Here is a 53,316-nt window from a genome sequence, read left to right as displayed (position 1 = left end):
TATCATTACATTTTTTGCATTGGCCCTTTGCCACGCACTGCAGCTATCTTTTTTTTTTCTTCGTCCAAACAACCAAACAGTTGTGAAAATGATTGCTACAAAGCCCAGGATTTGATTGTGGTGCCGTTATCCTTCTAGCATTTTTAAATACCAAATAACAAAAATAAACAACAACTACGATGGCATTTTGTGCCGTGTTATTACAGTATTTGTCATGACCCTTTCAGCTTGCAAGTTTTGCATTATCCTATAGAATTAACAAATTTTACTTCATAAAGTCGAACGAAACCTGCTGAATAATGTTACATTAACATATTGAATTACATACCGCTTTGTAGTTTCCCACATAAAAAATTTAAAATGTGATATTTTGAAATCTAACATTAAATACTATACTACTGTCGTGGCTTCCGGTAGACTTTTGTAATTTCTTTAATTACATGATGTTAAATAAAAGATCCAAATTATGTTAGTTTTATTATATAGTTTTTTTTTTTTTAATTATGTCTCAATCCTAAAATTCTTGGTGATGCAAAACTTTTGGCCAGAGATGCATGTTATAAAAAAACAAATCCATGTTTTATTGAGGCCAGATTAGAACAAGCCATTGAACCAGCGTGGTCTTTCATTCACTAGGGGAGTGTTGCAGGGGGACTGGCTAATGGTTGCACTTTGCTGCATCAGATAAAGACATGATCCTGAGAGCTGAGTCCATAGGGGTGTTTTAACATATTAAGTTACAAGGGTCACATATGTGTCTCAAAGATAAAATGATGCTAACGTTCTTGTTTTCGCAATGAGGTGCACGAAACAGGGTTTGAAATTTACTGACAGGTTGTTTCCTCCTTGTGATACTTGAGCCGCTCTCAAATGTATTTTTAAGAAGAAACTATTTGCACATTGGTTAAAGAAAAGGGCTTGTAACCAGGATGTCCCCAGTTCAAATCCCAGCTCAGCCATTGACTCACTGTGTGACCCTGAGCGAGTCACTGAACCTCCTTGTGCTCTGCCTTTGGGGTGAGGCGTTGTTGTGAGTGACTCTGCAGCTGATGCATAGCTCACACACCCTAGTCTTGTATCTTGTAAAGCACTTTGTGATGGTGGTCCACTATGAAAGGAGCTATATAAACATAATTATTATTATTCCTTGTGTATCTTAAAAGGTTACATCTATGAGTTTGCCAGGATGACAGAAACAGAACATGTAAAGTGAAGATAAACGACAACGACAATACAATGACTGAGATATTAAATTGTTCCTTAAAAGACTCAAATATTCTGGGGACTATTCAACTGATCTAAACTAGTTATAAAAATTAAAAAAAAAAACCTTCAAAAACATAAACATAAAAAACAGTTACTTGCAATTTTATTTTAATTTAAAAATTGTGAGGTTCACATTGTAATGATTTTAAATGAAGGTATTATGATCCGTCACTGTTTAGATCAACTGCATGCACCCATCCAGTGTTAGAAGCTTTCAGGAGTTGGGAATCAGCAGAGTGGATATCCAATGGAAGATCAAGCCAAAGAGATGGGGCTGGGCAGGAGAATGCCTGCTCCAACGTGACATTCCTGTAATCAGATTGGGCTGGACTTGAGTGGGCTGAGGATGTTGTTCACAAGCCCATTTCTGTGTAATTACATTTACTATGTAAGAGAAGGAACCAGGGGTAAATACCAAATTATTAAAATCGAAAGTGCTATTACAGTTATCCTTAAGTGCAACCCACTTTATCAGAAAGCTGACCTTATTCACAGGGTGGGGTTAATGAGGTTATCCCTAGGGCGTGCCTGAATGGCTCCCCTGGTAAAGGCATGGCCGCGTGGTGTGCAGGGGGAGTCATGCAGTCAGGGCAGTGCAGGTTCATGTCCTGGCTGTGCAAAGCCACCGGTCTTTGCAGGAGGATTCCAGAAGGAGCGTTGCATTGGCTCTGGCGCTCCTGTGGTCTAAGGAGGCAAACCCATCAGGGAATGTTTGTCCTCATCGTGCTTCAGCGGACCCTCCTGGCCAGGCGTCCAGTGAGCTCAGATGGACACCTGCAGGGCTGGTCTTTGTCCTCCAGAGGACGATAACTCGCTGACATCCGCTCTAGAGTTCCTGAAGAGGAAGCTGGCTTGATCATGGGATCGGAGGATGCCTGCTGAACCTTTAGTTCTCCTGAGCTTTCTGAGGAGTTGCTGCAGTGAAGGTAGGAAATTATTGGAGATTCTAAATTGGTCGAGTTTTACGGGCTAGTTTCATACTGCAGATAGGAATGAATCTACGCTCACTAACTTGAATTACAGCCAAATAAAAAAGTTAAATAATGCTTAAGATATGTTCCATTCTTCCTAACTTTCTAAACAACAAATATTCGTTTACATAAAAAAAAAAAAAAATGTCCTGGCACCTACTTCAGAGGAAACCTGGGGGGATTTTTTTTTTTTTTTTGCTTGTTAATAAATTCGTGATTTTTATCCCAAAAGTCGTTCCAACTAATTAAAAAGTGTAATATGCCAAAAGAATGTAAAACTCGATACGGTCAGGCATTGTTTTTATTTATTTATTTTCTGCCTTTATTGCTAGGATAATACATCACCATTGTTTAAAAACTGGCTTGTCACTGTCTGACGTCTGTTTGAAGAAACGTGCTTTGGCAAGTATTAAAAATGCCTCTACTTCTCCTCCAAATATAAACAAAAGCAGTCAGTGGGGGGGGTGGGGGGGGTGGGGTTGGAATCTACGAGACCAGACAAGACACTCTGCGATCAGCTCAGTCCTTAGCAAGGGGAAATTCTCACATACAATCAAACCAGCTAACGACTACTAGGAGTATCTGAGCTGCTCTTTATAGACTGCATCCTGGCATGGGGCATGTTCTCCTGCTGTGCCCTGGGTGGCTTGAATATCCTTGTTTACTGAAGCATCACTGCAGATCAAAGTTCACCCAACAGTGCGGTACCTGCATGGCCTTGGCTGTTTTCAAGACGATAAAGCACATCTTGAAAGAAGCCATGAAAACAGAAATCTAAGTTCAGTTCATTTTCCCAGGTTACTGTAATACTACAACAATGCAATGCTTTTTTTTAGTTTAGATTGATATCACCCTAGGAAACTTTGACTTACTCTGTAATCGAAGCAAATCTGTGCTGGCCCTGCTGGAGTTTAGAGACTCAGGAGACTCCTGTAATAATGAACGGCAATCTTTCATTGAGGAATGCAATTTTTTTTTTAAATAAAAGTGCATTATTTCAGCTCTGACAGTCGAATACGTTCACAAGAAATAAATACAGAATCAAAGCCGAATTCCGCAATGGTTTTCTGACACTTTGTCCAACAGGTTGGTGTGAGCTACGCCAAAGGAATTTTTAATTAGAATGAAAGTAGGTGAACTAAGGTGTGCAAAGGCTATGTAACAATGATCAAGCTAATACTGGAGTGCATTTTGAAAGCGTATTTTACATTTTTTGGAAACCAGATTGTACAAGTAATATCACGTTGATGCTGAAAGCTGTTGTCGCAGTACAGGTAACAATGCTAGCAGTCTTATGCACAAGTCGCATCAATAAATAGCCTATATAATCGTCATGTTTTTCTTAGAATTCGAAAATGAATAAACACGAGACTACTTCCAAGCCCCTAAAACTGAATGCCTGGCAATTCAATGGTTGGTTTGATTATCCTTCCTAAAAACAAATGGTGATTTTAGAGTACATAGCTATGATAATCTAGAACTAATACATATTTAAAATGATACAGTAAACATAGTATAAGGGACGATTATGGCAGCAGGCATTTTCTTGTGTTTATTTGAAATGTGGGGAGTGGAGAGCTCATGGAAGATGAGGGGCAATGGTATTGACTCCAGTCAGGCAGGAGGATGCCATGAGAGCTACTGCCTATTTACATAGCAGAGACTTAGTAAATACATATGTGCTTACACATAATTATAATGTTATTATACATACATCTTTTGGCATGATATATCAGAAAAGGGTTAGGGTTATTGTTAGGGTTAGGATTAGGGGGGCTAGCGTTAGGGTTAGGGATAGGGTTAGGGTTGTGGTTGAGGTTATATCATGCAAAAAGATGTACACATGAAGTACATTATAACAATCCAGAATAACAGTGTAATAATGTGTAAGTACACAGGTATTTACTAACTACTATGTAAATGCACAGTAATTAGAGACACTTCATGGGAACCGTTGAGGTTACTGAAGCTTAAAACTCTGCCACTGTGGCCTGGGCTGGATTCAAACTCCAGGTGTTAAAGTTTACATTGAATTTGCTCACTGCGCTGCTCGGCTCGCCAAATCAAGCAGGCATTCCTTACTCATGCCAACAGCATCGACATGCGGCAATCATTTGCCTCCGTGTTCTGTCTGAAAGTAATCCAGTACGACTGTCTCTTGACTGCTATCCATCAATCTCGCCTCTAATTATGATATTTATCTGCAGTAATGAACATTTTTCCAGATTAAAAGAGACACTTTAATCAATGTGGCTCGTCTCCTATGGAGCCACCCCAGCGACAGCCATTCATTTTATTGTGACATTTTAACTACCATGGGGAGCAGGATGCTTTGACTGGTGAGAGAGAGAGAGAGAGAGAGAGAGAGAGAGAGAGAGAGAGAGAGAGAGAGAGAGAGAGAGAGAGAGAGAGAGAGAGAGAAGGCGTCGCTAATGATGAAGATTACCAATCTCGTCTTGCAAGATGAAGACAGATCGGATAAACATGACGATTCATTGAAGTCTGACGGGCCAATTATCCACGGTGTGTCAAAGCACAGGCCCCAGTTTGATTCAGTACAAAAGGAGTATGGAGCATAAAGGAGCTATTATTTCCAAAACAACCAGGCGAAAGCCACAGCAGCAATACTGGAAGCAATTATATTCCTTGTTTCCCAGCCAAGGGTATTCACACAGTCGGAGTAAATGACTTTGTAGGTGTGCTCGCTGCCTCGGAAAAACTTCACTTAAATGTTGCTACAGTACCTTGATTTAATAGAGTAAAGCAGAACTCTGGCCAAAGGTTTTGCATCAGTCTATTGAATGAACTAATTTTGCTTCATAAAGTCAAATGAAACCGGCTGTATAATGTTACGTTGACATATTGAATGACATATCACTTTGTAGTAATACTGTACTACTGGTTTGTCTTCCGGTACAGTTTCTTCAATTACATGATGTTAAATAAAAGATCTAAAGCTGTTCTTACTACGATTACTCAAATACTGTATTTTTTTATTTTTTGATGTCTGTGTCAATATGCGTAGATTACAAGTTCAGGAGCTGCTCTTCAGTTCTGCCATAGATCTATACAATGTAGGCTAGATCAGTCAGGGTGTCTTTATATTTGTATATGATAGCGCCATCTATAGCATCCCCAGTGTATTGCCAGCAAAACAAAAACTTGATCCATAGTGGTTAGATCACTGATGTAGCCTATTTGCATGTACATCTATGTATGACACACAACACTGAAGAGCCGCTCCTGAGCTCATGACAATAAGAACCACTCAGGATGATAGTGCAATCAATCTTTCCTAGCGATGCTCCTGGAATATTAGCCCTGCAACCAAAACAATTGCAAAAAAAATGCCTGGGAAGCTCCCGCTATTTCTTCTGTTGAAATATTTTCTTGACCTCGTCTTATGAACTGTTAATACCCTTTTCCCTTTCTCAAAGGCCAATAAAACAGAACTATTTCAATTTCTTCAGATGTTATCAGTGAACTGCCCCCCCCCGTCAAACTAAATATAATTATTTTCTGGAATTCATTTTTCCTTGAAAGGGAATTATAATTAAAAAGCCAATTAAATTAAAGTGAACACATTGCATATTTCAAACCCAGAATGTACCCCTGTGCCATTCAAAAGGTTTATAGTGCAGTCTGTGTAGCTCTTTATCTGCTTTTATGATATAATTGTGCATCTTTACCATACAGTATCTACCTGGGTATACATCTCTGAAAGTCGCAATAAGAAGTTACAACAGGTTAATTTGCACCAGGGGTAAAAGACCATCACTGGCTGCAAAGTAAACTGATCAGTAATGGAAGCATTTGGTTGGTTAATGACTGGAAAAACAATTTGACTGTCCAGGTGAAACGATCTATCTATCTATCTATCTATCTATCTATCTATCTATCTATCTATCTATCTATCTCTCCAGCTATTTTAATCTTATTAGCAGAAAAAAGTTTTTAGGGAAATAAAACTTTGAAATATTAAACATCAAAGGACCTTGGATGAATCTGATGTGCTGTATGAAAAAAAAGCCTTCTAAATGTAATTAGACAAAACAGAAGCTCATTTGTCTTGGCTGGACTATGTGCTGGAGTTTAGTTCACCTCCGTGGCTATTGCAGTGGTCAGCGGTTTTCAAGCGAAACCGTGCCTGGGTCTGCCAGTGGCAGCGCGTTGAAAGGGGCGAGGCACAACGTGTGAATCCCACCTCCCTCGGCTTGTCAGCGCTACCGAGATGGACTGAGTGCCACGTATTTATCACGTTTCCCTCCCAGAGATGTTCAAACCTTTCTAGGCATGTGGTTCCAGTTAAAAAATAAATGGAGAAAAATTCCATGCCCTTCGCTCCATCCAAAATAAACATATGGGATCTTGGGAAACCCAACCGCGTACGCAAAACAAGTTTTAGAAAGGACAGCAGCTAGCCACTACCTATGGTTATTTTCTTTTTTTTATTTTAAGCTGTGATGATAGAGTAGCTTTCAATAAGATCAGCTGAATATCTAAAGTAATTTTATGGCAACAGCAAATGATTTACAGCAAGACTAGGGCTGTGGAGTGTATTGCCCATTTTCTTCACCTTTATGAAATATCTCGGTATCCCTGAATAGATAACCATCTCCTCTTTCAAAAAATGCGACACATTTTAATGAGCAAGACATCTCACAAGTAGAACGGTACCCCGAAATATTCTCCTTCTTCCAGGAAAGCAGCACAGCTGGGGATGGGGAGTTTGTTGCCCGGATAACTTCACTCAGACTACTTGCTCACTAAATATCTTGCAATCCCTCGTCTTTAAAAAAAAAAAAATTGCAAATGATCTCCCACATCGGTCTGTTACCCCAAATATACTTACTATCTAAAATGATTTTCCTGACTGGTGCAATATTCAATATAGTGTTGTCTTGGACAGCCAGGAGCCAGAAGCACATTTTTAAGCGTAAAATGAAGAGAAAATGTCACCCAGTCATTCTTCTTTGGTAGTAAGTGAGTCATATTTGGAGCACCACGGCACTTGTGAGAGAGACTGTTCCTTAAATTATCTTGCATATTTTAAAAGAGGAGGTGACTTTTTTTTTTTCACAGATGTTGAATTATTAGTGTCTTTTAGTATTCCATCTGCAGGCTGTCATTCGTTTTCAGACCGGGTTTATAAGATAATTTTGGCAACTGTCCTCCAATAACACAAAGATCACCTCGGGGTGAAAATTCCAAATAATAAATCTGAATTGCAGGCAAATTCATTTCCCAGAAGTTGGAAAGAGAAGGAGAGTGGGAGAACCTCAAACCTGACCTGAAGCCTGACTGTCATCAAGTCTTGGAAGGGCAAAGACAAGTATCCATTGTGTTGCTTTTCCCCAGGTTGAAGTCTAGGTGAAAGACTCCCTGGGCCATCGTAAAGGTGAAGACAGCCCTTCTCAGGGTTGTCAACGATTTAGTCAGTGTAGAGCTTCAGACTCCACCCAAGGTGGATGGCGCACAGCACACTGAATAGCAAACAGAAACATTGTGAAGCAGTCATAGATGTGCTGTACTCTGCAATTCAATACGGCTGACAAGCAAGCCGTCTTACCTATTCCCAACGGCTTGCCATAGCACTGAGAGGCAGGTACACTGTACCAACTGTACCGTGCATAGTAACAGATATTTCCCTAAGCTTTCTGCTCCCCTAACAAAATATGCTTTATGCTGTTAGTATAGGAAACTGTTTCTTTAGCTCTCATTCCGACTATCTGTTGAAATAATCACACTGCAGTTCTGTGATTCGTCTGTGAAACTGCTTGGGCAGCTTATCTGTGTGCACTGCAGATTATCTATGTGCAATGCTTGTGGTTTTAACTCTGCCTGTATTGTGCATAAACTCCAGGAAGATAATAAGACTACACAAGCTACCTGCAGTTAATGAACACACATGTCCTTGCCTCCGAATAGTCAAAGAGAAGGAGAGGCGATACCTTTCATAAAGTACACAAATAAAACAGCTACAGACTACATGTCAGTTTTTTGTACTACGATGATAATAATTATAATAGCTGTAAAATCAGACAGGAAGCAGAGATTTGTCATTAGCTAAGGTTCACTTTTTAGCCCCTGCAAGAACCACAGCTAGGACCCTGTTCCTTAAATAACAACAGAGATATTCTTAAGAGATGCCAAATCAAGAGAGCTACGGTCCTCTTTAGACAAGTATCATTGTTATTGAGCATTTATATCATTTGTCACAAAACATCTCTCTACAATAACATCACCTTCCAATGTTATTTCTGCACTGATTCTTGTATACTTTGCAAGCCTTGCCAAGGTATTTAAAGACTGTGGTTTAGGTGACAAGGGATGTGGTGTTTGGCTCCCATCCTCGTACCCCAGATACACAAATGAAGCGCAGCTCTGTTTAGTAATCCACAAAGCTATACAGTACCTTAAAAGGGACAGCCACTGTAGCGGCTGCTGGGAATCTCTGAACACACTCTCTTTATTCAGGTAGACATTTGGATTTTAAACTCTGAAATCTGAAAATTATGCATATTCCCAGTTGTTGGCTCGACTGGAACTAAACTATTTGACATGAAAGTAGTGTAAATCTGGATTTAGGGTTTGCAGAAAGAAAGAAAGAAAGAAAGAAAGAAAGAAAGAAGAAAGAAAGAAAGAAAGAAAGAAAGAAAGAAAGAAAGATACATTAAATAATGCATAAAAATATGTACAGAAAATAATTTTATTTTGGGGCGGGGAGTGCATAGTTTAGGGGTGTGTATACATGTCCACTAAGGTTCTAGTGGGTTTATTAAGTAATTAATTAATATATGAATTGATTTGTAGACTCTTGCTTAGCTGCTCACCACACCTCTATCCTTACAGCAGTTCGAGATGAGAAATGCTCTTGGCGACGGAGAGTCATTCCTGCGCTAGTCCTGGGACTGGCCGGTAGAAGCTGTTCCACAGGCTCAGGAATCCCTTTCTGTTTTATAATAAACCCATAAACTGAAGAAACTCCCGAGGGGGAGAAGTGTTGCTCAAGCAGCGTTCAAGCAGTTGTCCTATAGGGGGCACTGTTCTGCAGGAGGTTCTGTTACACCAAGAAAACAAGGTCCTGTATATTCTCTGGACTTCCCTTTTCAACTGTTTAAAGAGAGACTTTAGTAGTTCATTCTCATTTTTCAACGCCCTGCCTACCCTTACGGTTTAAGAACCCATTGCTTCCTATTTGGATTGTAGCTAGTAAGTACACGATTCCATCAGAAAAGGGTTAGGGTTAGGGTTAGGGTTATATCATGCAAAAAGATTTACCCATTAAGCACATTGTAAACTATGCACAATAACATTGTAATTATGTGTAAGTGCACATGTATTTACTATGTAACTACTATGTAAATGCACAGTAATTAGAGCCACTTCATATAAAGGTTACCAGATATTTTAATATATTTTTTAAGGTGAATGTTGTGCTTTTTGGCAGATATCCTGTGAGCTTTCCTACATATCAGGAGTAGATACCCCTGCTGACCATTCACTCCTGGGTCTCTCTAACAGTAAGGCAGGACTGTGAAGTGGTTTTGTGATGTGAACTCGTTTCTGCAGTGGGCTAAACCGAGCTGACCGGGGTTCATTCATTTTACACCGCTTCATAATTATAATGGTGCCACTGCCCCGTGTTAATATGATGGATGCTGTTTGTCATAGTCCAAATGTAATGGAGAGGCAAAAAAATGTACAGCACTTATTAGAAACAGGTTCTTTAACAAAGCCCACCTGCGATGATACGCACTGTGCCAGGTAATTGTGTGTTTTTCATGGGTGTGCATTTACCTGCTGAATTCGGCTTTCGTATGGCTTAAATCTAGCCAGCGGCATCCCATAGCTTATAGTTATAAAATAATAACTCAGGATAAGTTAATCTCGTTTTGGAATTGTTGAGCACTTACTCCAGGATGTACGCTGGTGTTAAAGTCAGAACCTGCGACTGAGTCACAAAGCCCAATTACACGCTTAATTAATTTTAGATGTCAAAAAAGTTTTTTTTTTGAACGAATGTTATGACAACATGGTATCAATTCTTACATGCAAAGTGATTCTGAAAGATGCATGTAGTTATGGTAACTACATAAACAGCTTGATTTTCAGAAGACACATTTCAATAGCCTGGACTTCCATTTAACTGGAAAACAAAGAGGCAGCACACATGCTTTTCCTCAATGATATTTTAGCACATAAAACTGTTATTTTCTGCAAAAGGTCCAGAGCCGCTGCTAAATTTAAAATAAGGATGGCTAGAACCAAAAGGGATGGCTTAGGTTGGCCAGGTGCCTGCGGGCTTGCCTGTAAGCTTTCCAGAGCTGCAGGGTGAGCCTGCAGTGTGTAAAGAAGCGGTAGGCTGACAGCACATGCTTTGGAGGACAGTGTGTGTTCGTCTTCTCCCCTCCCGAGTCAGCGGGGGAGTGGTAGTGGTGAGCTGAGCCTAAATATAATTGGACATTCTAAATTGGGAGAAAATAAAAAAAATGTAAAAAAAATTGGCAACAACTAGATTTAAAAAAAAAAAAGTATTCTCTGATGCAACATTAATATTCATATTCTTTACACTATCCGAATGATTCTGTATGCTTGTGAAAAATCATAATAAAAATGTTAAACATTAATATGCGTTTGTTACATATGTTTTCGAATGGTCATATGTTAATTTAATATATTTAATATATAAAAAAATTAGCCAGCCTCCACTTAGAATCCCCTGTTCGAATTTTCAGAACAAGGCGCTGTTCTCTACGATAAACGAGTCGTGGCATGAATAAGGTTACATAGCAACGACAGCCAAGATAATACATTGAGAAGTTATAGAATGACAATGTTTTCATTTTTTGAATCTGGGGATATTGCAACATGTGTGCAATCTATTACACCTACGTTTGGAAAGCCAGACAACTGATAATATTTGTGTTTTGGTTATACTTTATTCCACATCCCCAATTGGAAATAGTATAAATCCTTACTCTACGAATATGTAAGTACACATGCATTTACTAAGTAACTACTATGTAAGTACACAGTGATTAGAGACAGTGGTCTGCAGCGGTTGAGTGGAGTTATCTTGTATACGCAGGCTTATCAATTTGAACCAGTGCCATCCCGGCTGCCAATGGATGCCCCATAGCCACAAATCCCTCTCCCAAGGACTATAACACGAGAGAAAAATGACAAGCAGTGCTGGACAGTGTTGTTAAACAGCTGTGCTGTTTGGCAGCTAGTAAAGGTGTATCACGATGCTGTCTTATTTTTGGCCCAGCTGCTTTCAATAGCTGAGACGTGTGTACAGATGTATGACACAGAGAAGGGCACGCCACATGTGGCAAGCTGTGAGTTGCCTCATGTAGCAGGAATCTACTTTGCAGTTCCTTTTGGGCTTTACAATGGGGCTGTGTTCACTGTACTTCCCCTATAAAAGGTTGACATGGTCATTTTGCAGATAACATGTATATAGGGGTTGTCTTAGGTACCAGGTTAGCACTCCTTCAATGGAGGAGCAGTGATGATTTTGAGAAGAAGAGGTATCAAAATGGATTTGAAATCTGGGTTAGCACTCCTGGACCATATTTTTCACCATGCCTTGCCTGTGCTTTACTACACTTAGTTCATCCAGCACTTTTATAAGACTCTTCATAATAAGCCGTCAACAGGAATCGTGGTACCTGTAAAAACCGCAAATACATTTAAAAAAAAAGGCTGGTGGTGAAAAGGTTTTCATTGGGAAGTCACGACCACAGATTGGGTGGAAATAAAAGTCCCATCTGAAACATTTAAAACAGCCAACGTGCCTGACAGAAGAGCACGAACTGATTACTGGCATCCCATGGAGTGTAATGGATTCATCAGAGATCGTTTCCAGCAGGGCCATTGCCAATCCAGTGATGAAGGAATAGCAGATCCGCTCAGAGAGATCAGGTCAATTCACCTTCTGCCATTAAAGTGATCACTAACCAAATATTCCATCCGACCTTCTTTGCACTTCCATTGGGTGCATAGCAGCTTGGAAAGAAGCTGACAGCAAACATGTATTTTCATGTAGCACCGCAGGTCCGAGGTCACCACAGCTGAAGACTGATGGCCTCCCACCTTCAACGCCAGCATTCCTGGGTGCAAACCAAAAGGAAAAAAAAAAAAAAAACTCATAGAAGTTCACATAAAATAATATCTGGGATTTTACCAGCAAGGGATTAGACAGCTTTTTCTTTTAATGGCATTATGCATGAATCTTACTATTCAAATCCAGGTACCAAGAACATTGTTATTGCCAGTTCATTTTAGAAAGTGGGGATTTAAAAAAAACATTTTTTTTTTGGTTTTTACATATTAGAATTTACAATTTTTTTTTTTTTTAAGATTTGAATCATAACCCTGCTTGTTGCCGACCTTAACAATTTTGTTAAAAAACAGTGATAGTTTTTCCTTTTCAGCAAAAAAAAAACAAACATTTAAAGCATTAGTACAAATCTCATGTTAACTTGTCTTGAAAGTAAGTGGCTTAGAAATCCAAAGCTTTGAAAATACATCTGGGTAGCAATGTTTTATGATGCCTAGATGGGTTCTTAGCGCATTTTACTGTACAGGGCAATTCTCTCTAACTGGATTTCCGTGTGCTGTAAAATGCTCAAAGAACCCAGCTGAGTCTCGGATATCAAGCTGATCAACTAAAGCCCTTGTCTTAAAAAGAATTAATCAACTCCTGGGACAAAACCTTGGCAATCGCCATTGCAGAAAAACATATTGGGGGCTAAAATAAAGACGTTATGTCACATCCAGTCTGCACTGGTAGTACATTGACAATATTTGATAAAACAATGCGGATGTGTGCATTATATGAAGTGTACAACTGCACCTCTCTAATAATGGCCATTATCCTATTTAGTTATTTATTTATTTTTAAATGGCATTAATATAAAAATACAAATTGATAAACAAATTAAAAAACCCTTGAGTTATTGCTGATGTTCCTGAGAACACACAAATAGACAGCGTGTGTCTGATATGTTAAAGTGGGCAAGGTGCCCGTGTTGAAGTCTGATCGAGGCAAGTTCTGTAATTCTTTCCCGCACTGTATGTTCTTAAAAAGATTTCACCGCTTGAGCAACGCTTGCATTATCTGCCAGGTGCATGACACTTGAACCTCTGTCATCGCCAGGACACATTATCACTCAGCATTCAGTTTAGCAGTAGGTGTAAGCACAGCAGCCACACAATGGCAGCACGCTCAGCGTTGGCCAAACATTTTTTTTTATAGAATTAACTAATTCTGCTTCATAAAGTCTAATGAAACCTGTGGAATAAGAATACGTTAACATCTACTAGTTTTCCATATACTTATACCTGTAGACTGGGGCTAATCAAGCTTGTATTAAAACCTGTAATGGGTGAAACTCCAATGCAATAGGAGTCTTAATTCCATCCCTGGGATTTCACAGAGCTGGCATTTTGCAGTTATGTTTAAAATGCATTTTCTAGTTCTGAAGATTAAACAACAAAGTGGAACAGCAGAAGAAGAGCAATGCAATGAATATGAATTTGCCTCTAATTTAAAACCTAATTGCTAAACACCGTCTGTGTACCCTGAACTCCAGTGAGCAGCTACATTAGTGGCTTTGATTGGAGTCACAAGTTTTGCATGGCATGGGATCCCTGCCTGCTCTACACAGTGGGTCAGCCTTGCTGAAGGAGAGTCAGTGACCCAGAAGCAGCACAGGTTACCAGGCAGAGCTTTGCAATTGGTTGAGTAATAGGGTAGTCATTCAATCAAGGAAATAACACCCTGACACTTCCTTAGACCACAGCAGGTGCTCTGATTAACACTTTTTTAAATAAGCGCAAGTCGTGCAAACGTCATCATGGATGCATAACCATAAGATGTTCCTTTTGAGTTGCTTTTCAGTGTTCTTGCTAAAGTTAAATCCTACAGGCTCTGTAAGGGAGGTCCACGTGCACAGCTCAGTAATCCCTAACACAGTTCAGTAGCAGTAGCCAGGACAGACAGACACTTAACAGAGTGTGATTAAAACAAATGAGAAACTAACTTTCCTTTATCGCTGTTGTCATAGGAGGCAGCCTTTTATTTATCACTCCGCCATTAAAATGAATAAACGGGGCTGATCATTTGAAGCTATTTCCTCCTTTTTTATGGCACAAGATCATTTGTCTAGATAACATGCAGATGTTACTGTAAGAGCCATATGTACTATAGGGTCTGACGTGGTCCAGTCCAATAAATTGATCATTTGCAACCTAGACTTAGCACCACAGATTCCAAGAGTCAGACTGGCTAGTTGTGGAATGAGCTGTAATGTGGTAAATATCCAGCAGAGGGCGGAAGTGTATATACTTATTATCAGCGCTCCAGATAAGATGTGTAATGGATGTTTTATACATTGAAAAAATGTGAATTACTTATGATATTTAACGAATGCGCACAGCTTGAGTTCGCAAGGTCTGTTTCAGTGTTTATTTGCTTCATAGCCATATTGTTTATGGACAACAAAGCAAGTATGAATAATTGTTTTGGTTTTTATTGAAAGATCAAGTTTTTGTACAGTCGTTCAAAGTAACATTACAGTTAAAATATAAGGCTGTAGTTTATGGCTCTCATTTATCGTAGAGAACAGTGCCTTGTTCAAAATATCGAACAGGGGTTTCTAAGTTGAGACTGGCTAATTTTAGAACATATTAAATACTTAATATGACCATTCCAAAACATACGGAACAAAAACGCATATTAATGTTTAACATTTGCATTATGATTTTTCACAAACATACATAAGCATTCAGATATTGCATGCAAATAATATGAATATTAATATTGGATCAGAGAATACATTGTTATATTTAAATAAATTAAGGATAGTTTTTTTTTCTATTTGGTACGCTGTATTATTATTATTATTATTATTATTATTATTATTATTATTATTATTATTATTATTAATATTTAGCAGATGCTTTTATCCAAAGAGACAGAGACTAGAGACCACTTTTCTGCTCTTTAGGGTCCAGAATCTTTTTTGGACTTCTTTATTTGTTCTTTTTCTGGAAGAGGTGCTGTTTATTTTTTCGGTTATATCCTCCATATTTTAAATTTAGCAGTACCTAAATCTCATCAGCAAAAGCTCAACTCGGGTGGGTAAGAATTAATTTATTTCCCCTTAGTTTTTTTTCCCCTTCATTGCTGCGATGACATGTGCGCTTCCTCGTTGTTTTCCAGTTAAGAAAAAAAGTCCAGACCATTGAAATGTGACTAATTAGCTTGTCAAGCAGTAGTCGCAAAATACTTTAGCAAGTTGAAGAAATGAACCTGCCCCTGTTGAAAATAAAGACATATAATTAGGTGGCAAAAAAAAAAAGGGAAGCCTGACAAATCTTTGATAAGTACAGTTGCTTAAAGCTATGGCCAAAACGTACACCTAGAATTTAAGGAAGTTTTGCATCGTCCTAAAGAGTTAACACATTTTGCTTCATAAAGTCGAATGAGACCTGCTTAATAATGTGACGTTAACATATTGATTTACAAACCGCTTTGAAGTTTCCCATATACTTAAAGAACATTTTGCAGTTTCTTTGATGATGTTAAATAAAAGATCTAAATTATGTTCATATATATATATATATGTATATATATATATATATATATATATATATATATATATATATATATATATATATATATATATATATATATATATATATATATATATATCCTAGGTGATGCAAAACCTTTTGCCATAGCTGTAAATGACAGAATATTGCGTTCCAGTCTTTGTTGCATAGAAAGCTTTATGCTGTCCCTCAGGAGTATCTGTTCCTGGTGAATGATAGCATGGGTCTTTGCCTTTAGCCAATATTTATTCCAGTAATTATTTGCCATACTGTGGTAAAATAAGACAATCAGTAACACCTGCACAGCTGGGCTGTAACTTATTTAATATTGTCATGCTGTCCAAGCAATTATTTTGGATGCATTGGGGCAAGTTATCTGGTAATATGCAATGGAATGTGGAACGTTTGCATACAATTTGCTATCAGAGATTTGCATTTGCACAGAACTGGAACATATTATTTGTTACTACAAGTATTTTATCGATGTCCCTGCTGTTCAGAACTTCTATTTTATACACACACACACACACACACACACACACACACACACACACACACACACACACACACACACACACACACACACACTGTATATTATTTATTGCTAGCATCTGTGCTGTATGAAGTCATTTAACAGCATTTGAATATTGATCTGTATTTTCACTTGTGCCCATTCCCCTGCTTGGAAAATTATAGACGAGTGTGCAGGAAGTCAATATCATCAGACCACCATCATTTTGTAGATAACTAAATGCATTTCGAAAGAGCAAATAATCATATAATAATAATAATAATAATAATAATAATAATAATAATAATAATAATAATATAATAATAATAATAATAATAAAACACAAGCACATTGCGGGAAATGATTTCACTGTATTTTTTTATATTTGTGTTAAGTTTGATATGTACATAATAGCTGGTAGCAATGCAACAATGTTTTCAAATGATTTGAACAGCAGATGCAATATAAAAAAAAAAAAAAACATGTTTTTAAGCCTGGTAACCCAATGGGAACTGCAATCAAATACACAGTAATAAACACATGGCTACACTGGGTGGCTCGGATATGTTTCTGTGTACCCGACTGCATTACAGCTGCTTCTTATGTAGAGCAGTCAGCTGTTCCACTGTCTTCACGCAGCAGTCTGGTCTTTCTTTGATTTAATTCAAATGCGTGAAAAAGGATTTACTTTTCCTCTGATTAGCCATAGTTGGTATTGAGTTCTGTACCTTTAAAATAACTCTGCTGTGTCCCATTTAACACCAAACTCAGTTTTTTCCTTGAAGCGGTAATTAAACGTTCATAAAATACCAGTTTGAACTACAGAGACATCCAGGGGCAAATAAATGACACTGATCACATGGTTTTGGATAAGATTATGGTTTTAAACAGTTCTGTATTATGCAGCTCAACGGATAGAAGCTGCCTCTTCCTGCTTTTCAGTGCCCACTGTACCAGCTGACCCACTGGAAAACGACAGACAGTCACTTAGTTCAGAAAAGACGACTGCACATATTGTAATAGGGAGTGTTTAGACATATTCTCAGCAAAAGCCATCAGTACAGTATACAGCTATAGACAAAAGTTTTGCATTACCTATAATGTTTGGATTGAGGGGAAAAAAAAAACTATATGAACATAATTAGATATTTTATATAAAAAAAAAAATACAAAATGCTATCACAACAGTCTACCAGAAGACATAACAGCAGTACAATATATCATGTTAGATTTCAACTTCCGAAACTACAAAGTGGTGTGTAATTCAATATGTTAACGTAACATTATACAGCAGGTTTAATTCGACTTCATGAAGCAAAATGTGTTCATTCTATAGGGTGATGCAAAACCTTTGGCCATAGCTGTACAGCAGTGATACTCAACTCTGGCCCTCGAGATCTAGTCCAGTCCAGGTTTTCATTCTAAGCGGGTTCTAATGTAGTTAACTGAACCTGCTAAGAGGCAATTAACTAATTTAGGACCTGTTTGTATGTTCGTAACACTCCCAACCCTATAGTTCAGACCGGGAGCCTAGATCAGGGTCGGTCTCAAAAAGAAGATTCGCCACAATGCAAGATTTACATCCATTGACTGCACAACGACTTCTAACCCTTCCCGTTAACCAGGACTGGAATTGAAGGCCAGAGTTGAGTACCACTGCTGTACAGTACAGACTCTTTGGTGATCATTATAGGTGAAGTCTGTTTCCTACTCCCTTCTCTTACATCCTTTATGAACTGTGATGTAAAATGACTGAACAAAATGCTGTCAGCTTATAAACGTGCTTCAATCACTCTGACTTTAGCTGAATTCAGACTGTTGGGGGTCAAATATCGAGTGCCAAAAATTAGGCTTGAAGCCTACAGTGCTTCTTTGTGTCTTGGATTACAACGTGTGAGATTATTTTCATGGTCAAAAAGCATCTCTACAGCTGAAGCAGCTCTATAACCAGGATAGCCTAATGATTGTACAGTTTGTCCCAAAAATAGATGGGTGGAAGCCTTTATATACATGGAAATGAAAACAAAATAATTAAAAAAAAAAGCTTAAAGACCAGTAAACATCCCCCCAAAAATATCTGTAATTTTGAAATGTAATCATGGTAAAACGTACATCTACTGAGCATCAAAAGAAACGTGTCATTTATATTTCAGCATCAAAAGAAACATATCACTTATATTTGGATAAAATTCACTAGATGACAAATTCTGTTTTAGAGCAGGTGCAGTGACTTTTTATTGTGCTGATTAACAACTGACATTACGAAGATGCTGCAAAATGATTTGTCGATCTCGGGCAGGTGTTGTGACTCTTCGTCGCCCAGTTGGTGGCCTGTCGTTGACAGAGTGTGTCTGGTTATACCGTCTCGCCAGGTTTGAAATTGCTGGCTGTGAGCACCCAAGACGGCGAGCCACAGTGCACTGCCCTAGTCCAACCTCCAACATGCCGATCGCATGAAGGTGCTGCTCACTTGACAGACGTGGCATATTGATTTTTTTTTTTCTGATTTTTTTTTTATTGCTTTTATTCAAGCTTGCAATTCAACAGCTGAAATCACTCCATATCCAGTGTCCAATCAACAGTCTCACTAATTAGGTGATTAAGTGCATCTGCTTCTTGTCCCACTTGTGGATGCCTGTTAGCAGGTACTGCTTGTCCACTTTGCGGCCCATGATGAGGTACATGTTGCCCAGGTTGTCCAGCTGCTGGCAGGGGCAGTCTGCTCCGTTCTTCAGATACAGCACCAGCTTCTTCATATCCTTCTTCTTGAGGCTTCCCAGCTTCAAGGCTTTCTTCTTCTTCTGCAGGATCACTTTCCGGTCCGAGTTTTCCCTCTTCACCTCCTTGATTTTTGTCTTGATGGCTGAAAGAGAAGGAGGGATTTTAATATCTGTGTACGGAAAGCACTTCAAAAGCAGAATCAGCCATTTACGACACACTCAGAAACAAAAATCTTTCTGTAGTCGCTATTATATTTAAGCCATTTTTTTAAAGTGATCAAAGAGGCAAAAAAAAAATGTGAACTTATTTTAACCTCTGGCTCAAATCAAAGCAGGTCTCAGACATGAAGGTCAACATGCATTTAGTTATAAATAAAATGCGTGCACATGTATTTGGTAGACATTTGACAACATTTCGGCTGTGCAAACATATAAACTTACATAGTTTAGAAACTAACGTTCCATTTCTGAATGGAAATTAGTGCCAGTCCAACAGCTATAAAAGGGGATTTGTACTTTACTATACTCTCATAAAATAGGCATGTTCGGGTTTTAAATACATGCCTCGTTGTTAATCTGCATAGGCATTTATTTACTTGTGATGGACAACAGAAATTAATTTACTGCGGTCACGATGCTGTGACTGAATTGTGTTTACATATAAGATGAAGAATGTGTTGTTTATTAGAAATATAGCTTCATTTCAAGTTGGCAGGGGTTCAAGACGCACTCAGTAAAAGCACATTGCACAAAATTGCAAACACGTTGTGCAAACTTGCAAGGGCTCTCGTGCTTTTATTAACAGGGCAGGCAAGGGTTGTGACACAAAGCAGGAATCCACCAGTAATGTGTTTCAATCAAGCCTGCATGTAAAAACTACCAGTAATATCCCGAATAACAGAGTGGCCGGTTAGACTACCGCGTCCCATCAGTGGATAACTCATAGATAATGGAGGCTTAGTGGTCCAGTGCTTCAAGAAAAGAACTTGCTACCAGGAGATTCCAGGTCCAAATCTCAGCCACTGACTCACTGTGTGTGACCCTGAGCAAGTCACTTAACCTCCAATCAACATGATCCACTTAATGAATGCTCCACTTTGCGCCCTGTCAATGTAAACCAATCCTGTCTTGACAGCATCGACTCTATAAACGCTCACGACTGTGTTAAAGCAGATGCCGTAAGCAGCTTTGCAAAGCTGTACTAAAGCACAAAACAGTGACCTTTAAAACGACACGCAGCAATACACAAATCAATAAATAATGCTTTAGCATGCGTGCGTCAGACCCTTCTTTCTATATTACATATCAAGGCAATCAGTTTATTTTTTATAAATTTTTAGACAATTATGCTTGCTTGTTCTTGGCTTTGTCACAGAAGGGTGTGTATTTACTATGCTCTATAATCAAAATAATAACCGATAAAAAGATAAATCCTCGAGTAATACCAGTAATCATGCCACCGGCTGGGAAATGCAGTTGGATTTGTTTCCCTTTGTGCTTCCAGCTGTATATGAATGCATCCTTCAGATCTTAATTACTATGCTCCGATGTATTCTGATTTGTTTTTTAAAATATCATTTTGTATAAACACAGACCAACAGAATTATATTTCACTTTCCTGTGTTTATTTGATTTTATTTATTTTTTGAGGCTAAATGAAAGAAATTGCTGAATTTCGCCTGCAACTTTTCCATGCTTGTGGTTGGTACCGTGTCAGTTCTGCTTAGCAACCAGCGGTTGGGGTGAAAACAATCTATGGTAACCTATGGCAACCTATAAAGCCTATGGCAATTACAGGGGGTTGTGAACACAGCAGTGTTATATTTAATTCAAGCGACAACAACTAAATAAATAAAAATAATAATAATTTAAAAATCCACTTGAGACATGTGCAGTTACATGGACAGCCTGTCAAATGTCGCTAAAGAAAGACCCCACTGGGACCAGTCTCTCCTTAGCTTTTTCAAAAGCACGTATCCACCTCTCTTTTCAGACTTTGTCCTTGGGAAAACGGTGGAATGAAGGCTTGCTGCCTGTCATCAGTATGTGATTGCTACACTCGACTGCTTCACATTGTTCTGGCGTTTTGTTTTTTTTAAAAAACAAAACACACTGATAGTAACAGAACTTCACACAGTGATTATATGAGGCGTAACTCCACTGTTTTCACCCCAGACGCTGGTTGCTATGGGAATGGTGCCAGAGGTCCCGGATGCCCGTTGCCCATGTTTTTTTAAATTTGATTCTTATTTTTATTATGCCCTTCTACCTTGCTTGTTGTCATGCCTTTGCTCAATTAAAATAAAACACAACCCGAAGAGCACGTGGGAATTGGGGCACTGCAGACAGGTCCCGGTAAAAACAGCCTTGAGTACAAAAAATAAAACTGCACTTTTAATGAAGCTGTAGGATGAGAAACCCAGGCTGAGAGTCACATTTTTCAAAATGTCAAGTTTTTCAATGAGTCAGCTTTTCGTCTCTCTCTTTCTCAGCCAATTAACCCGAAGCCATGCCGTCCTGTCCTTACTGATGATATTTGGCTAAGGGAAGGGAAGTGGACGTATTCTCTTTTGGGCGGGGGATAACTCGGTAGCTGCCCCCGCCCCCCACTGCTCCCAATAATTGACATTGTGCTCTCGCTGGTTTCTGGGCAGGGTTTGTGCAGCGCTGGGGATCCCCTCTGGCTGTACCATCTGTCAATCTCGCTTTCTTCCCTACTTAAGTTATGCACTATTTTTGTCTTTCGTTTTGTGTTGGTCCTCCTCCTCCCTCCTCTTCTTCTTCTTCTTCTTCTTCTTCTTCTTCTTCTTCTTCTTCTTCTTCTTCTTCTTCTTCTTCTTTTCTTCCTTCACCGCATTGTCCGCACAGGGCTCCCTCTGGGGGGGAAGTGAGTCTCACTCTCCAGCTGGGCCTGGCTCCGCCGCCCAGGTTCCTTGTAGGTGAGAGGGGACCCCCAGCCACACCTGTTCTTTCGCAGCTCGTGCACTTTAGCCTGAGAGAGGCTCTAATCTATACGCATTTCTCTTAACCCTCTCTCATTTTCCTCCAGGTCCCACGGGCATCCAGCGGGTGCCCGGCCCTCACTTCGGGACTCATACCTGATGGAGGTCGGTTCTACAGACGGGGCCTGTCTAGATCTTTTTCCTTTCCAGGTCCAGGTACCTTTCTGTCCCCCCGGGGTAGCCGGGTCTCCGTACCACCAGGCAAGCTGCCGGGACGGGTCCTCCACATTCTACTGGGTGATACAAAACATTTGGCCATAGCTGTGTACGCAGATGTCAGCCAGATTTACGAAAAGCATGCATTTTTTAATTTTTTTTTTTTTCTAAGTGGAATTAAAACCTGCTGGTATGGAATGAATCACATTGCAGTCTATGAATACATTATGTTCACACACCAGTAGTTTCACATTTCCAGTACGTCTTGTCAGACAAGCTGCAGTGCTCCAGGGACTGCTCTGTCTAACGTTCTTCCATGCATGTTCTTCATGGCAACATGCAAACACACACAGTAGATGAAAAGGACAGCCCTGCACTGTTCCAGTAACGCAACATTGAGCCAAGCATGTCCCAGCCTGCAGTGCAGCTGGTCACACGACAGCCCAAGCCGCTAACACTGCCTACTCAACCAGCATGCTTATTTTAATCAGGTTCAAAAAAATGAATACACACAATTGAAGCCAGTATTTCTCTCCCCAACCCCACCTCCTTTTTCTACAGAGGCTCTTTTCCAGATGTTGTAGCTAGTCCTACATATTCAGAGGCACAATGCTTTTAATCAAAATAAAAAACCACAATCGATTCATATAGTATGCACAATAAATACTGATCTCTCCTGTATGGTTTTTTAGACAACCAGGTGGCTTAGAAAGATACAACAGAGTTCCTTTTATGAGGTAAATTCATTAATATGCAAAGGATTGAAAATCTGAAGCGTGTCACATTTTAGATCTATTAAAAAGACACTAGGCTGTATATCAAACGCGGCTGTAGTTGCTGGTCAAATTCTTGTAACCAAAGCTAGTTTCACTGTTCCGATTTTAGACACCACTAATGACTTTTAGCATACAGCTTTCTTCAAGAGGTCCAGGGGTGAAAAGCTTATGGGCTCCCAGTGGAGCTCAAACTATTCTGTTTGTAACCCTGACACTCTGCATTTTCTGCTAAAAACAAGAGCCTGCAACTGAAAAAGAATCCTTCTGAAAGCGTGCTGTTCTTTCCTCTTCAAGAGCACTCTGGAGATCAGGAATCCAGCCAGAGGACACATTAGGTAGGTAAGAGGAGTCGACAACAGACAAGGGACTGACTGTCTCACTAGAGGCAATGAAATGCAACGATTTCTCAATCTTGGTGCTGTAGAAATTCTGGCAGTTTCAGAAAACATTAAAAAAGAAAGAAATAAAGCTTGCAGTAAATATAAGACAAGCATATTGTTGGAAACAAACACAAATATATCAGTAGCTTCACTAGATCAGCAACAATGTGATCGGTTTTATGTATTTAAATCTGCATGGTTTATGAACGTGGCCTTGTTTTTGCAGGCTACAGCTCAGCAGATCCAGCCACCCGTTGCAGGGTTTTAAGGCATTTTGTTCCCTATCCCAAAATGGGATAGCATAACCCCCACCACCAGGGGGTGACCTGCCAAAAGATTTACATTCCAATATGCATTTCTGCTACAGCCATTGCTTTCCCAGCAGGAATGAAGATTATCTTAATTCATTTCTAGATTTATTTCTAGACTATAGATAATCATTGACTTATACTAGACTAAGGGTTTTAGTTAACATTACTTGAATATGTCAGAGATGTTTTGGTTTGTAGTATATAAACCCCAAAACATACAAATATTGGTTTTATTGGTTGGCTTTAGATTGCTTCTCTGAAGAGCTTTAGGGTGTAGGATAAGGATACACACACACCATTTTCTAACGATTTATCTAAACATGCAGACGTGACAAGCAGATATTGCTAAAAGGTTTGCATCACCCTATAGAATTAATTAATTTTGCTTCATAAAGTCGAATGAAACCTGCTGAATAATGTTATGTTAACATATTGAATTACATACAGCTTTGGGCTAATAACCATGGCGATTTCTGAATGCCAACACTTTTATTACAAAGCTATCCGGCACAGACTTGGTTGTCAAGCCCAGGGTGATTATGAAAGTTATTTGTCCTGCTTGTCAGTCAGCCATGTTCCCTGGGTGGCTAATAACATGATTAGTTACAGGATCTTGACTGGAGAAGCCCACATCTGTCTGACCCAAACAGGACACAAGCCTGTCAGTCCTGTGTAAAGTGACAGGCTTGTAGGGTATCAGTAACACGAGCTAAGACAGGCTGTTTAATGAGAGTTGAGAATACATTAGGAGGGTGTCTGGTTTCCTCCCTCCCGGTTCTGTGTGTAGATGTCTGACAACAGAAGTATCAAGGTGAAGGCAGGTAAACCAGCCCAAAACTAACATGTAAGAGATCTGTTCTCTGTCTCCCACTTTGGTATTTCTCTCCTTTGAATGATTCAAATTGCTTTCTGCCTGCTTTTCCTTCTTTTTTTTTTAAATTGCTTTTTATTTCCCTGAGTGCCTTTCGGTTTACCTTCATTCTTTAAGTTTGCTGAACCTTGTCAGAAGTTTTTTTTCTTTTTAAATGATAAGTCAATATCCTTTGGTTTTTCACCTTGGTTATATAGAAAGCCTGACAGAGGGAGATCATCAGAGAGACCAGAACCAGAGCAGGAGAATCCCATGAATGGGCAAGTTGCAAAACCTCGGGTCCATTTTGTATCTACAGTTGATTTATATTACACCAGATTTGTTTAAAAGTTGGAGAATATACATTTAGCAGCTCTGCACAAAGTGATAATTCCATTATTTGGATCCACAGGTGAGGGTCGTTGCTGAAGAAGCAGCTGCATGGGTTGGTGTGGATTTCTGTTCTCCAGAGCAGTAATAATTAGGAACCCAAGCAGCTGTTACTTCACTTGTTTTACTTTGAATGGTACAATCAGCCCAAGCAACACCATCTCACCTTATTGTCAGCACCCGATTTCTGTGCAGAGCTTAATCCAAATAATTCATTTATCCTGGACCCCAAATACCACTCTCGTTTGAATAAACTATGTTGGCTCACCCAAGCGTCAGATGAAAAGTTCACTGCAAAGCCGGGCTTTCAAGCCAATTTTAACCTTTAGCTGCAATCTTTTTTTTTTCTGAATATTAAATCTCTGTGTACATTATCGCTTTTGACTGTGAACTGAATCCTTCATTGACCCCTCAGCTCCTAGGAATTTTGTCTAATAAACCCTCCTAACGGAGGACTGACAACAGATTTGAAGCATTTGAAATGTGATTAAGTGTGGTTTATTGCTTATTAAATTTGATCCGCTAAAGCAGACTTACCAGCGTTTCACACCTCAAATCATGTTAGGGCTACAGAAAGTAAGATAATATACGTTGGCTAACTGCATATCCATTTTACATTCCATAGAACAGAGGGCTTAATGCCTTTAAGAACCTTTACCAGTGACCTTTGTAAAACATGCTTGGTTAAATAATGCCTTGCAGCATGAATAACAGTTATAACAGGTTTCATTTAGAAGAATCAATTGTAACTGTGTATCCCTGTCGCCAATGTTCTGTCAAGTGTACATTTTAGAACTCCACAAGTATGTCACACAAGAACCCAAACAGCAGACAACGCTTTGAATTTCTCAGAACTGATCAGTGCAAAATTCTTCACGTGGCACTTCCTGTTATTATTTGCAATTCCAGACATCAAGCAAGAACCTTTGGTTAGCTGCTTAAAGCACAGAATGGCTGCAGCATTGAGCTAGAAATTGTTCCTTGACAGCTCAGTTGAAAGATTTTCATTTTAAAAGCAGCGGTGTACCACAATCATGTTGAATTTTACACCAATGCATAATTCCTTTGTGTCTGTTTACTTCATTCTTCATTGATGACAGTTTGTTTGCATTGAAACCTGCTTGACACTCTGTCACTATGCAAGCCATGCAGGCATGCTCCTGCAACTAGTGCAACGGTAGGAGGTTATAATAGAAATCCTCAAACCGTTATAAGGACAACATTTTCAACAGCACCTTATAAGGCAATAACCTTCTTAAATCTATAAATATCTGTAAGGGTCACTGTACATGTAATATATAATGTTTAAACATAATGCTTCAAATCAAGAGAGCAAGTAATTTTCATGCTATGAAATGCAATTATGTGCTTTGACTGACACAGAGATAAGCTCACTTATGAACTTCCATGAACTACCTCAAAAGACTGCTACACAGACCTGCTTGGGATGACCATTATTCTTAAAAGAATAAAAAAAAAACACAAGCTGCCAAAGGACAAAGTGGGATTTAGTAGTAAATGGAATCAGAATGAGCAGCTTTTATAATGAAGAGGTCATAAAAGAGCAGTAAAATTTAAAAAAAAATAAAAAATCAAGCCGTTTTATCTTGAACTTTCTTTGTCCAGATTCTTGCTGCAGAAGTGGGTGCCACCGCCAGTAAACCCTTCGGATTTACTAAATAATTAGATTTATACACAGCATTCGGCACTTTTTCCAGTGGTATTAACTTTGCGGTTTGTGGAACAGAATGTAATTATATGCAGGAAAAAAATAATTAGTACAATACAATGCCTAAAAGCTTCTAAAACAGCCAAAAAAATAATAGTTTGACAGACAGTGATCAGTATACATTATGATACAATATTACCGCAGCCTTGGAGTTATGCAATACAACAGACAAAAGAAACAGATGGTACTGGAGTAACATAATCTAATTAGAATGATGTGGTTCTTGCTTAAAAAAAAAAAAAAAAAAAAAAAAGCTTATGTCAAAAAAATTAAAAAAACTGCAAAGGAAGCCAAGACAACAGAAAACTAAATATGATGCCTTCTGCTCCCCCGCCACATTACAAGGGCATGTTTAATATCTTAAGTAATACTGTTCACTTTTGTTTCCCAGCTGAGATTTTGTGCATCTTACTGTCAGCACATGTGAATGTTGGCTAGTGCGGTTTGTCATTTTCTTTACCAGTTCGGTCTGTTACTAAATGTTCCTGTGGATGACAATGCTAGTTGTGTATCAGATCATCTGTATTGTATACAAACATGTAGGGGAATGCTTCCAAAGGCAAGGCAACCAAGTTTCACAGAATCTTGACATGATCTAATACAAGTTATAAAAACGTTTCAGCTTCGCTGAAAAGGAGGAATCGAAAACAGGGGGGAAAAAGAGTGAAAGAAGGGGATAAAAGATCTTTGATCTTGCTTGCCTGTTGGCCGCATACATGCCCTTAGGGATGGTTTTGAAAAGTGCTGGGGAAAGAAGCGACCCCTGATAGCTGACGGTTCAAGTTTCACCTCGGGGTGAGCACTGAAGCATTAGCGGCCCCGACCTGGAAAAGGCAGCCGGTATTGCTGTTGGCCGTGGCTTTATCACTTCCACAAGCCAATGGAAAACCAGCATGCTGGGTAACCTGAAACTCCCCGGGTTCACCGAGCAATGACACTGCCAATTAAATCAGTCTTCCTACTGCTAATCTGGGAGAATAGACGAGCAATGGGGGAATTCATTTATACCAAAAAAAAAGGGGCATCTGCCCCCCCATTTCATTAGGAAATGCAGGAGTTGAAGGTAATCCTCCCAGCTCTCGGAGAGACACCCCTGAGACACAATCCCAGCAGTGTCGCAAGGGTTAAAAGCAGAGGCACCATTGTTATTATGTATAATACAAGGAATATTAGCTGGCTCAGGATACAATCAGTAATACAATCAATAAGGCAAGTCCCTCTGTGCTTGTGGGATCAGACAACTGATACCCCTGGCTGAATAATGCATTTTACTAGGCATGTGTTATTGTATTATTATTATTATTATTATTATTATTATTATTATTATTATTATTATTATTATTATTTTCTTTTTTTTATTGGAATAGAAAGTTTCCATGCTCAATTTATATTTTAAATAGCACAATTACAATAGCTGACCACTAGCATCAAAGCTAAAGAATCTTAACTACCACATGCATATTTTAGTCCACATATTATTAGTATCCCTGATACTATAATTAAAAAAAAAACAACAACAACCATTGCTTCTGCACATACATTCTGACTAGAGAGTTCATCTAGGGCCATGGCAGTTATTATAAAATAATTGTGCTGCTGGCAAATAAGCAGCAAAGGGTTTATGAGAAGCGTTACTGCAGGCGATGCATTCATAATCACCCTCCTGGAGAGCCACAGTGTTCCCATACAGCCTGCGGAATGTGCTGGCCTGGCTGTAGGCTCCCAGTGAACACCCTTGCAGAGGCTGCCAAGCCAAGCCCACGCTCTCCACCTGCTGTGAAACCTATTCTCTATTCCGCTGGCTTGAGTTGAAGTTTATAAGGGCTGCAACTGAAGTGCATGTCATATTTCTGTCTGCAGGCTGCTGGTATCTCTGGTTAAGAGCTGGCAAGGCCACAGAAAGGGCTGCCGGTTGTCTCCCGACAACTTCCCTGGAGCCGAAGGTAAAACATTAGAAGGGTGTGGAAGCTCTGAAAAGGGCTTCTCTTTTTTTTTTTTTTTTTTTTTTTTTTAAATATACAAATCAAGTTAAACATACACAACCACTATCAAAACCATTTAACGTTCATAAAAGTAATTAAAACTTAGACATGTTGGGCCTTTCCAGCCAAGCTTGTATCTGTCGAGGCAGGCATATATTGTGTCCCAATGGTTCTAGCCAAGAACAGCGTGCCAAGAGATATTCTATCTAGATCCTCTAGTCCAGCGGTTTTGAACCTGTGGTATGTGTGCCAGTACTGGTACATGACAGGCTTGTAACTGGTACACACTGGCAGTTCCGTATGACGATATGATTCCTCAACCACAATGCTCCTTTAATCGGAATGTATCAAATCTGTGTGTACCACTGAATCACCGAGAAATGAGAAATTACGATGAGAGGCATGCGGTCTCTCAAAGTTACTGATGGGAAGCTAACCTGTTGTGGTCAAATCTTGTCAAACGATTAGATAATGCCGTCACATTTTCACTGAGAAAACCGGTTGTATTGGGATAGGTTTTTGGCTAAGATTGCACATAGCTACTGGTACACCTGGTGGTGCCAGCTGGAAACACTGGTACTTGAGACAAAACCACTGCCAGAAACTCACCACACCAAGTTCCTCGACAACCTGCTTGCTACAGGACTAGGTAGCACACTCACAGCCTCTTCACATACAGAACTGTATCATGGAATCAAGATCTGGCTGCCAAAACAAACATTGTAACAAACTGGGACAGATGGTAGATTTTTTGGGGGATTTAATTTGGATTTTTTTTAACATTACTGCAACTGCAGTTTGACGGCACAGACGGAACTTTATAACGCACTCTGTAATGATGTTGCACTGCAGTTTAAGTATACTCTGTTATTTTTGGTATCAATTTACAATTAATCTAAATTGATCAGTCAGTAGCAGAGGTAGGATTTAAAACGGTGACCTTTTGGTAACAAGCCCTGGACTTTAACCACTGGACTAGACTGCAATGACAATAATAAGAATGTAGTGTCAGTAGACAGCATTGTTCTAATGCCACACACAAGACATTTCTGCTTCCTTAAACCACCCATTGGGAACTCATCCCAAACTGCTTTCGCATATTTAGACAAGAAAGAAAACTGTGAAAAGAAAAACAACCAGCTGTCATTTTCTGCTGAACCCCTGCTACTTTTACCAGAGGGAGGGCAGTCCGTGGACAGCTGGGGGGTGGGCTTGTCATTAGGTGTTATTAATCTGACTTAACTACAGAACCTGCCCCCGTCAGGTTTAAAGATGACAGGACCACTGTCCTTTAGGCCATGATGCAATGGCCCTCCTGGGAGCCAAATGGCCAGACCCCCAATGGACCAGAATAACGACCTGCTGATAAAATAGATTAAACATGGAGAAGCTGTCAAAACACTGACCACTGCGGGTGGAGGTGGGAGGGAATGTTTCAGCTCCTACAGTCTTCAGCCAGACAAGCTTTCTCTTCCTGGCTGTTTATTTACTTTAGGCAGCCACCCCAGCGTTAGTGGTTTAAAGAGGGTGGGAAAGCCAAAGTGCTTGTAAAGCTGATAAAACCCAGGGTTCACCCATAGCGAGTTATCCAGTTTAGAAGTGTAAAAAGGTGGAAGTGAGCACTCAAGCAATTTGCAACTTTAATTTTGCAGCAGTTATGCAGCATGTTGCAATCTTAAAAGGTCTTGTGTTACATTGTTTGGTTTTAAATTCAATTATAACGGTTGACGACTAAAGGTCTCTTGTGTAAAAACTCTCTATCTCTTGTGTAAAATGGACTAAAATAATACCTTGTGTCTGACTGACAGTATCAACAAATTACTGAACTGTGAGTAGGTCAACGGTGGGCAGACCAGCTAAATCTCTTTCTTTGGAACGCAAGGACATAAAAACACGCGCCTCTTTAGAGCCTTGCTTCAAGATCGTTTTCTTAAGCAGATGCGGTCAATATTTTAGTGCATCTATGTGGTCATCACTTAAATGCTTTGTACAATTAAGAATTTTTTTTGGGACAGACGTTACCCTTAAAAAAAAACAAACACAAATAGAAACGGCACCTGTTCTGTTTGTACCAGATTGGTATTAATAGTGAATGATCAAGTTGCCATTCAAAAAATAAATAAACACTGAAATACAAAGATAATTGAACTTGAAAACCAACCAGAAGGCAGCCATGAGTTTCTCCAATTGGCTTCCCTAGCTAATAGGGTCACATCCCTATTACTCAATGTTACTGCTGTTGTGTTGGGGGGGGGGGGGGGGGGGTCAGCATTATAATCAGGGAACAAACCACAGTCTTGTAATCCAGCCGTTTGTAAAGTGCATTTCAATAAGATGTAATTCTAACATCCCGGGCTGTCTCTTGCTTCGAGTCCCGGACAGTTAGAACGCGTAAACACTCGAGGGATATTGACGTTACCTAAACTTTGACAGTTTCTGCACCATATCCAAAAAGGCACAGGAGTGGGAGCCGTATCTTGAAATGAAAACAACCTAAAGCAGCTGTCAACGCATTCGCCCCACATCGTGTTAGCTTGCCTACTCTTCATGCTCTCCCACGTTGCCTAAGCATCTGACCTGGCTCTGGACTGAGAAAAGCAAGCCCGGTGGGCTGTGTGGACAATGCCAGAGAGCCCTCACACAATTCAGCAAAAGAAAAGCAGCTCACGAATAAAACAAAGGAAGCATAGGGATCGGAATCCCAGCTGAGCAGATTCCAGACAGCAACATGTGCTTTAACCCCTTAAGGCACACAAGGAATTGAGTAGTTGTTTCTTCTTAACACTTGAGAGCGACTCAAGTATCATGAGGAAAACGAACAAATTTGGATGACCAGATCTGACCTGTCAGTAAATTTTAAACCCTGTTTCGCACACCTCTTTGCAAAAATAAGAAAGTTTGCATTATTTTTATTTGTGGGACACATCACATATGTCCCTGGTACCTTAAAAGGTTAAATATTTGTGGAAACTGACCATCTAGCAGCAACATGCTGTATACTTGTGCTGGTCAATCTTCGCAATTTCATACAGTTTTGCGTCCTTCTTCCCAGCTGCTTTCATTTCTAGGACAATCAGGACAATTTGGAGGCAGGTATAAGCTAATGCAATGCCTTGGTCAGTGCCTAGCCTATGGTCTCAATTTAAACGAATACACGTTTTTAGCTGTTCGGTTTTCGTTTATGGGATTCTCCATGCTCATGATCTAAGATTTAAACACATCATGAAATAATATGACTTTCACAAATGAACACAGGTTTCCCATTCAGTACAGGAGACTCGCTGCACTTGCCTGCAAGTTGTTTAAAATGTTTTTGTAAGTTTAGACATGGGTTTGTTACATAAGCTTGATAAACCAAGCCATCCGTTGTGTTTTAACAAGCGTATGACATTTTCTTTTAAGTAAACTGGTTTAACTCAGTGTGGGGTGTCTATAATTCCGATTTCCTCTCAACACTGGAGCAGCACCTTCCACATCCCTACAAAAAAAGAAAGATGCACCAGAGACAGATGCTTCAAGACACAACAATCAATCAATTCCAGTTAAATCAACTGGCATTAACAGAAGCTCAAGGGGAACGCTCCAAATACATTTTAAGAAACGACAAAAAAAAAAAAAAAAAATACTCTACTGAACTCCTGAATTGTAAATGTCTGGTTATTTTAAGAAAAAACAAATGAATTTCCAGCTTAAATCTGTGCAAGATGTATTACCCTGCAGCTTCCACAAGTTAATTGAAAGCAAACGAATTTCCCTGGCATTCAAATAATTTCAGCTCAGACAAGGGAAATATAAACATGTTAAAACATTAAAGCTGCTGCAATGGTTTATAGAGAGGATAATGTCAATAGGCCGTGTCGGACACCAGATGCTTGATAAGTTTTGAAGAGTTTGAAATGCAAGTCATAACGAAAGGGCTTCCTTGTCACATTATACATTCTGTTTAATTATTCAACTATTATTTAACTATACATTACAAATCATATAGTATAATGTGCTTTGTAAGGTACAAGTGGGAGGCTGTGTGGCCCAGTGGATAAAGAAAAGGGCTTGTAACCAGGAGGTTCAAATCCCAGCTCAGCCACTGACTCGCTGTGTGACCTTGAGCATGTCACTTGTGCTCTGCCTTTCGGGTGAGAATTTGTTGTAAATGACTCTGCAGCTGAATAGTTCACACACCCTAGTCTCTGTAAATGGCCTTGGATAAAGGCATCTGCTAAATAAACAAATAAAACTTTTTTTTTTTCTTCACAAAATGTTAACTTCCAGCACAATGAACTGTTTGTGCTACTTACTCTCATCACCTGACAAATTTGCAGGAAACATTTTTAAACATTTGGGCCAACCAAGCTTAAAAATCCATCTGAAATAAATTAATAAAAACTGAAAAGTTTTCTGAGAGAGCTTGCATAAGCGCTGTTAAAACCTTGTCAAAAAATGTGAAATATGTAAACTTGCGGTTTTCCTATATTGATGAAGGGTTCAGCAAGAGCTTGCAACTGTGTAAACGTATTGCTTCATGCTGTGCACTAACAGGAACATAATATCAAAACAGGAGTACACACGTCAAGTTTAACCCTTTGAGGTCCTATGTAGGACCAGGTCCGACACTACAATTTTCCCTCTCCGGTCCAATGTCAGACCCTGTCTTACATCATCAAAAAGACGTCAAGCACAGGTCTCTAGTTGTTTTTTCTCTGGAAAAATCCAAGAAAACCTTTCAATGGCCGAGCGGAGACCGATAGAAGCTGAAAAAAAAGGGGGCGGATCTGAGCAATACACCACAGAGATAACATGGACACAAACAAACAAGACAGCTGCTTCCACATCCAGCGCTCAAAGAATATCACGGACATTTGCAGAGCTTTTTGAGATGTTATAGTAATAAATAATGACTTGGATCCCATTATTGAGGAGTTTGGTGATAAAATGAGTGATCATGAGAGGATTGATCAGTATGCACGACTATGAAGAGGTATGTGATAAATACAGCGAACAAGGGGTGGGGCGGGGCTGGAGATGCAGTACTGAGTGTCCTGTTGTGGGGCCTTTTAAACCTGTTTTACTGTGAATAAAATTACTTTTAAACAGCGCGTGTAAAATAAACAGCGCGTGTGAAAATAAATTGGACCCGACACGCCTGACAGGCGCTGAATAAATGGACCACTAAGGGTTAATATAATATACTGTATAAAACAAAAAAGATATACTGTATAAAACAAAACTAAACCTAGGAGAACAACAATGCCATGTGTGAGATACATGACATCTCAGGAGCTGTGCATTTACCTGTCCTTGAATATACAGCTGCTTGGAAACCTGCTTCTGCCATTTGCAAAAACGTACCAGACCTACGTTCCTTCAATCCGTATGCATTGAGCTCAGGCTTGTGCTGGCTGGATACTCTGGCTCCATCCCAATGAAACTGTCAGAAAGAATCTGGAAAATGGTACACCACAATCTCAGTGGTTTTGCAAAAGCTGGTTTTGTTGGCATCAAGCGCCAATCATCTTTCTGGTGCCAAAGGCTTATCAAATCTGAATCCTTAAGGATTGGGTCAGAAACGATTTCCAAAAAAACAAAAAATAAAAAAGCGTCTGATTGCCTTATTGGTCAGAATAAAATCATTAATGAAAAGAAGACAGCCAGGCAGCACAAAAAATAATGATTCCTGAGTAACTGCGGACTGCTTCCACGAATTGGACGCCCAGCATCAGAAAGCTAAACCTGCCTGGATTTGTTTAGGCTCCTGGGTGTTAATGACAAAAAATCAAGACAGAACACATGTCTTAATTAAACAAGTGTGTTGTTACAACAATATATACATTAAAACAACAAATGAGAGACGTGTTTTTAAAGGTAATGTATTTTAATGGAAACAGCAAGAAGGTTCGACACAGCAAACATCTCTAGAAAGATGCAAGGATGAAAATAAGACTCTCATTGCAGTGCAGCTTCATCTATTCCAGGTTTTACTACGAGCTTGATAAGCCACATAACAAGCTCAGGTGTGTCTTACTAAACTTCTAGCAAAAACCAGGAATGGATCAAAATGCTATACAATTGGAGTCTTATTTCATTCCCTGCAATAGCACTGCAGACTGCCATTGTAGCACAGGGAAGACAAATTCTTGTTTGAGGCCAGGACGTACCGCTGGTCTTGGAAAGATAAACAGGCTGCTGCCACTGTGTTCCAAAGTTAGAAGTTAGTTTAGTCTAGGAGCGCATAAGGGACTGATTTGCAGTCAGAAAAATTAATGCGATAGAACAAACAATATTTATTAAAGCTTAGTCAAGACAATACTACTTTATACAAATTTTCATTACATCTTTGGCCTTTGGCGTCACCTTTCGCCCATAATTTAGTTTGCTGATAGTGGAGAGGCTGGCTGTAGGGAAGCCAGGGGCAGGGGGGCAGGAATGCTGCCCTCCCCCGTTAGACAAAGCCAAAAAGCAGGTACAGGCTGGGGAGGAGGAGGCAAACTCTGGCGCACAGCGGGGACGAATGGACTGAGGTACGATATAAAACCCTTTCTAGCTGATCATTGGAAGTGTTGCTAATCGAATGATGAATGAGATACAAGCCACATGACCCACGATGTCTGGTAATGGAGGCGCATAATATGCTTGATGTTTACGTGTTTCAAAGTGAATTCCCTTATCTGAACCATCACTTTGCTGAACTGATGTCTCTTTAGAACTTCATTTATGACCGGTTAGGACACATTTATTCAGTACATTTACACAAAACAGAATTCAATTTTAGGAAGGACTCTAAGCTATACATCTGAAGACAGTGACAAGAACAATAGGGCCTCGGGTCATAGCAAGTAGATTCCCCAACTCTGAGATTAAAGGGTACGTAAGGACCTTTTTATTTTATTGTGTTACATGTTCCCATGTGTTGTTACAACTGTTTAAGTAAGGTGTGTGTATTGTTTTAATATTTTTTTTTTTACATTTTGACCACTTTTTACAAATGTTTTAATTGCATTCCTCAAGATGGCTTCACATGTATCTGCATGGACCTCTCAGAACTACATTTTCTATCATCCTCCTGCTCACTGGTAAATCCATCTCGGTTACATATGTGAGCAGGAGGATGATGGGAAATGTAGTTCTTGTATACTCTTTAAACCGGTCTAGAAGCTGTAGCTCATGGTTACCAAAGCACACTCCTACTTAATCTAATGGCACATTGTCTTGCCTATTTGGATTTCAGGACTAGTTTGGAATGATTTTTTGTGTTGTTGCAATGGACAGCCAGAGCTTAGAAGGCTGGTGACCTGAGCAGTGATATTTCCACTGTGCTCCACCCAGTACACAGATAACAATCGCCAGCCTGTTTGAAAAGCGTAAAAAGCCGCAAGTGCTGTTTGGAATTAGAACCAATTCATTTGCTACAAGGAAGAACCCAGCAGTGAAAAAAAAAACCAAAAAACAGCAAAGTTATCAATCTACAAAGCCTGGAGCACTTACCATACAGATTAATAACAGTTTGCATTAGTAACAAAGTTTTAGAAAAGCTGCTGGTAACGGTACATTTTATACCAGGAGAATCGGAAATTGGCGATTCCAGAGGTAAAGGGGTTAACGAAAGTGTGGGAAAGACAGGGTGAAAGAGAGAGAGTGTTGGGAGTTCAGAACAAAGCTCACTTTGATCCAGATGTTAAAAATCACAGTGCAGTACAGAATCCTCCCAGTGTTTCAAGGTTCACCCCTCTCCTGTTGCACCACTAAGGGTTTAAATCACGGTCAAATACATTCAAATAAATATTTTAACACAGCTGTGTGTGTGCCAGGCAAAAAAAAAATAAAAGGAAAATCTAGCTTAAAGTCATATTTTTCCTTCGCCCTGAATCAGATCAATATTTTTCAAAGCTGTCAGATATGGGGACCGGGTGACTGGAATTTTAAGGTTCATTAAAAGTTTGAATTGTATTAAATCCCTTTGCTTTTAAACTGGGGCCTTTTTTGTTTCATGTAGGTATGCAGAATAAAAGTATGCACTGTGGGAAAAATGGAAGTCATAACCATACACCATTATAGCTTGTATGGTTTCCAAAAGCTTCAACAAACATTTCTCGCATTATATATATATATATATATATATATATATATATATATATATATATATATATATATATATATATATACAATTATCTTTGTTATTTTAAATATGGGTCAAAAAGTGGCCCAGTATCTTACAGCATATGAAGATCATTTCACTGCTGACCAGGGACCCTTGTGAAAATAAAGAACTGAGTGGAATGCAAGTGGAGTTAATGAAAAGATTTCTCGACATTGCCTTACCGAACTCGCTGGCACACATGTGCTCCAGGATGACGTCTGTTTGCATTTCGTTGTCACATGGCGGGCAGATGCCAGAGTCTGCAAACAGAAAGAGGAAGGTTAGGAAAATAAAGACTCGAAGGAGGTGCTGTCCCACCCCAGGTCTGTGCAACAGCACTGGGACTGTTGCACAACACTTGGATCCCTGTATGAAACCCAACACGGTATAATTTAACCCCTCCAGGGTCAGCGATCCTGGAAGTTGCATTTTGGTGTAACAGGGCAGAGGCTGGGCATGAACCAACGACCCACAATGTGTGTCTAAACCACAATGCAAAACTCAAAAACTCAAAAATCCTTTAAACCCCCAAGTAATTTGAACTGTTGTTTGTTTTTTGTTTTTTTGCCCACAGTTGCCAATATCATGTTAACATCAAAAGCAATCTGAAAAAAAAAATGAAATGGGAACATGATGTTTCCTAATTTATGAACTTGACAATAAAATTACATCCCTCGCCAAAACAAGATTTTAATGCACGGCAGACTGCCACCTGCACAATTTGCATTTAAGAAGGGGTTGTGCTTGATGCTAGCAAAAATTGAAGCACTTCACTCTAAAAAAAAAAGAAACTGAAAGGTTTTCCGTGGAAGCATATGGTGGTTTGAATTTCGACAAGAAAATTACCTTTGCTGCTATTACTTTTGATTGACCCCAACCCCCCCCCCCCGCGTCCCGATGCATAGCAAGAAAGTCCCGATATTTACCCATATAAAAAAAATTATTCTGCACAGCAGAGTTAGTGAAAACCCCACGCTGTGCTCTTCGTACAGCTGACACATCTGCTGATCACTAACTCATACAAAGGGAAGAACGCTTCATTGTGTCTGTTTACTCTCATGCTGGTCGTGTGGTGTTGAGTTGAGGGGATACGTCTATTATTATATAATGGAGTGTTTTTTGCGTATGACCCCTCCCATGTGTATGATGTGTATAACCCCCCAAGGGATGAGCATCCTGCTGAACCAAGTGTTGGCGGGTATGCAGATTGCTTCAATTTCTATTACCAGTGACATCTAAGCATTGCACAATATTACAGTATGTGATTTGCAGTTCTTATATTGCTGTTGCAGTCAGCTTTGCATAACAATAAATGAATACTGTGATCATTTTAATATTATATTGCAACGCTCTGGAACATGACTCAGTTTTCAGGTCAATATTACTCTGCAAATTAGCTAAAGCAGCAACTCTATATTAGCCAAACAAAAAGGTGAAAGAAGTTTTAAAAATGGTCCTAATGAAGTTGTTAACAAACCTCCCATGTACGCCTGTGCTCAGACAAATCTCCCTGTAAAAACAGACTAACTTTCAATCATGTTACCAGAGATGCACTTTAATAAATCAGAGATCTCGTGACCTGACCTTGCTGTGGAAGGTGCCTTTCTTGATCGCTCATTATAATTAACTATAATACCTGCCCTCATTAAACACAACTAACAAATAAATAAGATATTGCTGTACGCTGTCTAGCTGGTTAGCCATCGGACTGTGCACGCTCCGCTTGTCTCGTCCTCCTGCAATAAACCTGACACTCCTCTCCGAAACATTTAAGATGCCCCTTGTCAAAAGGATTAGAGGGGCAGTTTGACAAGCCCTGCTTGAAGCCATCATTCTCTGCAGCTTTGGCTTCATTTTTTGTTTTTTAAATGTCATTTTTTTTTTAGCTCCTAATGTTGCATCCCCACTGAGCCTGCAAATAAATACTTTAGTTGGGGTATTTTCACTCACAAACCTCAAATTAATAAAATATTAGAAAGTAAGTACAGAGAGGAGTTTCAAAGTCTGATCTCTCAATTTGCAGGTTAATGTTCTGTATGAGAGTTGCACTGTCCAAGGCAGAGACATGTCTATTAATGATATTGTTCATAACAAGTGATCGTGATGTTAGCCTTAAGAAACCTTAAATAAATGCACTCAGCTTTCCACAAAATATACTTTAAACTTTAAACGCTGGAGGTAAAGAATTCTGTAGAGCCGAAACAGGTTTCATGAGGTTTCATTGTTATCTAATGCAATAAATCAAAAAATAAATATATGTAACATTAAAAAAGATAAAAAGAAAATTTGGCACCATTGCCTAAGATCTGTCTTCTATCAAGTTCAGGTCTACTATTTGGCAAACTTCATCTAAAAAAATTTCTGGCAAAAGATCCAATAAATAATCTTTCAAAAATAAAGAGAAAATCTCTTTGATTATTCAGCTGGAAAGCAATGCGTCAGTTTTTAATGCAAATGCTTTGTTGAGTCCCTACAGGTGACGGCGTTTCAATGCCTCTGATATAACCAAGATTAACCGGTTAGGATCTAAAATGCTGGCGTTTGCCAGAAACAGCTGTATGCAGAGAATTGCCAGACCTGTCCTGCTGAGATACAGCTGATTCACTCGACTAAAGAAAGGAGGCCCCCCCCCCCCCCCCCCCCTCTGGCTCCTACAACCAGGGTTTACAAAGAAACCCAATAGAAAGTAACGAGATGAGCTACAGTTCAATGGGGGGCTTAGCAAGCATTGTGAGTTTGTTAAACAGCTTATTAGGGGCTGTAATTGTCACGGATTCTGGTTGCATTGTGATGTGGGTAACTAACAAATGAATTAGAAGCTTTAAGGGAAAGAATTGAACTATTTAAGCACAATCACAATCATTAGCAAGAGCACATTGTCCTTGTAGTCCGGGGATTAAGCAGCAAAGAGATGCTGGTTTAAATCCCAGCTTGGCCAAGTAGCCTTGTGATGTAATTCAGCTGTCTAAAAGAAATGTATGTAAGGCTTAAAACTAAGGCTTTCATTCCACATCTGTTTTTGGAGAAAGCAAATGTCATACTCTCCCCCACGAAAATACAAAACCAAAATGCTTTTTTTTTTGCCAAAGGTTGTGCCTTCCCCCCATCGACTCCAAACAAAAGTTTCTATAGTAACCTGTTGCAGTCTGGAGATACCAAAATACAGCGACCAAGGCCAGCGTCCCACAAAGGCAGCTTGGGTTCTGAAGAAATGGGTTTACACCGACACAGTTTTGACTATGCGTTCGTTTTTTTTTTGTTTTTTTTTAGGTTATAAAATCTCCCAGGTGCACTAAAACATTCAGGAACCGGTTCATACGCATGAATATTTATTGAAGACATCAATAAAACAAAAATTCTAAAATAATACCTAAAAAAAAAAAAAAAAACCAATTTGGGAAAACAATCTGCTCTTCTCTGCAATTATCTCAAATCTGATAATTAATGTTCACAGCACCAAACCTCCCCACCTGGTCCGATACCCTATACTGCCACGCAGTGGCACTGGGGTTATCAAAGTACCACCACAGATCATCCACAGCAGAAGAGAAGAAGGTAATTGTTAACTCATCTGGTACTTCCAATGTAACCGATACAATTACTTGGTAGTACTGACAATCTGTGTTTGTAAAAATGAAACATTTGTTACAGTGCATTGTGTGCGCAGCATGCAATTCCGTTACTGTTTTCCCCAGTTTTTTTGGGAAGAACCTACTGCACTAATCCAAAACCTGCATGAACTCTTCTCTGCCTCCTTTGATCTCAGCCCGTTTCCAGCCCTACCTCTGTGATGTTCACGCATCACAGCTTGATGTCTGCTTTCCCGTTAAGAGGCCAGCTTTTTCTCCATTGCCTCTAGTGCCAAGAAGCAGAGAGGCTTAGGCTTGACTGCTTTCCAAATGGGGAGTCAAGACCAGAGAGCTGAAAAAAACGAAATTCTCCTTGTTTCACAACCAGCTCCAGGCGTTTTATGTCTCCTGAATGCACAGGTAGGTGAATGCCCTTCGGATTACACAAGCACTTTAGGTATTGTTGTTCTGATTATTACTTATAATCGTATATTCAGACATGAAAGCTAGACATTTTCTAGACATGTTCTTTTGTCTGAAAACAGCCTGCAAAGATTTACACACCTATTTGAATGATTTAAATGTTGCTGGTTTTGCTGTCATTTCGATAGTCATCCAAGCCTGAGTTTCAAAGCTGTTGCTCAATAAACTGCTAAACCAAAATCATTTTCTATGAGAGTTATTTAATCTGCTCCCTCCTCAGGCTTTTTCTTCACACAGCCTTAGAAGGCAATTTCAACACAGAATTCCATCAAGGGCTGGTGCAAACGGAGATGCATTTTGAAGTGATTGAGCGTGACGGCATCTGCTCAAACAGATAAGTGTTTATATCGTATATAAATTACATTCGAATTTTAAAATGCATGAATTCACTGGGCATTACCTGATACTAGATCTCATTAATCAATGTCAGCCTCGCAAGTCAAAGACAGGCTCCTCTGTCTGACGGTAAAGGTTTTATTACTCTTGATGAAAAACTTGCCAGTGTGTTTTACCAACAACCACACACCTCACAACCAAACCCTAATGAAACAGCATATTTGCCATGAATTAACCCTATTATTTAACATGGGCTACAAGCGTAATGTTTTATGAATAGGGTTAACATGTGCTTGACTAGTTTAAACAAAGACAAACATACTCACGTTGCATAGACTGCCGTCAACAGGTATACGTTGTTAGGGTACAGTAGTTTTCAACTTTTTCACTATTGCAAAGAACATTGTGCTGCTACTATTTCCTACTGGTAATCACACAAGGAATTCAAAGGAGGCAAGATACCTTTAGAAGATCACAGAGGGGGAAGCTTATCTAGGTGACAATCACCTCATTATTATTGAAATAAGGACTCCTCTGAAATGAATAGCCGAGGGTTGGGGGGGAAGAAGAACATTGTAGACAATGAGCCAGCATAAAGCTGGCTCAAGATTTAACATTCTTAAGCAATCAAATAACCATCTGCTACCATTGTCTTACATGTTTGAACTATCCAATTACAAACTGGGACTCACTGAAAGGATTAATTTAGTAGGAAAAAAGCATGCGATAATCAAATTACTCATTATAAAGGGCTTGCTTTAATATATCTCTTTTTTTTCTTTAACTCTTTGCTGGAGAACGGATTGTTTGTTGCACTAATCCACTGGATGTGATCTTTTCCAGAAAAGGAGGAATGAAATCCACAAATCCACCTGTCCTTCATGGGACCGGACAACTCATTCCATTGTGTCTGGACAGGTTTATACAAATTGTAATTAAGATTTAATTTGCAGGGGGAAAAAACAAAACAGAAGGGAGCCATTCATTTCAGTGGAAATATCAGGAGTATGCGTCAGTAGTATTAATTACACAAGGCATATGTTCTTTCCTAAATGTGTTTTTCTGTAATTTATATGAGAGATAAAAGATTAGCACAAGGACATAGTAGAAATGTATGCCTAGTTGCCAACAATCTTCTGTCATAGACATCAATTAAAATACCTGAAATGTGTGTTTCTCATTTTCTTGTGCTGACTACAATTGCTTTTGAAAAAATCAGAGTAATTTCTTCCTGCTAGTTAAGTGTGAAATTGGAATTTGGATCCAATAAACTATCCAAGCCTTATAATTATAGGCCTGTTCTTAAAAGCATCACTGCTAATCAGAAACTTGTAAATCTGTGACAGAACTCGGCTAACGCAAGAGTAACACAGCACCCTGTCGCATGATCAACTTTGAGGGGAGTCGAAATGTATTACTTTCTTCAGCTGCAGCTTAGCAATCTGCACATGTGTTTGAAGCTTTTATAATATGCTTTACAAGCGTATCATTTGAATATATACAGCGATGGCCAAATGTCTTGCCTCACCCTATAGAATGAACTAATTTTGCTTCATAAAGTCGAATGAAACCTGCTGAATAATGTTACGTTAACATATTGAATTACACACCACTTTGTAGTTTTCCAAATTGAAAAATGTGACATTTCGAAATCTAACATGAAATATATTGTACTACTATTATGGCTTCCGGTAGACTTTTGTGATATCGTTTTGCGGTTTCGTGGGTTATATGATGTTAAATAAAATATCTAAATTATGTTTAAAACATTTAATTATTCTTATTTTTTATTATTATGTGTCAATTCGAAAATTCTAGGTGATGCAAAACTTTTAGCCATCGCTGTATTTATAGAAGTTCTAAAAAGGGGCTGATCTTGTTTCAGGATAAACCTCCCAAACAAAGGTGGACCCACGGTTTTATGCTTGGAGGGGGCAAGCTATAATTCCACGGCTGACAGAACTTTGCTCATGGCAAAACCTTTGCACTTTAATGGTTAGCAACTTGCAAAAACAGGTTTGAACGGATAGCAGGTACAGCATGAGGTCTGGTCCGGCAATCTTCAAGAAAGCTTGGGAAAAGGCTGCTGGAATATAATTACTACAGTGCTTTAAGAGACACAAGAGAGATTTTCTTGCTATAAAATGGGTTTTCCTATCCATGAACTGGCATCAAGTTCCAGCACTTCCTTTCCCAGAATTTTAGGACCAAACCTGATTGATATTTCAGAGCTACCCCTTTTCAAACTTTTTATCAAGCGATTTGAAATTGGATACAAGCTTAAGAAGAGATCCATGTTTTTTTTTTTTTTTTTTATTGTTTGTTTGGTTGTTTGGTTGTTTGGTCTTTCCTGTAAATGTTATTAATAGAAATCAATGAGATGTTTTATCTATTTATTTACTGTATGTCTGGTTTTAAATATTTCTTTTTAATATCTTACCTATGCAGCCAGAGTCCTTGTGACCCTAGAACTGAATCTATCTGTGAAACAGCTAAACTATGGAAAAATGTCACAGACACCCCTGGAAGAGCCAGTAAAACTGACCGTGATTGTGGTAGAGTAGATCTTTAAAGCGTAATAAAACTTGAATATACAGCATTTGTAGCGTGCGTGGGGGGAAGGCAGGAGCAGGGCTGGTAGGTGAAGTAATCACACATGAAGACATAAGCCCGATATATACACTCCTTGCAAAGGAGCCGGCTCTTTTGTACAACTGTATCGGCGCTATGCTTTAGTGCGAGAGGTCCCGGGTTCGCGCCCGCCCTCCGCCTGTGTGTGGATTGCCTCGCCCTGTGTGATGCACCTGCCTGCATTAACCAAGATCGCTACACATTGCCACAACATTGAATCTTCCACCTAAACACTAAATTCACAGGGAGTCCTTATGTGAACCGGGCCGAATTAACATGATTCTTATAAAATGTATGGCAAAAATTGACAGATAATTACCTTAACAATTACTCTTAGTTGCAGTTAATTATTAATACAAAATGTGTCCCTGTTTCTTTTTTCAGAAAAGCGAGAGCTGAAACATTGCTTTGCATGTCCATCTCCGGACAGGCAGCCGCTCACAATGGCAGCGCACAGATTCAGCTGTGAGATGTGGTTGCTGGCAGGGTCACAGATGCAAAACTGCAAAACCCTCATCTTGTGAGGGACTCTGGAAACGAGCTCTACTTGAGTCAGGAACTGACACCGCTCCTGTTTGTCAGTGCAGAAAGGTCAACCGTATTTCATCCCAGCTATCCTGGAGAGAAGCTTCCCTGTTTTTTAAGAGTCTTTTTACTCACAAATGTTCTTGTTTCTTTCAGGGAGGGGGGAGTTAAACAGTGATTTGTACTTTTTCCAAGCCCTGTGATATGGGAGCTGCATGTTAGGTGCTGTCATTTACTTTTACAAGGCTAGCTGTCACTACCAAAGCCCCTTTAATAGTTTACTTGGCATTGAACGAGAATGAGAGTCGGATATAACGGAACGGGCAACATGACTAGCCTGGAATCGAGTACAAAATAATATATTCTTAATCTTTGTTGTGACAAACAGTTTGAGACGGTTATGTTAAAAGTTACGTTAAAGTTGTGTCAAAAGAAAAAAAGGTCTATTTTTACAATCTAAACTGAGGCAGATATTAAGACAACCATCCAAATTCCCCCAGAAATTTACAAAATGGGAATTTCTAAGTCATTTTTTTTTTCTTCAGGTAATAATATTAATAAGTGGGTCACAAAACCATCAGTAGGATCAAATTATTTAGACTTGCCACTGTTTAGATTGGTAACTCAATTAAAATAGTTGGTTTTGTATTAAATCCATCTTTTATTGGACAAGCTAAATCTAACCCAGGAATAGCATGTGAAAAGTTAATACCCATTGGGCGTATCACACACGTTTACTACAATATTCGTTCACCTCTTTTATAGCCGGTAAGTGATTTAGGAATGACCTGAAGCCACAGTGTGGTGCCAGCACTCATTAGATGCCTTTGGCTCCAGTAACAATATCTGCTAGTCAAGCTGAAAGACAATCTTTTAATCTCCTAAAGTAATTCGACTTTTTTTTGTTTGTTTTAAAGGGCAGATAATACACTCCTCTGCCTTTCAACAGATAAAGATGCTGCTCATATTTTTATGAATCAAATGTTATTGTAAAGAACCCTTTCAGCCCGGGATTCAGAAATGAAAAATCTTATCCACCACAGCTAATCTACTGGATTTTTCCATCTTTGCTAAAAAAAAAAATGTAATTCTGAAACAAAACCTCCCCTGATCTTGATACGGTTTGCGAGATTTTCGATTGCAGCATATTCAACTACTTCTTTTTTTTTGTTGCGTTCTGGATAAATAGGGAAACGTTCTGTTTGACCTGTGACAAATCCTTTACAGTGGAAGCATTAATTAAAGCTTTAGCTTTCTGCTTCAGTAGTTCTCCTCTGATTTTAGGCAGCTCCGAGTTCCAATTCAATGCAACCCATGCATGTTTGAACCTAATTCTTTCAATCTGCACTGATACATACAACTTACCCTATCAGTTATACTTCCCCACATCCCCTCTACCCTCTTTTAGATTTCAAACTACCCTACACTCTCTCTTACAGCAGGGGGTCAAACATGTACTGGAAATAAAACAATAGATTGTTGTTCTCACAAGCAAGGAATTCAAGTTCAAACAAATCAGTGCTTTATGTAGAAAAATTTGATTACAGTATACAGGTAAACAGTCAAATGAAAAAGCTGGCCAACTACCTAAACAGAAGATACTAAACCACCACAACTCCAGCCTAGTCTAAACCAATCCAAGCGCATTAAAATACCTGAAACGAGAGTTTAGGCTTCAGTCTTAATTCCCAGCTAATATACTGTGTTTCTATATGAAGTTTCTGGATCGTTTTACACAATGTGCAGTTAAAAAAATGCACTCTGGAATAAAAGAAAAAAACATCTTCTGAATTCCTGTTATTGCTAGCGAAGCTATCTGCCAGTATTGACATTGAATGAATTACTATTCTAGGATTGATAAACAAACACACACTGAAACGCTGCCAGGTTTGCAGTGCTAATGAACAGGGTTATCATACAAAACTGATGTGCTGTGTTGCGGTGCCAATAGAGGGTCGTTTCACTTGGCGAAGACTTTTAACCCTGCGGAAAATTACTTTTACGAGAAATAAAAAATGATAATAACAAAAAAGCAAGCAGCCAAGCAAAGGCAGAGAAAGCACCACAGAAGCGATGCATTTTGGAAACCATGTAAAAAGAGATTGCAACGAGGGGGACATGGTTCTTGGGTTGCATACCTTTCACCACTCCCAGGAGGCTAATCAAGGAACCAAAAGCAGATCAACAGGATCCAAATTAGGGATGCAACATCGGAAGACTCAAAAAGCCTCCATGAGTATACACTAAATATTTTTTTAAAGACAATGCATGCTTTGCATTTCCGAATGGTAGAGACTGTTGAGAAAAGGACTTGTTTAATACTACTTAGTAAGAGACAACCAAGTGCCGGATTCAGGACTTAAACGGTCTTTTGGAAACAATACCGGTAACTCTTTAAACTCTATTTGCCTTGGGCTGTAAAGCATACGTATCTAGGGTTCAAGCGTGTGTAAAAAAGAGAAAAAAAAGCAAGAGCTTGGCTACAAAATGGGTTTACGACTTTATTTGACTCCCAAGTCAGGGGGCAAAAAGTGATCACATACCAAAGGCATGCTGTTCCTGACCTAAACCAGATCTCAAAACTGCTTTAAAAAAAATCACAATGTAGGCACAAACTAACAACTTAGCAATACAGCACTGCACATCCACCACAAGACTGATCATTATAAGCTTACCCAGGGCAGGAATGAGAGTAAGTAGTTATAACAAAGTGTGTGAGGTGCACCATAGCCAAGAGTAATAAAGCATAGTAAAAAATGGACAGGCAAGCAATGTAAATCCTGAAGCATGGTAAATCATTTCAAAATGGTTAACTGTAATAATTATATTAGGATAAATGTATAATACAATAGTATAAGCATACACAATGACTAACGAAAAAAAAAATCTACTTGCTCTGAAATTGCCTGCATCTCTAAACAAGACCGAATTACAAACTGACCGACTTTTTCCAATTTTTAAAATAACTAGCCCGTACCTTGCGTCTTGGTGGTCTCCGTGGCATTGGCAGGACTCATGGCGATGCAGACATCATCCTGTGGGAACTTCTCACAAGTGAGCATCTCGGGCCAGGGGAAGCCAAACGCCTCCATAATGGGGGTGCACCCGTCTCGCACTGCCTCGCACAGCCAGCGGCACGGGTAGATGGGCCGGTCCAGGCAGACTGGCGCAAACAAGGAGCACAGGAACACCTGGGTGCCCGGGTGGCAGTTCTTGTGGACCAGGGGCACCCAGCTGCCTGCCTGCTGCCTCACCTCAGCCATGGTCTCGTGCTCCAGAAGGTTGGGCAGCAACATCTGCTGGTAGCCCACGTTGTGGCACAGCCTCAGGTCGTCCGGGATGTCCACGCACTGCGGCTGCTTGCCATAGATGCGCCCACCGGTGTACAGGTCAGACTGCCAGCTGAGGTACTCATACTCTGTGGCCCGACAGCAAGAAAGCAGGGCGAGGGTTAAAGCAAAGAGTGCTGGCATGGAACTCCAGAGGAACCTGGGGGTAAAGCACAGCAGCCTCCTCATTCTGCGATTAAAGTCCAGCTTCCTTCTAACTTAGAAACAGAAAAGTCGTCTTCTTTTTCTTTATCTTTTTTTTTTAAATGTTACAAAGCTCTATAAAATGAATTTCAGTCACCCAAAACAAAAAGGTTAGACTCCAGTGGCTGAACTCTGTTGATGGGCTTTCATATGACTATATATATATTTATATATATAGCCTAATTTCCTCCCACACACAGCTTGTTTTGCACTAGCACTAAATCTTGCTAAAAGTCCATAGTTTAAAACTAAGGTTGTTTTACCACTGCTGCTGCTGCTGCTGCTGCCACTGAGTCATAGTACTACCACACCAGCTAGCATTGCTGAGAATGCACGCTCTTCAAGTTTGAGTGGAGAATGTGAAGTGCAGAGCAGCCAATCAGAGAACAGCTGTCCCTTTTGGCACTCAAATGCCAATCATGAAACTCAATTAGCCAATCGGCATGCTGGGGCTTGACAATGGCATCACAATGTCCCAACCCACTCTACTTTCTTTCCAAATGAATTACTGTACCTGATTCCTGTGGGAGATATGAGTTTCTCATTTTTTAAAAGGTGCTTTTGTTTCATTCCCCTCTTACGCACCAAATCTAAAATCCTTCTAAGAGCAATTCATACTAGGGTCAAGGCTGCTTAACTCGTTGCAGGACGCTGCTCTCCAGATCTGTACTGAATTTAAAGCAAATGTCTGGAAAATTAAAGGGAATTACCTTTAAAGCACCCAAAATTACTTTTTAGTTACTATTACAACATCCAAAAACAATTACTCTATAGATCTGGATATAGAAATCCTAAAAGAAACTTTATGAAGTCAATGGTAAAGCGCTCTGCTAAGCTGGTTTCATTCTGTTACACATTATACATTTAAAACTCATAGCCCTTTATTTAAAGACCTCCTGGAGATTTTGAATGGCTTATGATTGGTTTCGGCTGTTATGAGGCAAAATGAAAAGGAAATGACTTACCACCGCTTCTTGGAAAGGGCAGGTACTGAAAAAGCAGGGAGCACCTAATTGTTTCCATCTTAAAACCAAAAAAAAAAAAAAAAATGCAAAGAATTTGTAACTACAATATGAATGGGTATGAACATGAAAAGGAAAAATATGTATTTTTCTACTTTAATCTCTATCTTCGGCTAATATATAGTTTTAAAAAAATGTCAATCAATATTTAAAGAGTAGTTGATACCTTATACTTTTACTACTGCAACCAATCATGCTAAACTCGCACAGGAAACCCTATGAAATACGACCCTGGGTGTACAGTTATGTATTTGCAAGGATTTTCGTTAGCGTATTCTCATAAGAAAAAACTGAGACCCACAGATCAGAATTTTTTTTTTATTTTTTACAGCAAATAAATTTAACAGACAATTTCGCATAATCAGTAGCTGATCTGTGTTTAATGAACTGGATTCAGTTTAAAGGCGGCACTCCTTCCCAGTCTGCTTCCTTGTTTATGCGTGGATGTATTTCTGAATTCCAGTTGCTCAGACCTTAATGAGGCAGTTAATGAAGAATAATGTGTGTTCACTTGAACGACGCAGAACAACATTTTTTTCTCAAAAAGGAACATGTTACCTAAAAGAAGGAAGAAAATAGGAGTTCCATTTTCATGTTTTACATGACTTTGCTATTGTTAAAGGTTGACTTAATCTGCTTTTAATTTGGGTTTCCCATAGATCTTACAAACAGCCTTTTATTAAGAATGGATGCTTTAGTGCCTTAATTAAGAATAGTTTTCTTAACCAAAAGACAAACAAAGGAGTTTTTTTTTTCCTAAAAGCATATACAGCTAGCTGAAAGTTTTGCATCACCTAGAATTTTAACATTTAGACAAACAAAATTTAGATATTTTATTTACCATCATGTAATCAAAAAAACTACATAATGATATGCAAAAGTCTATAATAGTAGGGTAGTATATTTCATGTTAGATTTTGAAATGTCACATTTTTTTCAAGTAGTCAGTTTTTCGTTAAGTATATGGGAAAACTACAAAGCGGTATGCAATTCAATAGGTCAACGTAACACTATCCAGCAGGTTTCATTCGACTTTATGAAGCAAAATTAGTTCATTCTATAGGGTGCCCATAGCTGGAGATTGGGAATTTTACACTTTAGTTTTCGGACGTGTTGCAAAACAGAGGTGAGGTTTTTTAATTGATTTGTTCCCATTGTGTTTGCTGAAGAGTTTTTGATCTAGTTACCAGCAGGAGGGCAACGGGTTGGGATTATGTATAGTGTTTTCTTCACAGCCAAAGAAGGGAGGGATTTAGTTCAGGGAAGAATATAGGATGCATGTGTTTTAATGGGTTTACATTCCACAGTCTGACAACTTTTAAATCAGCGCCGCTTATCTTTAACTCAGTAAATAAATTACACAGGAGAATGTCTAGCTGTGTGGGAATAGTTATTACTGAAAATGATGTAGTCTAGTAATAAATTGACCTAAAGCGTTAATTACATTTCGAAATCAATAGAAGAAAAATAAATATTTGGTTCATTTAAAATGATATCTTTCGCAACTTGAATTAAGAACCCATGAATGAATGTAGTGTACAGACAATCATGCGTTGATAATGACAAACTGCAGGGATTTCATCAATTTGCAGGTCTGACCCGTGGAACGTAGGTCCACTTGGGTGATTTGAAGTGGGCTACAGTCATCTACTGCCAGATGCCCTCATTATATTGAGTAGATTTCTTAGGTGGTATCTGATGTTATGAGTACATGCATGTTATATGGGTTTCCATAGTCATCACGGAGGACAATGAACATAGCTGTAGCGTTCTGTGACCTTTATTAATACTACACAGTGTCCAAAATAAAACCTTGCCGTTTTGTTTCTCTGTATTGACAGATACAGCTGTTACTATGAACACTATCCTTGGAGCTTGCAGAGTGGGGATAAGCGTTTTTGTTTTTTATAACAGTTTTCAGCCTTCTCTTACGACTTCTAACATTTTTGCCAGACACTCGCCTTAAATTCTGGCCTTTAGGTCTGTACCTTCAATCTGGAACTATTTCGTTATTTCTGGGGGTTTTGTTTATCATGCTTGACCTCCACATAAGGTTGTACAAAGGCCTAGACTATATTGAGCGGGCCTGCGCACATTAGTTTCCTCGGCAACGTGCATTTGATTCCGTGGGCCGTCATTTATGCAATTGTATGATGTTTTTTTTTTCTTTCTGTAAAATACAGTAACCGGATTGAATATGGGAATTTATGTTATCCAGATAGGAACAGGTCGATCAATTAAAACATATAATGCTGCTGTGTAATGTCATTTTTTTTTGTTTGTTTTTTATTTTTTATTGTAGCCAAATGCATCCCAGCACTTCTGTTGGAGACTAGGAGGGATTCATAAGAGTTTAGGAACTTTGGTGCAAAATCAAGGCATTTACAATGTTTACAGATGGGTGGACAGGCATAACCGCTAGATAAGGGTCATAAAAACAGTTCTTTGGAAGCTATGAGAAATCTTTGAATGGGTTACAAGTTGTGTGTTTGGATTTGAAATTCAAAAGAGAGTTCATCTTCAAGTGCGTGGAGGATAACTGTTGCATCACACAAGCAGCTGTGTATAAAAACCATATCCAGTTAAACACTTTGCATCCATCAATCTGTGTGTAGAACACAGAAATGCAAAATGAATGACCACATCATACCACCTGTCACAAATAATACCGCCGATCAAAGGAGAGGCCAGGTCTTTCCTTTCCCACAGCAAAAAGTAAAATAACTAGAATTTTCAACGCTGTTGATAGCTCTCCAAGTGTGTAACTGCTTTAAACATTTCTGAGAACCTCAACTCAAGACCATTTCCCCGGGAGCCTTGCACAACCTCTTCTCATCATAAGATACTACAATTTATTGTTGCACATGTGTAGGATTTCAAATGGCCATCACAGCGCACACCAGATATTTAGCTCTGTTGGATAAGTACGACTGCTGGCTCAGTGTTCAGAAAATATGATTTCAATCAGTCTTTGTATTTTACACACACTTTTTTGGTTTGGATAAAAACATCAAAGCAAACTTGGTATACAAGAGTCAGGCAGTGTTGGTTCCCTGGAGGCACACGTAGTAGTGCCTGTTTTGAATCCCAGTCGCGCCAAGTTGGCAGGGGATCTGCAGGGAAGGCTGCCCTGCTGCAAGGTGAGTGAGGAAAGTAGGCTTGAGCTAGTTCACCTCACTGCGCTTCAGTACCCACTACAGGTGGGGTGGAAACTGCCTAGGCTGAGCCCTTCCTTCCAGGACTTTGGTAACACACGTTGTTTAGGTTCAGTGGGTGAAAAGAAGCAAATCGATTGGCAGTGAGGCTGTAACCTTGAAAAAATCCAGAATCTCCGTTTGTAGACATCACATTACTTGATTGTGCAGCTGTTTGCATTGCCTCTATAGTGTCTGTTTGACTTGGCATGTGCAAACAAATTAACGGTCAATTTAAATCAGGCTTTTCAAATATTAACTCTGCAGTGTATTAAAATGTGTGGTGGAGTGTAAATGAGTGGATATCCTTGTTGTATTAACGCTGGTTAGTTTTGGAGACTATGCTGTCCGCTATCACTGCTATCAAAGGAAAAACCCGGTTTTGAAAAACCCGCTCAATTCCTGGTGTACCTTCCTTCAGGGGTTAAAGGGAAAATGACGACACTGTGTGAATAGGAATACGTGCAGTGACACACCTGACTAGCAGTACTGTTCGGTGTCATTCTACTGAGCTGGAATGGCAATGAAAAAATCTGGAAATCAATACAAAAATGAATTCTGTTAATACCCAAGGTAGACCCGGTCAAGAATACTGAGTGCCGTTGTGGTCACCACACTGCCAATTCATTACTGCACTAGAGAAGGAACAGAGCAGGGCAACTAGGCTGATCCCAGGACTGAATGCCGTGAGCTATGAGACCAGGATAAAATAATGAAATCTCTTCAACCTGGAAAACCAGAAGGGAAAGAGGGGACTTGATTGAAGTCTTTAAAACCATAAATGGTCTAGATAAAGTGAACCCAAGACACAACTTCAGCCTGCTGCCATTTCCCAGACCCAAACGGTTCTTATGTTCTTCTAAGCTGAGTTTAGCACAGGAGCTCTGATGTTTTTGTAGCAGAATGCAAAAGCTCCTTTCACCATTAAGCATACACGCTCTGCACCCGTTTGGGGCTGCTAACACCCAATAGGCTTGAGCTTTCACACTACGAGGGAGCACTCCCATCCGCACGTGCCAAAGGAGTGGCAAATCTTGTCACGTCCGGCCTCTTCTATTCACTTTACGTGCTACTTTGCTTACCTACATCATTTTGTATTTTAAATTCCATGGTTGAAAAACAAATTAAGTCAGAGATGGAAATAAGACTCCTATTGCAGCGTAGCTTCACCCATTCCAGATTTTGCTACAAGCTTGATTAGCCATAGTGTACAGGTAACAAG

At 39.4% G+C, this 53,316-nt stretch overlaps 1 protein-coding gene across 1 annotated transcript; it reads right to left on the bottom strand.

Moving 5' to 3' along the window:
* Window positions 1-18,965: 18,965 nt before the first annotated feature.
* Window positions 18,966-48,212, bottom strand: LOC121303043 (secreted frizzled-related protein 1-like). Its single transcript, XM_041233438.1, has 3 exons — window positions 47,323-48,212; window positions 36,984-37,061; window positions 18,966-19,237 (listed from the first exon to the last, which is right to left on the bottom strand). Exons 1-3 carry the CDS (start codon window positions 47,861-47,863, stop codon window positions 18,966-18,968), a joined length of 891 nt encoding a protein of 296 aa, XP_041089372.1. The 5' UTR covers window positions 47,864-48,212.
* Window positions 48,213-53,316: the final 5,104 nt, after the last annotated feature.

The sequence above is a fragment of the Polyodon spathula genome, chromosome 31, assembly GCF_017654505.1.
Source record: "Polyodon spathula isolate WHYD16114869_AA chromosome 31, ASM1765450v1, whole genome shotgun sequence".
Classification (NCBI taxonomy): Eukaryota; Metazoa; Chordata; class Actinopteri; order Acipenseriformes; family Polyodontidae; genus Polyodon; species Polyodon spathula.
The sequence above is the reverse complement of the archived record's forward strand: the minus strand, read 5'-3'. Positions and strand labels throughout refer to the sequence as shown.

What these genes read in the sequence shown, in the direction of transcription:
- LOC121303043 (XM_041233438.1), bottom strand. Translation starts at nt 47,863, where the DNA reads ATGAGGAGGCTGCTGTGCTTTACCCCCAGGTTCCTCTGGAGTTCCATG. An exon ending in GGAGACCACCAAGACGCAAG is followed by an intron (nt 37,062 to 47,322) that starts GTACGGGCTAGT and finishes TTCTGTTTGCAG; the next exon opens with ACTCTGGCATCTGCCCGCCA. An exon ending in CATGTGTGCCAGCGAGTTCG is followed by an intron (nt 19,238 to 36,983) that starts GTAAGGCAATGT and finishes CTTCTCTTTCAG; the next exon opens with CCATCAAGACAAAAATCAAG.